This window comes from Triticum urartu, chromosome 1 (genome assembly GCF_003073215.2).
Source record: "Triticum urartu cultivar G1812 chromosome 1, Tu2.1, whole genome shotgun sequence".
Lineage (NCBI taxonomy): Eukaryota > Viridiplantae > Streptophyta > Magnoliopsida > Poales > Poaceae > Triticum > Triticum urartu.
In genome coordinates this window covers 40,266,996-40,339,084 of record NC_053022.1, presented here as the reverse complement: position 1 = coordinate 40,339,084, position 72,089 = coordinate 40,266,996, and the positions used below count along the sequence as shown (strand labels likewise).

Genomic DNA, 72,089 nt, shown 5'->3' with positions numbered 1-72,089 from the left:
CGCTTGTCCTCACGGTACTACCTCTAAGGGTAGCGGTACTACTCCTTGCGAGCGGTACTAAAAAATACATCCGTGCCTACCACCGGTTAACTTAAAATGAGATTTTGGTCCAGAGCGGAAGTAGCCATGGTAGTAGGCGCAGTAGTACCGCTCTGGAGTGGTAGTAAAAAATTACATCCGCTCCAAGCGGTAGTAGCCGCGGTAGTATTGCTGTGGCCTTTTAAGGACACCAAAACTGCCACAACTTCTGCAAACGGACTATGAATTCAACAAAACCAAGTTTGTTGGAAAGCTAACGACATGGGCTAACAAAATCTTGATAGAAATAACAATAAGAAGCAAATGAGAAAAGGCCCATAATAAAATGGTGAGAACCCTTCCTCGAATAAGAAGCATATGAAATCCGTTTTCGATGTACTAGAGCTTGTCACAAAGATAACCACAAGCTCTAAAACCTCAAAAAGAGATAATAAAAATAAGAATCAAGAAATATGATGCAAGGATGCAATGGTTTGAGCTCTTGACGAACGATATGATCAAGTTAGTCACTTGAGAACCCCCTTGATAGTACGACTATCGATCCTATAACCCGGTCTCTAAACTATCACCATGAGACCGGTAAAATAGAAAACCTATCAAGGGAAAACCTTTGCCTTGCATGAAGTCCACTTGAGCTAGATGATGACGATCTTGACTTCCTCAAGTTGGACCACCTTTCTTGATTGTGTTCACTCGATGAAGACTAGTTGATTGCTCCCCCATCACAAAAATACACTTCCCTGATGATACGTGTTTGTCACAGTAGGTCACCTTTTCTGTCATATATGTACATCCATGACGATTTCATGACAGAATCAAGATAGTCATACCTGTGCTGTCGTAGAAGTGTTCCATGACAATACCAAAATTATCATCACAGAAGTGTTCACTTCCATGACGATAAATGATGCTTCACGGAAGTTCTTTCGTCAAGGGTAACCGACACGTGGCATCCACCATAATGGGTCGCTATTAAGCTATCGGGTCCGGTTTTGGATCCGATAACCCATTAAAAGCCCAGACCAATGGGGATTTTCCACGTGTAAAATTCTCATTGGCCGGAGGAAACACGTGTTAGCTCGTCAGTGGGTCAGATAGGCGCCTATGATATGTTGACATGTGCGACGACCCACCACTGGCCCATTTAGCTTACAAAGGCTGACCCGTTTGACTTGGTGAAAAGTTAGCGGGCTAGCCCATGAAAAGCCTGTTAACGGTCTCTTTGCAAATAGCCCATTTTACGGCCCGGTAACTCACGGCCCGTTAGGGCCTACCCAAAATCGGCCCAACAACGTCATGTGGGCTATCAAATATAACACCAGCCCGTTTCACTTTTGGCCCATGTATAGCCCATGATGTCTTTCGGGCCATATGAGGCCTTTCATATCTTTAGGCCCTTTAGTGGCCCACGGTGACTCTAGCCCATAATGAACAGTAAATTTCTTTGTACCCATTAACGACCCATGATTCACATGGGCCATATCCGGCCCGTGTTAGCTTTCGGCCTACTGACTGCCCATAAGTTATTGGGCTCCTTTCCGGCCCTCGATTACTTCCGGCCTATTACTAGCCTGTTCCCCTAATGGGCCAAATTCGGCCCATGGCAAGAGTTGGCCCGTTTGTGGCCTTTTAACCCGTTGCGCCGTTTCCAGCCCGTCCTATATTCTGGCCCATTAATGACCCGTTACGTCTGTGACAGCATTAAGCCTTTGCTGTCCTCTGGCCTGTTAACGGCTCATTACCGTGCTCGGCTAATACCAATTACGCCCGTTTACGGCCCATGTAGACCCATTTATCCGACATCCCGAGGCCCACCGATTCTATGGCCCGTTGGAGGCCCATTAATCCGACGATCCGTAGGAGGCCCATGGATCCTATGGCCTGTAGCAGGGTCAAGGTTACCACGGTCCGTATACGGCCCATGGTTGTTGTGGCCACTAGCAAACCAGGAAAAACGAAGACTAGGAAATAAATAAGGCCGAAACTAACACTAGGTTATTAAGGCGATTGCACAGATTACATCCACTGGGCATCAAAGATCGCCACCAGTGCAAATATAGGGAACACCCTACACTATACAAAAATGGCTTGCTATATTCTTTAGCCGGTGGCTGCATGTTAAGAACAAATTTTGTATCGCAACAAAACAAATTACAACCATAAAACAAAAGGAAGGTTGGCATAAAAGTTAACACTGTGGCACATAAATGCACCACCAGAAATTCAGAAGCTCAGTTCATTTGACCTGACTGTTACGTTTTCATGTTGTATTGTCCGATGGAGCGCCATAACCTTCGCCTTCATTTCTCCTAGGCTCCTGAACAACATAGAAAATGTCTGATAGTCTGGTTTCAAAACCATGCATATCTTGACGACATCGAACAATGGATGTCCTTGTTTCACAAAGGGTCTCTGTTAGGGAATGGACTTGTGTCTAGAGCACATATATAACATTGTTTTGAGCTTGCATATCTTGATCATGAGGCAGTTTGGACGAGATTGCCTTAATAACCAACCCAGTATTATGCAGGAACATGATTTTGGCACTGTTAGTGGACAGGTACTGCCCCACTGCAGCAAGAGCTTAAATTGCGGTTATAGTTGCCTCGTCACCTTCAGAAGGTGGCGTTTCCACCATTTTTCCATAGCTTGCTAAAAATTTGAGTTTTTACATTAGTAGTACCAGAACAGAAGATATTAAGGAGGCAGCAAAACCAAACAAAATAGCTTTGGTCTATATACAGAACTTATTCTGGTGAACCCATGTAAAATATTAGTTGTATTTTACTGCAAAGTACATAATAAAACCAGGTTCCAAACATATGACCATGTACCATGGCTAAATGTATTGTCTATTTCTTCACATTGTATTGACAGGTAAGGATAAAGAGAGACAAAGTTTATAATACGTAAGCATAGTATGACATCATTCATATCACAAAACAACTGAGAACAGACAAACATGCAATTGTAACGTTGTGTGGGCAAGTCCAGCACAGAACTAGATTACAAATCAAGATCAAAGGAACATCACTACTTTCTTTTAAACCTTCTAGGTGCAATGATACGCTAAGACAATTGTGTATAAAATTGAAAAGAGTAATAGACATTGGCTGCAAACCATGCAGTTCAATGCACAAGTCTGAGTAAGTAGTAGTTAAAAGGCATGAGGATTAAGGACTTACAACAGCGGCTTTGACTGGTGTAGTCATGCCCTTCATCTTCTTGGTGTGACAGTCCTTGAAGATTTCCACAACATTTGGTTCACATACTTTTTGGTCCTTGCGGGCTTTCCTCCGCATTTGGAACAAGTCAATATAGATCTGATAATATGGTACATCGAAAAAAGTGAAACAACAGCTAATTACAAGAGCCTCACAGTGTGCAATATAGCTACGAGATCCTGTCTTTTGTTGGAGTTTAACTTTCGTACGGTTGGCCTTGTTCTTTGAACAGTTCACCTACAAGAAGATAGATTTTTGAGGCACATGTGTAAATAGGACTTCAACATGTGATCTGATCACATATATATAATGTACCTGATACTTTGGACCAGACCAGTGTTTAACGAGGCCTCTCCAGTCTTCATCCGATATATTTTCCACTGGAGATGTTTGGACAAGGCCTTCAAAGTGAGTTTTCCTAAAGTTATACCGATATTGTTGGAGAGCAGACTTGAAAACATGGGTGCAAGCTTGTCTGGTTGCATCATCTTGGCTATCCAACTTGAACCTCATCTATTGAAAAATATGGGAGTCTCATTATCAGCAACCTAGAAAGTATGGGACAGAGCAAAACAATATTACTAGTTTCTATACATAACCATACTTACAGATAAATGGTCGAGGAAGGTGTTGAACTGGGTTTCTTATTGGTCATTCCTGTACTGAATCCATGTTGGGAGGATATGTACATGACACCTAATGGCAACCGCTGCCTCTGATACTAACTTGGCTGACTCTGTAGCATCACGTGGCCTTTATAAGCCTGCCTCAAAACGGATCTCCATTCTTCCTCCTCTAGATTTAGTTAACCTATCGAGCATTATCCCTGATGTTTGTTTCCTCTTGCGCCTAGGTGCTAGTCCAACAACGAACATAGGAAGTGTTAGTGTACATCAAACTGTGAGACTACATATAAAGAAGCATGCAACTGTAACTTGACTCCAGCAACTACCTTCTTGCTGTTGAAGCTCACAAAGTTCATCTAGTCTTGCCAACTCGTCTTGTGTCAAGAGTGCTTCGGAAGTAGTGTCGGGTGGCAAGGGAGCTTGGGAACGTGTTGCTAGCTATGTTGACAAACGAGTAACTCATGCAGCTGGTGGTATTGTGGAAGGTGTTTTTTGAATATTTACTGTGAGGCAAAGCCCCATAGCCCTTTATTAAAATAGAACAACTGTACAAAAAGAATAGTAGGAGTATATACAGGAGCTAATAAACTAGCCTACAAAGCTAAGGTACAAGACTAGAACTACCTACCTGGACTAATTAGACTAAAGCATTTATCCACGCTTTAAGCTTGATGCTGGTATCATCCCTGATGGTAGTATTGTGGAAGGTGTTGCAACAACTAGGGCTATCTCTGCTTGTTTGGTGGCAGCTATTGGTTTCTGTTTGGCTTGTTCTACATCTCATGTAGCACGGGATACCGCGTTTATAAAATTTTCCGCTCGACTTTGACCTTCTATTACACCATCAGTACCAGCAGAATCTGCAGGATTCTTCCGCTTACCATTCCCTGTCATTCTGTGTTCCTTCCTCTTTCTCTGTGCCATGTTAAGTCAAGCCCATAAGAAAAAGGGATAACAATTTAGTTCTTCAGAACAAATTGATGTGTGATATAGACGAACTGAACTTTGATGTTAGACAACCACATGATAGGAAGATTTAATATGTACGAAAAACAGGATGACATGAGATAACCAGAACTATGATTTGTAAACTAAGCAGAAGAAATTTCACTAAATTAGAAGCAATGCAGTGGAAGGTAGACACCATATGGCAGATGCTACAAATATCGCTCTGCCAAGTTAATAGTGTCTCGTCATAACTGGCGTTTAAACAAATGTGAAGCAGTACAAGAAATAAATCATATGCAAGATGCAAACAACATCACACTACCAAGTTAAAGGTCTCTCGTCATTAGTGCCATTGCATATTCACAGCATTGCATATTCACAGCTTATGATGTGTAAACTAAGGAGAAGGCATTTCAACAAATTAGAAGCAATGAAAGCTAGACACCATATGAAAGATGCAACGAATATCACTCTACCAAGTTAAAACTATCTCGTCATAAGTGCCATTTCAACAAATTAGAAGTAGTACAAGCTAGAAAAGAATGCGAGATGTAACCTATATCACACTCCCAAGTCAAATGTGCCTTATGATAAGTGATTGTTGCACGTTACACAACAGTACTACTGATACGTCTCCAATGTATCTACTTTTCCAAACACTTTTTCCCTTGTTTTCGACTCTAACTTGCATGATTTGGATGGAACTAACCCGGACTGACATTGTTTTCAGCAGAATTGCCATGGTGTTATTTTTGTGTAGAAATAGAAGTTCTCGGAACAACCTGAAACTTCACGGAGAATATTTTGGAATTAATAAAAAATACTGGCGAAAGAATCAACACCAGGGGCCCACACCCTGTCCACGAGGGTGGAGGGCACGCCCACCCCCCTGGGGCGCGCCCCCTGCCTCGTGGACCCCCTGAGGCTCCACCGACCTCAACTCCAACTCTATATATTCACGTTCGGGGAGAAAAAAATCGGAGAGAAGGATTCATCATGTTTTACGATACGGAGCCGCCGCCAAGCCCTAATCTCTCTAGGGAGGGCTGATCTGGAGTCCATTCGGGGCTCCGAGGAGGGGAATCCGTCGCCATCGTCATCATCAACAATCCTACACCAATTTCATGATGCCCACCGCCGTGCGTGAGCAATTCCATCGTATGCTTGCTGGACGGTGATGGGTTGGATGAGATTTACCATGTAATTGTTGGGGAACATAGTAATTTCAAAAAAATTCCTACGCACACGCAGGATCATGGTGATGCATAGCAACGAGAGGGGAGAGTGTTGTCCACGTACCCTCATAGACCGAAAGCGGAAGCGTTAGCACAACGCGGTTGATGTAGTCGTACATCTTCACGATCCGACCGATCCAAGTACCGAACGTACGGCACCTCCGAGTTTAGCACACGTTCAGCTCGATGATGTCCCGCGAACTCTGATCCATCAGAGCTTCACGGGAGAGTTCCATCAGCACGATGGCATGATGACGGTGATGATGTTGCTACCGACGCAGGGCTTTGCCTAAGCACCGCTACGATATGACCGAGGTGGAATATGGTGGAGGGGGCACCGCACATGGCTGGAATAGATCAACATATCAACTTGTGTGTCTAGAGGTGCCCCCTGCCCCCATATATAAATGAGCAAGGGGGAGGCGGCCGGCCAGGAGGAGGGCGCGCCAAGGGGGGAGTCCTACTCCCGCTGAGTGGGACTCCTCCTTTTCCTTGTTGGAGTAGGAGAGAGAAGGAAGGAAGAGAGCAGGAGAAGGAAAAAGGGGGGGCGCCGCCCCCCTACTTGTCCAATTCGGACTAGAGGGGGAGGGGCGCGCGGCTGCCCTAGCCGCCCCTCATCTTCTCCCACTAAGGCCCATGAGGCCCAATTAACTCCCCGGGAGGTTCCGGTAACCCCCCGGCACTCCGGTTTTCTCCAAAACCACTCAGAACACTTCCGGTGTCCGAATAAAGTCGTCCAATATATCGATCTTTACGTCTCAACCATTTCGAGACTCCTCGTCATGTCCGTGATCATATCCAGGACTCCGAATTACCTTCGGTACATCAAAACGCAAAAACTCATAATACCGATCGTCACCAAACTTTAAGCGTGCGGACCCTACGGGTTCGAGAACTATGTACACATGACCAAGACATGTCTCCGGTTAATAACCAATAGAGGAACCTGGATGCTCATATTGGCTCCTACATATTCTATGAAGATCTTTATCAGTCAAACCGCATAACAACATACATTGTTCCCTTTGTCATCGGTATGTTACTTGCCCGAGATTCGATCGTCGGTATCTCAATAGCTAGTTCAATCACGTTACCGGCAAGTCTCTTTATTCGTTCTGTAATGCATCATCCCGCAACTAACTCATTAGTCACATTGCTTGCATGGCTTATAGTGATGTGCATTACCGAGAGGGCCCAGAGATACCTCTCTGACAATCGGAGTGACAAATCCTAATCTCGAAATACGCCAACTCAACAAGTACCTTCGGAGACACCTGTAGAGCACCTTTATAATCACCCAGTTATGTTGTGACGTTTGGTAGTACACACAGTGTTCCTCCGGTAAACGGGAGTTGCATAATCTCATAGTCATAGGAACATGTATAAGTCATGAAGAAAGCAATAACAACATACTAAATGATCAAGTGCTAAGCTAACGGAATGGGTCAAGTCAATCACATCATTCTCCTAATGATGTGATCCCATTAATCAAGTGACAACTCATGTCCATGGCTAGGAAACTCAACCATCTTTGATTAACGAGCTAGTCAAGTAGAGGCATACTAGTGACAGTATGTTTGTCTATGTATTCACACATGTATTATGTTTCTGGTTAATACAATTCTACCATGAATAATAAACATTTATCATGATATGAGGAAATAAATAATATCTTTATTATTGCCTCTGGGGCATATTTCCTTAAGTCTCCCAGTTGCACTAGAGTCAATAATCTAGATTACACAGTAATGATTCTAACACCCATGGAGTTTTGATGCTGATCATGTTTTGCTCGTGGAAGAGGGTTAGTCAACGGGTCTACAACATTCAGATCCATATGTATCTTACAAATCTCTATGTCTCCCACCTGGACATGGTCCCAGATGGAATTGAAGCGTCTCTTGATGTGCTTGGTCCTCTTGTGAAATCTGGATTCCTTTGCCAATGCAATTGCACCAGTATTGTCACCAAAGATTTTCATTGGACCCGATGCACTAGGTATGACACCTAGATCAGATATGAACTCCTTCATCCAGACTCCTTCATTTGTTGCTTCCGAAGCAGCTATGTACTCCGCTTAACACGTAGATCCCGCCACGAAGGTTTGTTTAGAACTGCACCAACTGACACCTCCTCCGTTCAATGTAAACACGTATCCGGTTTGCGATTTAGAATCGTCCAGATCAGTGTCAAAGCTTGCATCGACGTAACCATTTATGACTAGCTCTTTGTCACCTCCATAAACGAGAAACATATCCTTAGTCCTTTTTAGGTATTTGAGGATGGTCTTGACCGTTGTCCAGTGATCCACTCCTAGATTACTTTGGTACCTCCCTGCTAGGCTAATATCAAGGCACACACCAGGTCTGGTACACAGCATTGCATACATGATAGAGCCTATGGCTGAAGCATAGGGAACATCTTTCATTTTCTCTCTATCTTCTACAGTGGCCGGGTATTGAGTCTGACTCAACTTCACACGTTGTGACATAGGCAAGAACCCTTTCTTTGCTTCATCCATTTTGAACTTCTTCAAAACTTTGTCAAGGTATGTGCTTTGTGAAAGTCCTATCAAGCGCCTTGATCTATCTCTATAGATCTTGATGCCTAATATGTAAGCAGCTACACCGAGGTCTTTCATTGATAAACTCTTATTCAAGTATCCTTTTATGCTATCCAAAAATTCTATATCATTTCCAATCAGCAATATGTCATCCACATATAATATCAGAAATGTTGTAGAGCTCCCACTCACTTTCTTGTAAATACAGTCTTCTCCAAAAGTCTGTATAAAACCATATGCTTTGATCACACTATCAAAACGTTTATTCCAACTCTGAGAGGCTTGCACCAGTCCATAAATGGATCGCTTGAGCCTGTACACTTTGTTAGCTCCCTTTGGATCGACAAAACCTTCTGTTGCATCATATACAACTCTTCTTCCAGAAATCCATTCAGGAATCCAGTTTTGACATCCATTGCCAAATTTTCATAATCATAAAATTTGGCAATTGCTAACATGATTCGGACAGACTTAAGCATGGCTACGGGTGAGAAAGTCTCATCGTAGTCAATCCCTTGAACTTGTCAAAAACCTTTCGCAACAAGTCGAGCTTTATAGACAGTAACATTACCGTCAGCGTCAGTCTTCTTCTTGAAGATCCATTTATTCTCAATGGCTTGCCGATCATCGGGCAAGTCAACCAAAGTCCACACTTTGTTCTCGTACATGGATCCCATCTCAGATTTCATGGCCTCAAGCCATCTTGCGGAATCTGGGCTCACCATCGCTTCTTCATAGTTCGTAGGTTCGCCTTGGTCAAGTAACATGACCTCCAGAATAGGATTACCGTACCACTCTGTTGCGGATCTCACTCTGGTTGACCTACGAGGTTCAGTAGTAACTTGATCTGAAGTTTCATGATCAATATCATTAGTTTCCTTACTAATTGGTGTAGGTGTCACAGGAACCGGTTTCTGTGATGAACTACTTTCCAATAAGGGAGCAGGTACAGTTACCTCATCAAGTTCTACTTTCCTCCCACTCCCTTCTTTCGAGAGAAACTCCTTATCTAGAAAGGATCCATTCTTAGCGATGAATGTCTTGCCTTCGGATCTATGATAGAAGGTGTACCCAACAGTTTCCTTTGGGTATCCTGTGAAGACACATTTCTCCAATTTGGGTTCGAGCTTATCAGCTTGAACTTTTTTCACATAAGCATCGCAGCCCCAAACTTTAAGAAACGACAACTTTGGTTTCTTGCCAAACCACAGTTCATAAGGCGTCGTCTCAACGGATTTCGATGGTGCCCTATTTAACGTGAATGCAGCCATGTCTAAAGCATAACCCCAAAACGATAGCGGTAAATCAGTAATAGACATCATAGATCGCACCATATCTAGTAAAGTATGATTACGACGTTCGGACACACCATTACGCTGTGGTGTTCCAGTGGCGTGAGTTGCGAAACTATTCCGCATTCTTTCAAATGTAAACCAAACTCGTAACTCAAATATTCTCCTCCACGATCAGATCGTAGAAACTTTATTTTCTTGTTACGATGATTTTCCACTTCACTCTGAAATTCTTTGAACTTTTCAAATGGTTCATACTTATGTTTCATTAAGTAGATATACCCATATCTGCTCAAATCATCTGTGAAGGTGAGAAAATAATGATACCCACCGCGAGCCTCAACATTCATCGGACCACATACATCAGTATGTATGATCTCCAACAAATCTGTTGCAAGCTCCATTGTTTCGGAGAATGGCGTCTTAGTCATCTTGCCCATAAGGCATGGTTCACAAGTACCAAGTGATTCATAATCAAGTGATTCCAAAAGTCCATCAGTATGGAGTTTCTTCATGCGCTTTACACCACTATGACCCAAACGGCAGTGCCACAAATAAGTTGCACTATCATTATCAACTCTACATCTTTTGGCTTCAACATTATGAATATGTGTATCACTACTATCGAGATTCAACAAAAATAGACCATTCTTCAAGGGTGCATGACCATAAAAGATATTACTCATATAAATAGAACAGCCATTTTTCTCAGATTTAAATGAATAACTGTCTCGCATCAAACAAGATACAGATATAATGTTCATGCTTAACGTTGGCACCAAATAACAATTATTTAGGTCTAAAACTAATCCCGAAGGTAGATGTAGAGGTAGTGTGCCGACGGCGATCACATACACTTTAGAACCATTTCCCACGCACATCGTCACCTCGTCCTTAGCCTGTCTTCGCTTAATCCGTAGTCCCTGTTTCGAGTTGCAAATATTAGCAACAGAACCAGTATCATATACCCAGGTGCTACTGCGAGCTCTAGTAAGGTACACATCAATAACATGTATATCACATATACCTTTGTTCACCTTGCCATCCTTCTTATCCGCCAAATACTTGTGGCAGTTCCGCTTCTAGTGACCAATCTGTTTGAAGTAGAAGCACTCAATCTCAGGCTTAGGTCCAGACTTGGGTTTCTTCTCTTGAGCAGCAACTTGTTTGCTGTTCTTCTTGAAGTTCCCCTTCTTATTCCCTTTGCCCTTTTTCTTGAAACTGGTGGACTTGTTGACCATCAACACTTGATGCTCCTTCTTGATTTCTACCTCCGCAGCCTTTAGCATTGCGAAGAGCTCGGGAATTGTCTTATCCATCCCTTGCATATTATAGTTCATCACGAAGCTCTTGTAGCTTGGTGGCAGTGATTGAAGAATTCTGTCAATGACACTATCATCCGGAAGATTAACTCCTAGTTGAATCAAGTGATTGTTAAACCCGGACATTTTGAGTATATGTTCACTGACAGAACTATTCTCCTCCATCTTGCAACTGTAGAACTTATTGGAGACTTCATATCTCTCAATCCAGGCATTTGCTTGAAATATTAACTTCAACTCCTAGAACATCTCATATGCTCCATGACGTTCAAAACGTCATTGAAGTCCCAGTTCTAAGCCGTAAAGCATGGCACACTGAACTATCGAGTAGTCATCAGCTTTGCTCTGCCAGACGCTCTTAACGTTGTCAGTTGCATCTGCAGCAGGCCTGGCACCCAGCGGTGCTTCGAGGACATAATTCTTCTATGCAGCAATGAGGATAATCCTCAAGATACGGACCCGGTCCGTGTAATTGCTACCATCATCTTTCAACTTTGCTTTCTCAAGGAACGCATTAAAATTCAACGGAACAGCAGCACGGGCCATCTATCTACAATTAACATAGACAAGAAAAATACTATCAGGTACTAAGTTCATGATAAATTTAAGTTCAATTAATCATATTACTTAAGAACTCCCACTTAGATAGACATCCCTATAATCATCTAAGTGATCACGTGATCCAAATCAACTAAACCATGTACGGTCATCACGTGAGATGGAGTAGTTTTCAATGGTGAACATCACTATGTTGATCATATCTACTATATGATTCACACTCGACCTTTCGGTCTCAGTGTTTTGAGGCCATATCTGCATATGCTAGGCTCGTCAAGTTTAACCCGAGTATTATGCGTGTGCAAAACTGGCTTGCACCCATTGTAGATGAACGTAGAGCTTATCACACCCGATCATCACGTGGTGTCTCGGCACGACGAACTTTGGCAACGGTGCATACTCAGGGAGAACAATTTTATCTTTAAATTTTAGTGAGATATCATCTTATAATGCAACCGTCAATCAAAGCAAAATAAGATGGATAAAAGATAAACATCACATGCAATCAATATAAGTGATATGATATGGCCATCATCATCTTGTGCTTGTGATCTCCATCTCTGAAGCACCGTCATGATCACCATCGTCACCGGCGCGACACCTTGACCTCCATCGTAGCATCGTTGTCGTCTCGCCAACTATTGCTTCTACGACTATCGCTACCGCTTAGTGATAAAGTAAAGCAATTAATGGGCGATTGCATTGCATACAATAAAGCGACAACCATATGGCTCCTGCCAGTTGCCGATAACTCGGTTACAAAACATGATCATCTCATAAAATAAAATATAGCATCATGCCTTGACCATATCACATCACAACATGCCCTACAAAAACAAGTTAGACGTCCTCTACTTTGTTGTTGCAAGTTTTTTCGTGGCTGCTACGGGCTGAGCAAGAACTGTTCTTACCTACGCATCAAAACCACAACGATAGTTCGTCAAGTTAGTGTTGTTTTAACCTTCTCAAGGACCGGGCGTAGCCACACTCGGTTCAACTAAAGTTGGAGAAACTGACACCCGCCAGCCACCTATGTGCAAAGCACGTCGGTAGAACCAGTCTCGCGTAAGCGTACGCGTAATGTCGGTCCGGGCCGCTTCATCCAACAATACCGCTGAACCAAAGTATGACATGCTGGTAAGTAGTATGACTTGTATCGCCCACAACTCACTTGTGTTCTACTCGTGCATATAACATCTACGCATAAAACCTGGTTCGGATGCCACTGTTGGGGAACGTAGTAATTTCAAAAAAATTCCTACGCACACGCAGGATAATAGTGATGCATAGCAACGAGAGGGGAGAGTGTTGTCCACGTACCCTCGTAGACCGAAAGCGGAAGCATTAGCACAACGCGGTTGATGTAGTCGTACGTCTTCACGATCCGACCGATCCAAGTACCGAACGTACGGCACCTCCGAGTTCAGCACACGTTCAGCTCGATGACGTCCCGCGAACTCCGATCCAGCAGAGCTTCACGAGAGAGTTCCGTCAGCACGATGGCGTGATGACGGTGATGATGTTGCTACCGACGCAGGGCTTTGCCTAAGCACCGCTACGATATGACCGAGGTGGAATATGGTGGAGGGGGGCATCGCACACGGCTGGAATAGATCAACATATCAACTTGTGTGTCTAGAGGTGCCCCCTGCCCCCATATATAAAGGAGCAAGGGGGAGGCGGCCGGCCAGGAGGAGGGTGCTCCAAGGGGGGAGTCCTACTCCCGGTGAGTGGGACTCCTCCTTTTCCTTGTTGGAGTAGGAGAGGGAAGGAAGGGAGAGAGGAGGAGAAGGAAAAAGGGGGGCACCGACCCCCCTCCTTGTCCAATTTGTACTAGAGGGGGAGGGGGCATGCGGCTGCCCTAGCCACCCCTCCTCTTCTCCCACTAAGGCCCATGAGGCCCAATTAACTCCCCGGGGGGTTCCGGTAACCCCCCGGCACTCCTATTTTCTCCGAAACCCCTCGAAACACTTCCGGTCTCCGAATAAAATCATCCAATATATCGATCTTTACGTCTCGACCATTTCTAGACCCCTCGTCATGTTCGTGATCATATCCGGGACTCCGAACAACCTTCGGTACGTCAAAACACAAAAACTCATAATACCGATCGTCACCAAACTTTAAGCGTGCGGACCCTACGGCTTCGAGAACTATGTACACATGACCGAGACACGTCTCCGATCAATAACCAATAGCGGAACCTGGATGCTCATATTGGCTCCTACATATTCTATGAAGATCTTTATCGGTCAAACCGCATCACAACATACGTTGTTCCCTTTGTCATCGGTATGTTACTTTCCCGAGATTCGATCGTCGGTATCTCAATTCCTAGTTCAATGTCGTTACCGGCAAGTCTCTTTACTCATTCCGTAATGCATCATCCCACAACTAACTCATTAGTCACATTGCTTGCAAGGCTTATAGTGATGTGCATTACCGAGAGGGCCCAGAGATACCTCTCCGACAATCGGAGTGACAAATCCTAATCTCGAAATACACCGACTGAACAAGTACCTTTGGAGACACCTGTAGAGCACCTTTATAATCACCCAGTTACGTTGTGATGTTTGGTAGCACACAAAGTGTTCCTCCGGTAAACGGGAGTTGCATAATCTCATAGTCATAGGAACATGTATAAGTCATGAAGAAAGCAATAGCAACATACTAAACGATCAAGTGCTAAGCTAACGGAATGGGTCGAGTCAATCACATCATTCTAGGAAACTCAACCATCTTTGATTAACGAGCTAGTCAAGTAGAGGCATACTAGTGACACTATGTTTGTCTATGTATTCACAGATGTATTATGTTTCCGGTTAATACAATTCTAGCATGAATAATAAACATTTATCATGATATGAGGAAATAAATAATAACTTTATTATTGCCTCTAGGGCATATTTTCTTTAGTAATCGAGTTAGTTTTGTTAGGGTTTGATCCCTAGTATCCATTATGTTCTAAGATTGATGTTGCTATGACTTTGCTATGCTTAATGCTTGTCACTAGGGCCCGAGTGCCATGATTTCAGATCTGAACCTATTATGTTTTCATGAATATATGTGATTTCTTGATCCTATCTTGCAAGTCAATAGTCACCTACTATGTGTTATGATCCGACAACCCCGAAGTGACAATAATCGGGACCACTCCCGGTGATGACCATAGTTTGAGGAGTTCATGTATTCACTATGTGTTAATGCTTTGGTCTAGTACTCTATTAAAAGGAGGCCTTAATATCCCTTAGTTTCCAATAGGACCCCGCTGCCACGGGAGGGTAGGACAAAAGATGTCATGCAAGTTCTTTTCCATAAGCACGTATGACTATATTCGGAATACATGCGTACATTACATTGATGAACTGGAGCTAGTTTTGTGTCACCTTATGTTATAACTGTTGCATGAGGAATCGCATCCGACATAATTCTCCATCATTGATCCATTCCCGACGAGCTTTTCACATATTGATCTTTGCTTAGTTACTTTTCTGTTGCCACTGTTACAATTACTACAAAACTACTACTGTTACTTTTGCCACCTTTACCGTTACTTCCATACTACTTTGCTGCAGATATTAAGTCTTCCAGATGTGGTTGAATTGACAACTCAACTACTAATACTTGAGAATATTCTTTGGCTCCCCTTGTGTCGAAACAATAAATTTGGGTTGAATACTCTACCCTCGAAAACTGTTGCGGTCCCCTATACTTGTGGGTCATCAAGTACTTTGATGTAAGAACATGGTGCGATAGACATATATTGTATGCTCTAGAAATAGGAACATGATACGTCTCCAACGTATCTATAATTTTTTTATTGTTCCATGCTATTATATTATCTGTTCTGGATGTTTAATGGGCTTTAATATGCTGTTTTATATTATTTTTGGGACTAACCTATTAACCGGAGGCCCAGTGCCAGTTTCTGTTTTTTGTCTATTTTAGAGTTTCGCAAAAAGGAATATAAAACGGAATCCAAATGGAATGAAACCTTCGCGATGATCTTTATTGGACCGAAAGCAATCCAAAAGACTTGGAGTTGAAGTTTGGAACGCCACGAGGCAGCCACGAGGCAGGAGGGCGCGCTGCCCACCCTCGTGGGTCCCTTGTAGCTCCACCGGCGTACTTCTTTCACCTATATATACTCTTATACCCTGGATCGATCAGAGAGATCCACGAAACCACTTTTCCACCGCCGCAACCTTCTGTACCTGTGAGATCCCATCTTGGGGCCTTTTCCGGCGATCTGCCGGAGGGGGAATCGATCACGGAGGGCTTCTACATCAACATCATTGCCTCTCCGATGAAGCGTGAGTAGTTTACCACAGACCTTCGGGTCCATAGTTATTAGCTAGATGGCTTCTTCTCTCTCTTTGATTCTCAATACAAAGTACTCCTCGATGTTCTTGGAGATCTATTCGATGTAATACTCTTTTGCGGTGTGTTTGCCGAGATCCGATAAATTGTGGATTTATGAACAAGATTATCTATGAATATTATTTGGTTCTTCTCTGAATTCTTATATGCATGATTTGATATCTTTGCAAGTCTCTTCAAATTATCGGTTTAGTTTGGCCTACTAGATTGATCTTTCTTGCAATGGGAGAAGTGCTTAGCTTTGGGTTCAATCTTGTGGTGTCCTTTCTCAATGACAGTAGGGGCAGCAAGGCACGTATTTTATTGTTGCCATCGAGGATAAAAATATGGGGTTTATATCATATTGCTTGAGTTTATCCCTCTACATCATGTCATCTTGCTTAATGCGTTACTCCGTTCTTATGAACTTAATAATCTAGATGCATGCTGGATAGCGGTCGATGTGTGGAGTAATAGTAGTAGATGCAGAATCGTTTCGATCTACTTGACACAGACGTGATGCCTATATTAATGATCATTGCCTTATATATCTTCATAACTATGCGCTTTTCTATCAATTGCTCGGCAGTAATTTGTTCACCCACCGTAATACATGCTATCTTGAGAGAAGCCACTAGTGAAACCTATGGCCCCCGGGTCTCTTTCTTATTATATTTGCATCTCTTTTATTTTCATCGCATCTTGTTTACTATTTTGCAATCTTTATTTTCCAATCTATACAACAAAAATACCAAAAATATTTACTTTACTATCTTTATTAGATCTCACTTTTGCGAGTGACCGTGAAGGGATTGACAACCCCTTTATCGCGTTGGTTGCAAGGTTCTTGATTGTGTGTGCAGGTACTAGGTGACCTGTGTGTTTTCTCCTACTGGATTGATACCTTGGTTCTCAAAACTGATGGAAATACTTACGCTACTTTGCTGCATCACCCTTTCCTCTTCAAGGGAAAACCAACACATGCTCAAAAGGTAGCAAGAAGGATTTCTGGTGCCGTTGCCGGGGAGATCTACGCCAAGTCAAGACATACCAAGTAACCATCATAAACTCTTCTCCCTCGCATTACATTATTTGCCATTCGCCTCTCATTTTCCTCTTCCTCGCTTCGATAACGATTTTTTAAAACCTTTGCCTTTCTATCGCCATGGCCGAACCAAAAGGGGCTAAGGGTTTTCTCTCGGGTTTTAATACTTTGGATAGTCCCTCTGTCCTTTCTAAGCTCATAAATAATGATGCTATGGAAAGACCTACCGGGAGTATCGATGAGAGTTTGAATAATTTTTATGAAGATGACCCTGGAATTTTTCGTTATTTGCTTGATGAATCTTTGAAAGATGCTTGGGATAGGCTATTAAGGATCCGATCCAGCTATGCGCCCCAATATCAAATCGAGATTTACTTAAAAAGTTTTTATGTTGGCTTACCTTCTTCTTTCAAGCAAATTTTGGATTCTATTTTTGAAGAAGGTTTTCTTGAGGGGGATGCCATCGATACCTATGAAAAGATGAAAGCTATATTTGGGCACCCCATGAGTGAAAAGGTTGAATCCACCTCTCTATTGTGTTTTTATCAAAATGAAATTATCAAAGAGATGAAGGCTAGCTTAGATACAAATTTTCGTAGTGTGCTTAATCTTTCTTCTACCATTAACGGCCACGTACTCTCACAAAATATAAAGATAAGTGCTTTAGATATGAAATTGTCTCTTTATCATCAAAAGGGAGAAGATTACAATACATAGATCTATTCTTGCTTTTATGCCTAGGTAGGGGCGTTAAACAATAGCGCTTGTTGGGAGGCAACCCAATTTTATTTTTGTTCTTTACTTTTTGCTCATGTTTAGTAATAAATAATTCATATATCTTCTTTTTAGATGTGGTTTTATGTTTTAATTAGTGTTTGTGCCAAGTAGAACCTTTGGGAAGACTTGGGTGAAGTCTTTGCGATCTTGCTATAAAAAACAGAAACTTTTGCGCTCACGAGATTAGCTGCCATTTTTTTTACTGGAGAGTGATTTTAGGTTGATTATTTTTGCACATGATTAATAGACAAATTCCTCACATCCACCAATTTATTTCAGAATTTTTGGAGTTCCAGAAGTATTCGAATAAGTCAGATTACTACATATTGTTCTGTTTTGACAGATTCTATTTTTGTGTGTTGTTTCCTTATTTTGATGAATCTATGAGTAGTATCGGGGGGTATGAACCATAGAGAAGTTGGAATACAGTAGGTTTAACACCAATATAAATGAAGAATGAGTTCATTACAGTACCTTAAAGTGGTGGTTTATTTTCTTATACTAACGGAGCTCATGAGATTTTCTGTTGAAGTTTTGTGTTGTGAAGTTTTCAAGTTTTTGGGTAAAGATTTGATGGATTTTGGAATAAGGAGTGGCAAGAGACTAAGCTTGGGGATGCCCAAGGCATCCCAAGGTAAAATTCAAGGACAACTAAAAGCCTAAGCTTGGGGAAGCCCCGGAAGGCATCCCCTCTTTCGTCTTCGTCTATCGGTAATTTTACTTGAGGCTATATTTTTATTCACCACATGATATGTGTTTTGCTTGGAGCGTCTTGTATGATTTGAGTCTTTGATTTCTAGTTTACCACAATCATCCTTACTGTACACATCTTTTGGGAGAGACACGCATGAATCAGAATTTATTAGAATACTCTATGTGCTTCACTTATATCTTTTGAGCTAGATAATTTTGCTCTAGTGCTTCACTTATATCTTTTTAGAGCACGGTGGTGGTTTTATTTTATAGAAATTATTGATCTCTCATGCTTAACTTATATTATTTTGACAGTCTTTTAGAACAGCATGGTAATTTTTTTTGGTTATAAAATTAGTCCTAATATGATGGGCATCCAAGATGGGTATAATAAAAACTTTCATATAAAGTGAATTGAATACTATGAGAAGTTTGATTCCTTATGATTGTTTTGAGATATGAAGATGGTGATATTAGAGTCATGCTAGTTGAGTAGTTGTGAATTTGAGAGATACTTGTGTTAAAGTTTGTGATTCTCGTAGCATGCACGTATGGTGAACCGTTATGTCATGAAGTCGGAGCATGATTTATTTTTTGATTGTCTTCCTTATGAGTGGCGGTCGGGGAAGAGCGATGGTATTTTCCTACCAATCTATCCCCCTAGGAGCATGCGCGTAGCACTTCGTTTTGATAACTAATATATTTTTGTAATAAGTATGTGAGTTCTTTATGACTAATGTTGAGTCCATGGATTATACGCACTCTCACCCTTCCACCGTTGCTATCCTCTCTAGTACCATGTAACTTTCGCCGGTATCATAAACCCATCATTTACCTTCCTCAAAACAGCCACCATACCTACCTATTATGGCATTTCCATAGCCATTCCGAGATATATTGCCATGCAACTTTCCACCTTTCCGTTTATTATGACACGCTTCATCATTGTCATATTGCTTTGCATGATCATGTAGTTGACATTGTATTTGTGGCAAAGCCACCATTCATAAATCTTTCATACATGTCACTCTTGATTCATTGCACATCCCGGTACACCGCCGAAGGCATTCACATAGAGTCATATTTTTTCTAATAATTGAGTTGTAATTTTTGAGTTGTAAGTAAATAAAAGTGTGATGATCTTCATTATTAGAGCATTGTCCCAGTGAGGAAAGGATGATGGAGACTATGATTCCCCCACAAGTCGGGATGAGACTCCGGACGAATAAAACGAAAGAGGCCATAAAAAAGAGAAAAGGCCCAAATAAAAAAATGAGAGAAAAAAAGAGAAGGAGAAATGCTACTATCCTTTTTCCACACTTGTGCTTCAAAGTAGCACCATGATCTTCATGATAGAGAGTCTCCTATGTTGTCACTTTCATATACTAGTGGGAATCTTTCATTATAAAACTTGGCTTGTATGTTCCAATGATGAGCTACCTCAAATTGCCCGAGGTCTTCGTGAGCAAGCGAGTTGGATGCACACCCACTTAGTTTCTTTTTGAGCTTTCATACACTTATAGCTCTCGTGCATCCGTTGCATGGCAATCCCTACTCACTCACATTGATATCTATTGGTGGGCATCTCCATAGTCCGTTGATACGCCTAGTTGATGTGAGACTATCTTCTTCCTTTTTGTCTTCTCCACAACCACCATTCTATTCCATCTATAGTGCTATGTCCATGGCTCACGCTCATGTATTGTGTGAAGATTGAAAAAGTTTGAGAACATCAAAAGTATGAAACAATTGCTTGGCTTGTCATCGGGGTTGTGCATGATTTAAATATTTTGTGTGATGAAGATAGAGCATAGCCAGACTATATGATTTTTTAGGGATAGCTTTCTTTGGCCATGTTATTTTGAGAAGACATGATTGCTTTATTAAGTATTATTATTTTTATGTCAATATTAAACTTTTGTTTTGAATCTTTCGGATCTGAACATTCATGCCACGATAAAGAAAATTACATTGATAATTATGATAGGTAGCATTCCACATCAAAAATTCTATTTTTATCATTTACCTACTCGGAGACGAGCAGGAATTAAGCTTAGGGATGCTTGATACATCTCCAACGTATCTATAATTTTTTATTGTTCCATGCTATTATATTATCTGTTCTGGATGTTTAATGGGCTTTAATATGCTCTTTTATATTATTTTTGGGACTAACCTATTAACCGGAGGCCCAGTGCCAGTTTATGTTTTTTGTCTATTTTAGAGTTTCGCAAAAAGGAATATCAGATGGAATCCAAACGGAATGAAACCTTCGCGATGATCTTTCTTGGACCGAAGGCAATCCACAAGACTTGGAGTTGAAGTTTGGAACGCCACGAGGTAGCCACGAGGCAGGAGGGCGCGCCCAGGGGGGTAGGCGCGCCCCCCACCCTCGTGGGCGCCTCGTAGCTCCACCGACGTACTTCTTTCGCCTATATATACTCTTATACCCTAGATCAATCGGAGACAGCCACGAAACCACTTTTCCAGCGCTGCAACCTTCTGTACCCGCGAGATCCTATCTTGGGGCCTTTTCTGGCGATCTGTCGGAGGGCGAAATGGGAGAAGTGCTTAGCTTTGGGTTCAATCTTGCGGTGTCCTTTCTCAGTGACAGTAGGGGCAGCAAGGCACATATTGTATTGTTGTCATCGAGGATAAAAAGATGGGGTTTATATCATATTGCTTGAGTTTATCCCTCTACATCATGTCATCTTGCTTAATGCGTTATTCCATTATTATGAACTTAATACTCTAGATGCATGCTGGATAGCGATCAATGTGTGGAGTAATAGTAGTAGATGCAGAATGTTTCGATCTACTTGACATGGACGTGATGCCTATATTCATGATCATTGCCTTAGATATCTTCATAACTATGCGCTTTTCTATCAATTGCTCGGCAGTAATTTGTTCACCCACCATAATACATGCTATCTTGAGAGAAGCCACTAGTGAAACCTATGGCCCCCGGGTCTCTTTCTTATTATATTTGCATCTCTTTTATTTTCATCGCATCTCGTTTACTATTTTGCAATCTTTACTTTCCAATCTATACAACAAAAATACAAAAAATATTTACTTTACTATCTTTATTAGATCTCACTCTTGCGAGTGATCGTGAAGGGATTGACAACCCCTTGATCGCATTGGTTGCAAGGTTCTTAATTGTTTGTGCAGGTACTAGGTGACTTATGGGTTGTCTTCTACTGGATTGATACCTTTGTTCTCAAAATTGAGGGAAGTACTTACGCTACTTTACTGCATCACCCTTTGCTCTTCAAGGGAAAACCATCGCATGCTCAAGAGGTAGTAGAACACGTGTCTTATTCACAAGTATAAATGTGTAAAGTAAGCAGATGGAATTCAATAAAATTAGAAGCAATACAAGCTAGACATCATACATAATATGCAACCACATATAACAGTGCCAAGTTAGAGGGAGCACCTGTGATGGTGCACTAGGGGAGACGTGCTCATCATCAGCACAACTACGTTGAGTGTCTATGCATGTGTTGTCTTGCAAATCTTCTTGGAGTGGCGGAGTAGAATCTGTAGAGGCTCTTCGTTTGGAAGGAGCAACTTTATCCGTTGTCTTGCTACTTTACCTCCACTTTATTGATTCTGAATTGTCAAGTAAAACCGACAAGAAAAAGCAATACAATTCACTCTTCAGAACTCATTCGTGTATGGTACCACTACAACAAAATAGGCATGTAAGGACGTTTTCGTGTTGACGCTTGTATATACATCTCATTATTCAAAATCACTTTGTGCATAGGGACGATTTATGAGGCGCAAAGGACATCGTCCCTTGATTCCAATTAAAAAAAAGATCCCGGTGGTTCAGAATATCTTGCTCCACCACCATCACCATAATCCCCCATCGTGCGAGATGTCCCAAGAAAGTAGTAACTACCATGTAAAAAGGGTGCGATCTCTAGCCTAAACCTAGCACCGCCATGCCACACCGCCGCCTCTGCCAAGATCCTGCTCCTCCTCACCTCAGAAGCTCAGACTCGCTGTAGCAGGTCCACCCCCCTCGTCCGTCGGCATCCAACAGCAGGCCCGGGGACGCCGGCCTCCAGGCGGCGGCCCAGCCCCACTCCGGCCGCCTCGACCTGCAGCTCCGGCACACGGTGCACTCCGGCTGAAAGGGAAGATGACAGGTGGCGGAGTGGGCAACAGATCCGAACTGGACATCGCACCTTCTCCTACTGAGATTGTAGTGACATACGACCCGACAGGAAACATGGTAGAAGATGAACAAGATCGACGAGGAGGACAAAAGGTATTGATCAGTTAGGCACTCTTTTATTTGTATGTTCGCTGTCCTTGTCGTTCATACTAAGATTGAGATCCACCTTTCTGTATGTTGCGGTTTTACTTGGTCGCCCACTGCATCAATGTTACTCCTGTGACGACTCCCACCCGGCCCTCCATTTGCTCGCCGGCATCCTCTGTCTCTAAGAACCCGACGTCTTGCGACCAAAAAATCCTCCAAGTGTCCTCCGCCATGTGAAGCTCGTTTCCATCAGGTAGGCTGACCTCGTGCTTGCCACTGTCGACCAGCAGCAAGGCGGCAAGTTCATTTATATGTGAGTCGATCTACTTTTTTATTTTAGTTTTTCTATCAATTCGTTCCAAGTAAGAATTGGAGCTGCTCCCATGATGCGTACTTAAGTGTGGAGGAGAATCTTGACATTGTAATTTAGATTATCCTATTAAGATAGGACAACGCTGCTTTGTCGGGGTTTTTTTTCTGAACTTTCGTCTGTTTACTGATTAAACATTTAGACTACTACAATTTAAAGTCGATCTTACACATAGCTTTCTTCGTTGTTTGCTCCCAAATTATTGGCACTCACGTATGCAGGTTCTTGATAAAAAGCCTCTGAGAATATCCTGATAGAATAAGATGGTCAGTGTTCTTAACACATTTTCTTTTTCATGCAGTTAATAATGCTCGTGTATCAACTATCAAATCACCTTCACCCTCCTCCCCTCCCATAACTAAAATTAAGAGCTTTGCACCCACGTTCTAACATTTCTTAGAATTAATATGGCTTCTACTCTAAACGAAGAGATCAACACATACATGCAGTTTCTCACCTGCAGAAACTTTTCTCCTGTTATCTGATAAAGAGCACCGTGGATGGATATATTATCATGTTTGGTAAGATTTAATCACGTGTGTTGCACTATGTCTAGAGCAGCTAAATGGTATCATGCTCGCTTAAATACGTAGATATTGTGTTAGACTGAAGATAATTAATATGAACTACCATGAGAATTCAGTATTTTTTATGGTAACCCGCCCCCTTAATAAGTAGAGCTAGTATTAAGGCTTAGAGATTATCAGTGTCAACAACCATTAGAATTCAGTCCCTGTATGTTAAGCTGCTGTTATTTCTTTACAATATATGTGCTTCGTATGGTAATACTTACTTAGTTAATTGTTATTTTTCTAACAAATACACTTCAAGCATTCTCACCTTGGCCAATCTATCGATGACATAATCATTTTCTTCTTAATACATTATGGCCATGTTCGGAACTTCCCCACTCCGCGGAGTTGGGGAGCTGGGTTTTGGCAGCTCCGGCAATTTAGGCTAAAGTGTGTTCCCCTCCGGGAGCGGAGTTAAAGGAGTGGAGAGAAACCGAACGCAGCCTATGTATCTATATTTCATATGGGCACATGAAATCTACACGGCTAGATTGAAATTCTGAAGTGCATGTTTACTCATGTGGTATATGTAATACCGTTCTTCTCTATTCTTATGGCTGTATGTTCAGCAAATGAAAACTTACTGATAGAAGTTCCAGTAAATTTATGTATATCTCATTGGGCTTTCTTGGCAGAAAAACTTCTATGTGCGGATTTTGAAGGCAGTTGCCACAAGGATGAACTAGAGAAGCAGAGAAAGCAAGGAACCATTGTTCCATTATCAGCATGTAGAAACAAAAAATCATATAGATATGTTTCACCTACTTTGTGACATGTAATTGTTCATAGGTGATGTCTACAATTAAGTTTGTAAGCTACTACTACTACTCTCAGTAATACAATGTTATTATTTTGTGCCATGCCATACAATTTTTGAATATTTTCTGATATGTAAATGAGAATCCAAGTATTTCATAGGAGCAAGTAATTCTATTAAGCGCAGTTGATTAAAAAAATTACACAATAGAAAGAGGATATATGAAGTTGCATCTAGCATGAATTTATCAAAGCATCCCTAGGGGCATAAAGATTCTCTCAAAACACCTCGTATCCATGCTGACACACGTTTTTGGGACGCTCTTAAAACGTTTCATATCCATGTTGACACGCTTTGTAAGGACGCTCTTAAACGTCTCATTTTCGTGTAGACACGCTTCCTCCGCGTCTCAATTGTCTTTGAGACGGTGCGTGAGGAGACGCTCCTAGGACGCTTTAGTGAGCGACTCTAAAATCAGCTAGAGATGATTTAGTGCGTCTTTAACACCTACATTTAGCGTCTCTACGTGGCATTTTTGTTGTAGTGTACTAACAATCACTACTTTGATGTAAGGCAACACATGATACCAGGATGGAATATGTATGAAAAATAGGACGGCATGGCATATTCACAACTGTTTGTGTAAACTAAGCAGAAGCCATTTCAACAAATAAGAAGCAATGCAAACTAGACACCACATGAAAGATGCAACCAATACGACTCAGCCAAGTTAAAAGCGTCCCATCATAAATGGCATTTCAACAAATTAGAAGCAGCACATGCTATAAATCATATGAAAGATGCAACTAATATCACACTGCATATACTAAAGGTGTCTTGTCATATTGATTCATGCGGGATACAAAAAACAATAGTTTTATGTAAGGACATGCTTAATAGACAGATGTACTATGTACTAAAAATAGGAAGGCATGTCACATTAACAGGTATAATGTACTCCCTCCATCCCAAAATACAAGAATGTTTTTGACACTACGCTAGTGTCAAAAACGTTCTTATATTTTGGGACGGAGGGAGTATAAACTAAGCAAAATAGCACATGCAATTTAACCAGATTGGAAGAATTACAGTCTAGACACCATATGCAACATGCAACCACATATCACGCTGCCAAGTTAGAGTAGGCACCTGCGATGCTCGTGTAGGGGAAATACGGTAATCAACTACAGAGCTACGTTCACTATCTTCATCTAGCCTTGCTATTTCTTGAGAATCATATCGGGAGGCTGACGCTGCATTCTTTAAATGAGAATCTTGACTCACAGTAGTCCACTGGCCTGATTACCTCATCATAAGTGATTGATGAGGGATACACAAGAACATTAGTTTGATGTAAGGACATGGTTAATAGATAGATGTAAAAGCATGTACCAAAAACAGGAAGGCATGTCATATTCAAAGGTATAATGTGTAAGCTAAGCAGATGCAATTTAACCAATTTGGAAGCAATACAAGCTAGACATCCGGCTGGAGTGGTGAGCATGATCATCTAGGACCTGAGAGCCTGGTGGGAGGCGGGCTGCTTCGCCACCATTGTGGCTTTTTAGTTGGCTTCCAGGTGATGCCTGTTTGTGCTGGGCTTGTCACTGGCTCGGCCAGTGCCCTGACTAGCTATTTTTCTTCTGGTGCTCCCGGGATGGTGGTTCATGTAAAAATATCTTTCTTTATCTTAATAAAGACCAACTTCAGCCTTTCGAATACAAGCTAGACACCATATGCAACATGCAACCACATATGACACCACGAAGTTAAAGCAGTCACCTGGGATAGTGGTTCATTGCGAGCGAGATCATCAACTCCAGAGCTACGTTTACCATCTCCATCTGCTGACACTACACCCTTTAAAAACAAAATATGAATTGGTTTTATACAGTACTTATAGTAGTGGTTTGCTTTCTTACACCAACGAATCTCATGGAGGTTTTGTTGAGTTTTGTGTGATTGAAGTTTTCAAGTTTTGGGTTATCTTACGATGGATGAAGGAAGGATGGAAGAGCCTAAGCTTTGGGATGCCCTGGCATCCCAAGCTATTATCCAAAAATGAGCAACCAACTAAGCTTGGGGATGCCCCTGAGTGGCATCCCCGCTTTCTTCCAATGATCATCGGTATTTTATTCGAAACTATATTTTTATTCGTCACATGATATGTGTTTTGCTTGGAGCGTCTTGTATGATATGAGTCTTTGCTTGTTTCATTTTGTGTTTTAAGTCATCAATCCTTTCTAGACACACCTATTTGAGAGAGCCAAAATTATGTCATGACTTGTTAGAATTGCTCTCTATGCTTCACTTAAATTTTTATGAGCAATGGACTTGCTCTAGTGATTCACTTATATCTTTTTTAGCACGGTGTGCTTAGTATTTTTGAAGAAATTGTCTCTTGCTTCACTTAGATTTATTTGAGAGTTAGTAAAATTTTCAAGAAATTCTCTCTTGCTTCACCTAAATTATTTTGAGAGAAATAAAAAGAAAAATTATGCTCATGATCTTCACTTATATTTGTTTGAGCTTATGAAAAGCAACACATGAAAATTAGTCCCAAAGTGATAGATATCCAAGAAGGATATAATAAAAACTTTCATGAAGATCATTGGACAAAATAAACTTGATTCTTAGTAATAGTTTTGAGATATGATGATGTGATATGTGAGTTATGTTGATGAGTAATTATGCTTTAGTAATAATATTGGTGTTAAGGTTTGTGATTCCCTATGCAAGTACGAAAGTCAATAGTCATGCAATGAAATTATATCCTACTTGTGGGGCATTATTCGGTGTTATTTATGCTTAATGCTTGCTTATGAGATTATTCGTTTCTTGGTTGGTCGCTTCTCAATCTATTGCTAGCCTTCACTTTGCACTAAGTATGATCTCTACTTGTGCATCCAAAATCCTTTAAACCAATTTTGCCACATGAGTCCACTATATCTATCTATATGAGGTATTCTTTTGTCGTTCTAAGCAAATTTGCATGTGCCATCTCTAATTTTCAAAATAAACTTCTCTTTTGTGTGTTTGTTTCACTTGCGGAGCGCTAATATTTTCCATGCTAGATGTGTTATTCTCATGATGAGTGTTTATTCCCTTGTCATTGCATGAGAGTAAGGCAATGGTTTTAGGAATGCCCAGTCCCGAAATGCAAAAATGAATTTACTTTATGTTATCAAATAATAAATTCCTCGGAAAGTGTTGATATGGTGGGCAACCGTGGATATGGCTAGCCATGGAAAGTGAAAGTATGGTGGAAAAAGGAATAAACTTTATTTTCTGTTTGGGAACCTCCTATGATATATCTAGTATGGAAAGTGTTCGGAACTCTAAGTCGTTTTCATTGGTGGGATGGATACACCTCCCAAAATGTTTTTATCTCTGATTTTTTCCCTTTGAGCTCTGGCACCTCTACAAATTCCTACTTCCCTCCGAAGGACTTTCTTTTACTGTATGCAATTTTTATTTTGAATTTGAGTCTCCATCCTCTCTTACAAAAGCACCAACTATCAGGCAAGATGATTGTACTTAAGGTATTGGGTGTAGCAAATATTTGAGTGTGTTTCATGAATGGATCAATGTTTGAGCATGATGGGCTAGGGATAACTTATTTTAGCGTTGATATTTTGAAAGACATGGTTGCTTCTTGATATGCTTGAGTATCTAAATTATTGTGTCAAAACTAGACTGTTGCTTTGAATCACATAAAAAGTCCAAATGTCCATGCTATAAAGAAAAGAATATGATATGACATGTTAGCCAGCATTCCACATCAAAAATTCTATTTTTATCACTTACCTACTTGAGGACAAGTAGGATTTAAGCTTGGGGATGCTGATACGTCTCCAACGTATCTATAATTTTTTATTGTTCCATGTTGTTATATTATCACTCTTGGATGTTTTATAATCATTTATATCATTTTTTGGTACTAACCTATTGACATAGTGCCAAGTGCCAGATGCTGTTTTTTCATGTTTTTTACATCGCAGAAAATCAATATCAAACGGAGTCCAAATGCCACGAAACTCCATAGAGATTTTTTATGGGCCAGAAGGAACGCAATGGGCCCTGGCTGCGCTTGGGGGGTGCCCCGAGGGGGGCACAACCCACCAGGGCGCGCCAGGAGGCCCAGGCGCGCTCTGGTGGGTTGTGCCCATCTAGGGTCCCCCCCGGACCGCCTCTTTGCTCTATAAATACCCCAATATTTCAGAAACCCTAGGGGAGTCGACGAAATATTCATTCAGCCACCGCAGAGTCCAGAACCATCAGATCCAATCTAGACACTATCTCGGATGGGGTTCACCACCTCCATTGGTGCCTCTCCGATGATGCGTGAGTAGTTCTTTGTAGACCTTCAGGTCCGTAGTTAGTAGCTAGATGGCTTTCTCTCTCTTGCTAAATTCTAAATACAATGGTCTCTTGGAGATCCATATGATGTAACTCTTTTGCGGTGTGTTTGTTGGGATCGATGAATTTTGAGTTTATGATCAGATCAATCTTATTATATCCATGAAAGTATTTGAGTTTCTTTGATCTTTTTTATGCATAATAGCCTCGTATTTCTTCTTCGATATTTGGGTTTTGTTTGACCAACTTGATCTATTTATCTTGCAATGGGAAGAGGTGCTTTGTAGTGGGTTCGATCTTACGGTGCTTGATCCCAGTGACAAAAAGGGAAACGACACGTATGTATCGTTGCTACTAAGGATGAAACGATGGGGTCTATCTCTACATAGATAGATCTTGTCTACATCATGTCATCGTTCTTATTGCATTACTCCGTTTCTTCATGAACTTAATACACTAGATGCATGCTGGATATCGGTCGATGTGTGAAGTAATAGTATTAGATGCAGGTAGGAGTCGGTCTACTAATCTTGGATGTGATGCCTATATAATGATCATTTCCTGAATATCGTCATAATTATTTGAAGTTCTGTCAATTGCCCAACAGTAATTTGTTCACCCACCGTTTGCTATTTTTCTTGAGAGAAGCCACTAGTGAAACCTACGACCCCCGGGTCTTTCTTCTCATATATTTGCCTTTGCGATCTACTTTTTTTTGCATTTATTTTCAGATTCATTAAACCAAAAATATAAAAATACCTTGCTGCGTTTTATTTCTATTTATTTTATTTGCAATCTATCTATCAAATTACTACAAAATTATCTCACGTATGTTTCCCTATCTTGAGGCGCCGTATCCCGAAAGGGATTGACAACCCCTTTAAAAGAGACTTTTTCTAGTCCCTATACCAAAAGGTCCCTGAAAACAAACACCCCCAAAACTTCCCTACATGTCAACGCCTCCAGAAAAAGGTGGATTTTATTGCTGACGCCCCAAGTACTTGCCTGTTACGTCTGTGCATATTGCGCTATATGATCCTTTAAAAGTGTTCCTTGACAAAGGCCTGTCAACTCAACTTTTTTGGAGGAAAGAAGAATGCTTAGTTTTTTTATTTTGAGACAAAAAAGAATGCTTAGTAGCAATAAGCATTTTCTACTCTCCTCGAACATGGGCCGGTAGAGGAGGTGTTAGAGCAACTCCAATGGGCCGACCCATACGGACGTCAATTTCGTCCCCTTTTTGTCTGTTTGGGCCGACCGGCCGCCCTGTTTTTGATATGGGTCGGCAGCGCGCCCAATGCACCGACCCATATGTGCAGGCGTGGCCGGCTGGCCGCCGAATTTTACATTGATTTGCATTCAAACATATTGTGAAATGAAAATGTTAAAACAAGCCAAATAGTCTGGCCGCCCAAATAAATAGTATAGTTTTACAAGCCAAATACAAATAAAAATGTTTCTCATAGTTTTGCAAACGAATAAAAGAAGATACAATCTATTGGTTGCCAACATGAGTCCACATATACTCAACCAAATCATTTTGTAGTTGCTCGTGAGTTTCCCAATCACGCATGTCTTCATGAAACTGAGTGAACTGCTCAAATGTTGTCGCTACTCCATGCTCAGGCACAACATTTTCACCTTGAAACTGAAAGCCTTGATCGTACAGACGTTTCGGGCGCTCGTCTTCTACGATCATATTGTGCATGATCACACAAGCAGTCATCACCTCCCATAGTTTCTGCGTGCTCCAAGTATTAGCAGGATACTGAACGATACCCCATCGAGATTGAAAAACACCAAAGGCACGCTCGACATCCTTCCTAGCACTCTCTTGCTCTTGGGCAAATCTTTTCCTTTTCTCTCCGACAGGGTTGGGTATTGTCTTGGCAATAGTGGTCCACTGAGGATAGATACCGTCGCTCAAATAGTATCCTTTGTCGTAGTTGTGGCCGTTGACAGTAAAGTTCACCGGTGGGCTATTGCCTTCGGCAAGCCTAGCAAACACCGGCGAGCGCTGAAGCACGTTAATATCATTGTGTGATCCAACCATGCCAAAGAAAGAGTGCCAGATCCAGAGATCTTGAGACGCCACGGCCTCTAGTATGACAGTGCAAGCCCTGACATGTCTCTTATACTGCCCTTGCCAAACAGAAGGGCAGTTCTTCCACTCCCAGTGCATGCAGTCTATGCTGCCAAGCATCCCCGGGAAGCCCCTACTGTCATTCATTGCCAGCAAACGGGCTGTATCTTTAGCTGTCGGCTCTCTCAAGTGCTCAGGGCCAAACACAGCAATCACAGCCTTGCAGAACTTATACAGAGACTCTAGGCATGTAGACTCGCTCATACGAACGTACTCGTCAATGAGATCACCGGGCACTCCATATGCAAGCATTTGGATGGCGGCAGTGCATTTCTGATAAGGGAGAAACCAATCTTGCCGACGGCATCTTCTTTACACTCGAAGTAGTCATCATAGCCGACCACTCCCTCTCTAATACGGTTAAAAACATGTCTACTCATACGGAACCGGCGACGGAATTTGTGATGTTTGAACAACGGTTTGTTGTACCAAAGTAGTCCTTCCAGAGAAGGAAATGCCCGCTCTCTCGATTGTGATTCAACGCTGGAAGGTGGCCCGGAATGGAGCCACGAAACGACGGCCGCTGGCTGTTGAGGTGGTGATGGACCAACACGAGTCGTCGGAGTCGCAAAGGAATTTGTGAAAAAAGAACTCGTCGGCGGAGTCCATCTCGTACCTTGGCAAACTGTCGAACAGTTTGCGGGCGTCGACGAAGGAGAAGGTCGGCGAGGGGAGTCGCGGCGCCCACAGAACCAGCTAGCTTCCCTGCCGGCGTCCGACGAGTGTGACGGCGTGCGAGGAGCGTGCCGGTCGGATGTGGCAGGGGCGGCGAGGCGACTTCTTGGTCGTGGGCGGCTGTGCGGTGGGGGAAGCGGAGGTGGGAAGCAGTTTGCTCCCCGGCGACAAAACGGCGGCGGAGGGCGACGGAGGGAGGGAGGGGGAGGGGGCGGCGTTGCTGGGCGGATGTGGAGGCGGCGGCAGCTGAAAGAGTCGCCGGAAAAAATGGGCGGCGGCGTTGGCGACGGAGGAGACGGGAGGGTTGCTTTGTTGGCCGCAGGGTGAGACGGGAGGCCAATGTGCCACAGACCAGCAGGCCCAGGGACAGGAGTAGGCAAGCGTACGCGTCCGTCATGTGTCCGCGCCGACGCAAATCAAGCTTAAAAATGGGCCGGGAATGGGTCGCCCGTGGACCAAAAACGGACGCGCGTCCGTTTGAGTCGGTGCGTTGGACCGCCTTTTCTGTCCGCGCCAACCCAAACAAACGGCCGCGGATGAGAAAGATCACCCCATTGGTGGAGTTGCTCTTAGTCCACGAGGTTTATAATTTCCAAAGCCCACCCTCCCAAACTTAAAGCTCGAAGAAGCCCTACCGGCCGCCGCCGACCACCTCCGGGGGGGTTCCATAGCCCACTCCGGCCTAACTCGGCGCTCAGCCAAGTCGACGCCGTCGAGGGCGTCCACATCCATACCCTCGCCGCGGCGCCGCGCCGTGGCAGGCATTCCCTTCGTCGAGCGCCACCGGCCTTGACTCGTGCGCAACAGGCTCGACCTCGAGCCCGAGGTCAACTCTATCCATTCCGCGCTGCGCCCGGGCAGCCACTTGTCCTCCCTCTTCGCCTGCTGCATTTCGCCGATCTGCTCACCGGCGAGAATGCAGAGCAAGGGCTGAAGGTGGTGCTGCAAGCCGTGCTGAGGGTGTGGATGCCTGTCGCTTTGGTGGTCATGACTGATAAGGTGCTTGTCGAGTGCACTCCTGAACTCATTGCTGCCCAGACATTCAGAATGGCGAGTTTGATGCTGGATATGGAGGTCGGGCCAGGGGTAGCTGCTGATTGTGCCGCCAGTGGCAACAAATGCAGTGTTCTTGGTGTTTGCGCGGTTCTCCGGCAGAGTCCTCCATGCAGGGCAGAAATTGTTTGTGCTATAACCGCTGTATGATCCTGTGAAAGGGGACACAATGCACAAGCATTTCCAGGCTGTCAAGCTGCCGCACGAGTATGAGATGCTAGGATAGTCAGAGGCCAGTTGCCAGCATAGCTTCTGGGATGTGCTCGCTATCCAGAGCCTCGGAATCACTTACTGAAGACAGCCACACTGTCATGCACGAACTGTTGGCCCTTTTTGAGCATGATGTTTCAGGTGTCCCTAAGCTCTTAAGATCGCCGTTGGGCCGTCCAAACTGGCTGATCTGAAAGTGCATTGGGAAGGGCTTATGCTTCTTAACCAGGCAGATCCATTTGTTCAGTGTCTTTGCTGCAGTTGGTGAGATGCGTTTGGAGCATTGTGTAATTTGCGTGTGAGATTTGCAGAGGTCCAAATGTCCAAATGGCGGTCTCAAAATGATTGGTGTCTTTCAAGGAGACTGTCCAAGGAGAAGGTGTTGGTTTAGTAGTGAGCTTGAAGGGCTGGCCATAATTTGTTGAGAGGACTACTCTAGATGGGAAATTTGCTGTGATTCTCGAGAGTTGCCAGTCAGTCTTCGAGATCTGTTGATTCAGATCCTTAAGTAAAGTGTAGAATTAACTTGGCCAAGGAAGGGCATGATTGGATTATGTGTTCTCGGAGTGATGCCAGTTCTGCTTCAAAGCTAGCCATTCCTGTGCAAGTGGAAAAGAAATTCTCGAGAGTTGTAGGAAGACACTTCTTGGGTACTTTCAGAGGGTCTGGGTCCCTAAGTCCTTTGCAGGTTGGCTAAATATTATCCTCTTGCCTGATGTAGAATCAAGCGGTGGCGTGGGAAGCGGCAAAGATAGAAGGGAAGTTAATCCTATGTGTGGTACATTTCACATCTCCGACAGATTGGGTTTTTTGGGTGTGTCTGATGCAGAAACTAATAATGGCATTGATAATTGTGAATCGTCCACCGAGGCACTGAGGAATAACATTGTCTCAACATTTCAGTTTACCACAAATACAGGGAGTTTGTGTGATGAACCTTTGTGGACAACTCTGATGCTGTCAATCAATCTTATCAGTACAACATTTTCAGTGGGCAAGTAATTACTGCAGTCAAGGAACTATGCCGAGCAGCCATGCTTCAGAGCAAGCCAAGACTTGTCAAACCCAGTGGCGAAGCCAGTACCCGGCGACCTGGGGCAGCTGCTCGGGCTCGCCGGTGAGTTGCCATCTAAACATAGCTACGACTTGATGTAGTTACTGGCTGAATTTAGCATGATTTGGCCGGGCTAATAGTTCTTGAGACTTGCTTGGTGCTTCTTGCCCCGGCTCCTAATCTTTTCTGGCTCCGCCACTGGTCGAACCCGTGTACTTTTGTTTATTGACCACACCTACAAAGTAGTTAAGTGCAGTACATGGTGTTCCTCGGTGATTGTCGAGCAAGGGTGCTGAAAGAAGAGATGCAAGAGGAAAGGAATTTCATTCGTGGTGAGTGCATAATTGCGAGTTGCTGTGGGCTCTGAACTCTCTGAGAATCTTAGGAATAGAACTGCAGGTGCCGCCAATGCGCTTCTTGCTTTTAGTCCGTGGAGCTATTCCTCAGGATCCCTTCTTTGTTCTGAAAACTCAGGAGGAGATTGAAGAATTTGGAGATAGTTCAGACATTGGACCAAACTTGGCTAAGATGCTCATGAATTTGGTGAGACGAAGAAATGGGCTACATGTAACAGCGTATCTTGCTATGAAAGTATAGTTATGTTATTGGGATGCACAAACTGTACCTTCTGTTCCATAATTTTCCCTAGTAAACTGAACTATGGTAGGATATGTAACTATGTGGTTCTATAATTCCATATGCCGAGGAGTTCAAGTGGAGATTGGCAGTTTTGAGATGTGTAGCATGCCCTTAGAATCCTTAGAGGGATTTGTAATAGTTACTGATTTATGCTCTTCTGGCAATGTGGTTTGAGTTTTATGGTATCAACCGACATGACTTAGAACAATTAAGTGATCTGTGAGGCTAGAAAGTTCCAAAAGGTAATGCTTTCAGACTTCCAGAGTATACAGGTTCTCAATGTTGATTTCAATCGACTGATGAAACTTATGTGGTTTCAGGTTCTTGCTGAGCACAATCACTCATTGTCGCTGAAGCTCTTTCAAAGCTTGCATGCCTGCAGGTCGACTCTAGAGGATCCCCGGGTACCGAGCTCGAATTCGCCCTATAGTGAGTCGTATTACAATTCACTGGCCGTCGTTTTACAACGTCGTGACTGGGAAATTATCTTGATGTTCTTCTACTGGGTCCCCCCCCCCCCCCCCCTTATGTTCTTTGTGCACATAGCGATAGACACTCTAAAGATGTTGTGAACAGACTTTGTACTGCTTCTGAACACCCCACAGGTTGTCCATAGCACATCTCAAATTGCACTCAATCATGTCAAAACATTGAGGTCTGTCCCTTGTCTGTTTGGCTGATTCAATTTGGAATTAGCTGATGATAGCACAAATTAGAATGCTGGCACAACTTTGCGGATTAATTCAAGCTGATGGTTAAACGATACTGTTTTAATGCTTATTAGCATCCCTATTCTAGTGGACAATTTAACCTTCGCTGCATTCTCCCATGGCATGGCAGTATGAACTATAAAACGCCAGTTTGTTGATGTGCTTTCATCAGTGAAGTTGTATTATCATTCAAGATTTCCAATGGAAATAAGCTCCTTCTCCTGTTCCGTTAGCTCAAATGTGTTTATAGTTGGCAGCTCTTTCTGTGAATGCATATGCAGCTCCAACGGAAATAAGCTCCTTCTCCTGCTCCATGTTAACATCATTGCAAAAGAATTTGTGTGCAAACTTTATGCTTCAGTCAACTACCATTTACTCGTTCTGGACTTTTAGTGGGCGAAGTCTTTCAATCAACTAGCATATGGTGTGTGCAGGATAAGCATATGTGACACAAACTAGTCAGACAAGCACAGTGAAAGAAGCAACTAATGATATAATTGACTGCTGCAATTTGTATTTGCATAGTTTATTTTGGTCATCTATTGTCATTTAAATCTTCAATTTCATGTTGCAGTTTGTGGAAGTGCCCTGCTACATGTTAGTTATAGTTTAGGTGGCTTCTACATGCAGTTAAGGATCTCTTTATTGAGGTACATCATACATGTGTTCTGCACTGAATCATGAATAAGGGAAGCAGCTGGCTATTCTTGCTGGTGTCAGTAAAGAAATAAATTGTAGCCATTATGTTGCATTGCTGGTTATATCAGATAATACCAAAAGATATCTCTTCTTTACTCAAGTCTTAGTTGTACCAAGGCAAATACTTTGTTTTATCAGAACACGATGAATTTGCATTCACATCAGTGGATCAAAAGCTTTGGGAACAGATTAGCATCATGCATTTGCTTCAATATCATAAGCTCAAAATACCATGACCACAATGTTGCTAATATTGTCTTGTTCCCTAGTTTACTGGCTTAGTAATTGCCTGGTGGAAGATGGGATCGAAGGGTGTTTCTTGATTCTTTGTTTTCTATCATAGCTATTCCCTGCATCGAAGTTGCCATATTCTTCATATGAAACTATCTCTGTCTGAAAATAACATTGCAGTGGCTAAAATCTCTAGGGTTCAATCCCCGCAGCAAGATAAGCTGTCTTCATCTGTCCTAGAAAATATTGTACAACAACTTAGCCCATAAGCTTTCGATTTTACTCTTTAGCAGAATAATAACAGTTTCGCTACATTATGTATGCTTGACTTTCTCTACTGTCTGATCCATTTGTACTAGATACCTGATGAAGTATAAAATCTTATAGAATCCCTGATTGGACATTTATTATCCTTTGACCTGGCTGGACATTTATTATCAAACAAGAAATGGGCATTGCTAGCTGGGAAAAATTGGCCTGACCCATTTGATGTGGGATCAGTGGACTTTCCAAGAATGGATAGCAATCTTCCACGTCTGGCAATACCATTTTATATGCCCCTATAACCTCGTATGATATGTGCACCACGTCACTGCCACGTTCCATTTCCACACACAGAAAACAGCAATAACCCACATCTAGCCCACATTTGCCACTTTGTGGGCTCCTTTCCTTTGTAAAACTGTCCTCAACTTGGACTAGGTCAGATGGCTTGTTTAATCATCTCTAGGTTTTGCTTATTCTAATCTAGGAGCTGATGTATCACCCTCCCTGGCTGCAGCTGGCACCCCAACTAATCCTTCCGACAGAAAGAAAACCAGTGACCCGAGAAAAAATGTCCCACATCGTGCTGCTGCTGATACTATGCATAGCATATGCTAAAGGATTAATGTCTGCTAAAGGAATTAACAGTGTTTGCTTTTGATAGCTTAAAGAAACGGAACTGGGTTCCAGGGGAACCTATATACCGAGGTCAAGCAACTGAACTGTCATGTTGGTGGACAGGAAGAATCACTTTACTTGGTGTTGATTGCTGGGAAATTATACCAAAAGCCTAATAATGCTTTTCTTTCGTGTGATTTCGATGGGTTCCTGTGATCAGTCTTGCAAGGGGATTTGTTTATCATGATTCGCCAAAACGGGTATGCGTCTATAAGCATCAAATCTGTGCATGCACCTAATTACTGATAGGACACATCTATAGGCACTTGGAGAAATGGTCTGCACCTGTTAGAGCATTGAGAGGACCTGGTAACTTATTCCCCGGTATGCCCGCGGAAAGCAGAGAATTTTCATGTCCACCATATTCCCCGGCGCATCTCTGCATTTGGCGAATCGATGCTTGAATAATTGGTCAGATGGTTGCTGTCATTCGGGTATAATAGGCTTTACTTACCCATCTGGCCATAATAATTATCTAAGAACACTATGATGTACAAGGACTGGATTCTGTCCAGAGACAGCGCGCCTTGCTCCCCATGAAGCGGATTCCTCCGATGGTGCATTGTCTAATCGGTCGATCATAAGCACTAGGTCTGGTAGTCCAGTTGTTTAGTTAATCTCTTCCCCGATGATTAAGCTAGTTAATGGATGTAATTTAGGTAAGCATATCCAGGTAGTACAAAAGGATAAAGGCAAAGCATATATTGCAAAGTTTCTAACCTAGGAGTCAAACATGGGTGGTTTAGCTGTCTCACACATTGGCTGCTACTGTCTAAGGTTTGGAAGGGGGCATGAGATGAGAGTCTACCTACCTATACCTAGCTAACAACAACAACATGTGTCTGAGAGCGAAATGCGAACCAATTAGACGCATGGGGTCATTGCTGAATAGGAGCTGGACAGGACCACGATTGTACCACATAGGTAAGTTCTTCTTAGCACAAGAGTAGGTGCTACAAGTAGCCAGTCAAGTACACCTCCATGATGCATCAGTTGCATCTCCCAGCTGCCGCCTGCCGCCATGGATATGCTTTCTTCCCCTTACCTTATCCTAGAAGCAACTGCCCTGCAAGTTGCAACGCCCTGCAGTGACCTCTGAGGCAAGTGGTGTTGCCTTTGGTGCAGCACCAAAATGTTGGGGAAATTTTTAAGCTATCTTCCTTTTTAGTAACTACCCATGTTGGCATTTAAGCTGTATATAACCTACTATTTGCGACAAATGATTGTGCAAACTGATATGATGTACCTAAAGTATATGTGCTTTTTCGGTACATACTACTAGTATATTCTTACATGGTCGTTTCGGAAACAGCTTACTGGACTGATTCTTCTGTTGATTAAGTCTGAAAATCAAGCACCTAATTATAGTATAGTGACATAGCCCGGGATAGTTTTTGATTGATTGAACTTTTGTGGGGTCTATTTTTTTTGGAGTGTTATGTTTCCTATTGACCTGATGGGCCTGCGGTCTAATCTGATGCAGGTGGATGAATGGAAAGGGGGAGCATCCTAGCGGGGGCCCTTTTGTCTTTGCATCCCACTGTCGGCACTACCATTTCTGGTTACTACACGAGCAATTGCATTTGCATCTACTGCACCCGTCGTATGTTGGCGGCAAGAAAGGTACTGCTCAGGGAATCCACATGAAGCAAGCAGCACGCTGTAAGCTCCAGGTATCATCATCCACTTCAGCGAGATTCCTGAATTTTGTTGCATAATAGCAGTGTTATGATAATTGCGCGTTGATTTTGTACCCGAGGCGGCAAGGCATATGAACCGGATCTTATGTGCCCCCTGTTTCTGCGTAGCCATCATTGTCTTCTCCACTAGAAATCGTGTTCTGTCCATTACCGTTGTCACTACCCATATATATTCGAACTCTCATCCTGTCTAGCACTCAACAATAAGATTGACCTGCAAATTAAGGCATTCTTTCTGGGCTGAGTTTTTTCTCCCATTCTGTTTTCTATTTGTAAGTTCACGCTAGCTAGACAGCCGCAATCACTGACTGTGAGAGCCCTATATAGGCTTGGTAAAGTACTCCTAGCTTGTACCTCCTCCGCAGTTTCCTGGACTTCTTGTTCTAGGTTTATTGTCGGCAGACAATAGCTTGCAGAGTATATTTATGCTGTAAAATACCTAGCGCTCTTCTGTTCAGATTACACACAACACTATTCAGATTCGCAACATAGAATCTATATACTGGCAGATTCGTCGTCGAGAGTATTTCTAATATACAAGTTAGTAACCTGACGATCGTCAAGAAGTAGAGTAACAATCTAGAAGTGCTGCTGATATACGATGAAGTGGTTACTGGTTAGCTCACCTGTCACACAGTCACTCATAGGTTGCTGGCCATTGAGGAGTTCAGTTGAACCTCCAGGTCACGACTAAAGTCATTACACACACCCAACCAAGTAATCAAATTAGCCCAGCCACTGGCGCCACTAGTGGGCCATGCACGAGACCACTGCGTGCGGTGTTGCCCCTGGCCAGCTTCCTAGCCCCTGCTGCGCCCCAAAGGGCAAGTAGTGAAACCTGTGTGCTGCCTTGGCTGCATGCAGCCAAGGAGGAAACCTACCTGAAAGCGACGCCAAAGTTTTCTCTTCCTCCCTTTCTTAACTTATCAGAAGAATATAGTAATTAGGATAACGAACTCAGAGGAGCCACAGACAGACAGAGGCCATGGCTGGCGGCGACCTCCCTCCCTCCCTCCCTCCGAGGTTGTGCCGCAGAGTTGCAACTGGCACTAGCAGCAGCTGCAGCATCCCGAGAATGGCAACTTGCCCACCTCCCCCTTTTAGTATTCCATACGTGCCCCCTTTCTGTATCGCCTACTGAAGTGCCGCTGCTCCTCCCTTTTACTTTGCTTTGTCTCATGTTGCCTACCCTGCACTGCACACCTTGTTGCATGTGCGTATAAGTATCTGTCTCTGCCTGGCCTCTTTCGCTTTGGTTCGAAGGATAGCGTTGGAATCTTTTGAAAAAGAAACTGTGTGTGGGCTGGTTTTCGTTTGATTTGTAGGATTGTAGCTCCACTGGTATTTTCTTTCATACAAGATTTTTTTTTCCATTTTGTGACTTAAAAGATGCATTTGCTTTTTCATATGGTACAATCTAGACCAAGGCATAGCCCGGGCCAGGCTCTGCAGAGCTCAACCTGAAAATGTCAAACCCAGGCATGACCTGGTCCGGCCCAAGAACATGGAAATTTTCTCTTTGAATTTTAAAACAATGAAGAAGTCATATTTAGGATTAAAAAACAATGAAATACTACTGTAATTATTTTTACTAAAAATATGCGAAAACACTCATTTTGGGCCTTTTGGGTTTCCAAGGCTGGTCTTCAGTCGGAAAATGAGCCGAGCCTAGCCCGCATGTGGGCCTTTTGGACCAGGCTGCCCATGCCCAGGTTTACTGCAATCAAACAAACAATTGCAGTCACAAATTCAATCAGGTAGGGTTCAAATCAATCTTATAGGCTTCACTACTCCTGTAGCTCTTTGACACCCCGGGAATCAACGAGGCCATACTATTCTTCTTGATGAAAAGATTCTGATATCCCCTGTTCTTCTTAATAATTGTATACATCGGCAACATGGCCGCATAAAAATATCCTCGGCCTCCTACAAGGCCGGTGGTGTGCGTTGCACATAATCCCTGCGCTGCTGCGCCATCAGAGATCCAGAAATCAATGTTGATTATACAAACACAGTATTATCTAGTATTATGTATATAGCAGCAGTACCATCGATCCTATCCTGTGTGCAGAGCGTCGCCAGGAAAACCAGCAGCGGCCAATTTGACCACGCGAGAAGAACCCTGTACTACGTTGCGCAGGACCCGGTCTTGAACCTCGACGCAACTAGAATTTAAATAGGCGCCCCCATGCTTTGCATAATCGGCACTCCATGCATTATCGTACAAGATGTATGTAGTAGTTAAATGGACATAAGATTCCGTGGCACGTATGTGCAGCTGGTCACTGGTCAGTACGTACGTATGCCCTTGCGTACCTTGGTCTTGCAAATTGCACTAGGTTTATTTATTTATGGTTATAAATCTACTGCAATTTGCACGGTCTTGCGTATGGACAAGTTCGTGGGGATGTGCAAAGGATCCCTTCCCATGCCTTTGAACCCAATCTTTAGCGATTTCCGAAAAGCATGGTGGTACTAGTTGAATCCAAGCATGTAAGCAAGGTGCGTATCCATAATAATATCATGAAATTTACACAGGCAAAGTAACCATTAATTTTTTTTTATTTCACACAGAAGATTTGTTCTCCCATAATCATCTTGGAAAGTATTGTGCAGGGCAAGTGTGGAAATTGGAATCGAGTACGCACATCATGTTCGGATTGCAGATACTCGGAGCACATTTGGAGAGCCATGGCTTCCTAGATTGGGAGGCCGGCCTCTTTGCTTGTCGTCACCGTTGTTTGGAACAACTGCACGCATCACATGCAATGGTGCATTCTCCAGGCACCTCCAATCAATTGCCATCCACGCCTGCTGGGTACCATGGAAGGAGCGAACTTCTCGTGTTTCCAAGAGACGTCCGTCTTCCAATAAGTCGTCAATGCCATCCACACCTGTGTGACCTTGTCGAGGATCAAGGAGGAAGGAGCAGTGTGGATCATCACTGGGCAAAAATACAAACGCCCCAGTTTTTGTCTTTTTTGAAAATTCTGAGGTTAGTTTTCTCTAGATTTTCCATAAGATTTCTTCCCGCGCCCGGCTGTTATCTGTTTCCTTGTCGGCGCATACAAGCCCGATCGAGACTCGGGGGAGAGGGACAGTAACAAGAGACGAAGAGCCGAGAAGGGTAGATGGGAGATATTCCCTGCCCCGCGCGTGGAAGACGGGTGAGGCAACCCCAACATGCATGCAAGCAGCCGGTCAAGTGGGCCTCGACGCTCGAGCCTCCCGGCCCGCACGTTTCGGATCGGAAGCAATCAAACCAACGGTGACGGTGACGAGGACGGAGCGCGAGAAAGAAGATCGATCCGTCCGTCCATGAATCCATCCATTCCCATCATCACACGACAGCAAGTACGGCGGGGCCCGCCACCACCCACGATCGGTCCAGGCCCGGCCCAGACGGACGGACGGACGAATAATTGGCCCGCGCCGGTCGACCGGCGGCAGGCGGTGGCCACCTCACCTTTCCCGAACGCGGCATACGAGGTCGGGGAGTGGTAGGTTTAAGGTTTACCAGATCTGGGCCGCCGAATGAACCACCGGAGAAAGAAAAGTAAAAGGCTCCTTCAAAGTTCAAACCCGCCACCTACTCCTGCCACTGCCACTAGCAGGCAGCAGCCGGACTGAGTACTACTCCCTCCGTTTCAAAATATAGTGTTTTCTCTATTTTCGTGCTTCAATTTTGACCATAAATTTAACCAATGAGACCGACTGCGACGGAAGCAAAAGTTATACCAGTGAATTCGTATTTAAAAAAAAATTCAATTATATAACCTTTTCTCCCACCGCAGTCGGTCTCGTTAGTTAAATTTATCATTAAAGTTGGACCTTAAAAAACGCGGACGCACTATATTTTAAGATGGAGGGAGTAAGATTTTTCTCCTCCCTCCTCTCCAGTCTCCACCGTGCAAGCACTAGCACTGGCCAGCAGTACTGAACCTTTGATCTGTGCAACTCCCATTGGATCCCTTTCCCAATGGTGATCTTCTTCTTCCCCTTGCATGCAGTGCAGAGCCGCGGCAGCAGCTATCTTTTTCCGGATGGACCAGCCCCGGTGGTGTTCCTGTCAGTGTTTTTTGCTCCCACATCTCTCTCTCTCGATTCTGATGGGGGTGAGAGAGAGATTCATGCCTATCCTGGGCTCTGTTGCCGGCAGCCACACAAATGCGCAATAATTGGACATGTGCAATAACATAATGCGTGTGCACCATACAAATATGAGTAAAACAAGGTTGTGTCCCCATCCATGATATCCTCCGATTTCTTCCCATTTTTTCTTATTGCAGAAAGCAAGATATATACTCTTTTTTTAAGCTGGCAGCAAGATGTGTCTGTGCTCATCTTACCTTGTCGAACCTTATTTGCGCAACAGCCTGTTTTCCCAAAACGGTGTGCTCCTAGTACTTTGCTTGATTGACAGGCCTCTGCATGCACCCCTGGCTCTCCTCCCAAATAATGCATGCATGCATGCTTCCTTCTGACTTGACCTTGAAGTGACATGATTGTACCTTCACAGTGTGCTAGTAGTACGCACCCCAACTTTGAAAAGTCCAAGGTCGACCAACGATTGCATCGCACTGTATCGATCCACTGTTGCAGTACTGCTACCTCCGTCGACCCTCCAAGCAAGTACACGTCCACAAGTGATCAACAGCCACAGAAAAAATGCATATGTATGTATGTATAAACAAAGTCTCCCCTTTCCTTTTCTCCTTTGTTATCTCTACAGGGCTTCCTGCTGGTAGCTCATTGATGGTTAGCACGCTGAGATCGCTTTTGATCCACTCCTTTTCGAATATCGTATCCATTTCCTCCCCAGAAAATCACGGATACAATATAGAATCCGTGCATGTGTGATGATGCACGCATGCCGCGTGCGGCTTAGTTTAACATATCTCTCCACATCTTCTTTTTTTTGCTTTTCTTTTCTCGTTGTAAAGTCTAGCAAACGAACTAAGAGAAGCGTAGCTACAGTGGCGTACAGTAACGCGCCCGGCGTGATCGGGAAGCACGTAGCGCTACTACTGTTCCCTGCCTGCATGGGAAGGGGATCGGTCGACATTCGACAAGCAGCAAGATGGTCACATCTCCGGCCGTTGCGTGGTTAATTACTGCGATCAAAAGCTAGCTGCTTGCTTCATCTCGTGACCCTAGCTTTGCTTTATCCATCCGCATACATGCATGTAACTGACCTCGTCTAGTACATGCACTATAAGTTGTTTTTTCATCTGACACTACACTCAACTTAATTCTGAGGAGGAGTTTCCGGTTGGCCGCTCGCACGTCCGTGTTGGCTCGACGGCGACGCCGGCCGGGGAGAGCTATAGCTTAGCTAAGCTAAAGCAGGTAGTAGAGCGCAAAGGTATCCATCGCGAGCCTTTCCTCTTCTGGACCTCGTCATTAACGTTAACTCTAGCCTAGCCTAGCTATAGCTATATTCAGGTTACAATATGCATCGATCGACGTCCATCATATCGCCGTTCAAATCGGAATTCAATCAGGGCGACATCGACGGCGGGTGGGGCGGGGCGGCCCGCCGGACGGACGGACGGGCGGTGGCCGGACGGCCGTACCCCTCGGCGCGCCATGGAATTAAACGTGCGCGGTGGGCGTGCGTGTGGTCCTCCTTCGGCTAAGGTGGTAGTAGTAGCTGCTAGCTGCTGTGAGCGAGACGCCTCTTGAAAGCAAGGCAGCCGAAGAAAACCTAGACACATCTGGTTGGTCGGACCTCTGCCTCTCTCCCTCTCCGGCCGTCTGATAATTTTTCCCGTTGGTCCAGGAGATTAAATTCGATAGCTCGGGCACACAGGAGATTAGATGTGAAGTTATGGCACTGTGGGCAGACCGGAACAAACAACAGGGCATAGGGGAATTGAATGTGATTTGATGGATTTAGATGCCTCGCCTGCAGCCGATCACCAGCAGCTTCTTTAAGCATCATTATTGTTCCTGTGAAATGCAACCCCAGCCCTGATCCTCTCTGCTACCTGCACTGATCGCACTAATTAATCGCCCAAGTGGATCGCTCATGCGTGTAGTATGTAGCTCAGCCATGTACGTGTACGTACGAGGGTCTTGATGGCGCGGCTAGGAGGCGCCGTACATGCCATGCATCCATGGAGCATTTGGGCATTGCTACAAGGGCAACGGCACTAATAAATTAAATTACTGCCTGGGTCCATCTGCATCCATGCTTTGCCACTCTTCTGCATTTCTCTTAAGGCATCTACTATAGTAGAGTTAATAATAATGGACATTTTGTACTAGGATGTGTTGTGTCGACTATTAAGTGGTTTACACTTAGAATTAACATTGGCTTACATGTAAAAATATACGGTCTCTAAAAAACATATTGATACAAGGGCCACTTTCAGTGGCGGAGGCAGGGGGGTGCTGGCAGGGGCGGGGCCTATATGTGCTCTTAATCCTCCATTTGTCAAACAAAATTGGCAAGATTTAGATGATTTGGCCCTATCTAGCATTATATAACATGTTTGGCCCCCTCCATATTGTGTTTCTGGCTCCGCCATTGGCCACTTTAATTATGAAATGTAGGAATAAGAAAGAAAGAGAAACTAGCCGTAGGTCGGGTGAAGAGAGCTAGTTGGCTGACTCCGGTTCGTCCGATCTTAGCAACAACCAACAAATACTAATTTCCTTGCGCAGAACAATTCTGCAGCACCATCGCAATATTTTTCTCATGCTATGTCAAAAGAATTGCATTTTTTTGCAACATTTCAAATATATCCAAATGTAATAATTTTTCTATGGATGAAACAAGTTCTTGTTGGTCGAGGTGAATCACTAATAAAAATCACTACTCGAGACCATTCCCGTTGGCTATCCTCCTCGAGCTCTTACCGCCAAACATGTCAATAAGCTATGTTAGTTCAATCTGGAATTTGATATGGGGCAAAAGGAAGGAGTAAGGGATGATGTCAAAAGCACTTGTGGGGCAGAAGTGGAGGACGAGGGTTGAGCTCCACTACGGCTCCATCCATGGCAGACTCGTTGGTTGTTGCGCTAGCTCGCGATGGCACTATGATCATAGAAACGAGCTCGAGGTGGGGGCATGGTCATAGAATTTGGGATGTGGCATGTGTTACAGTGAAACATGGCAGAAGGGGTGGTTTGTGATGCTCAGTGTGAGCGATTAGTCGATGAGAATTGTTTTCCAAAAAGATGTAGGATTAGATCGTTAATTCTTCAATATTGAATTTGCACAAATATTTGCTTAGTTGCACCACAGGAAAAATGAAGGTTTTTCTTTTCTTTCAAAGAGCTTTGAAGCTTCTTCAAAATATAGTGCAATGTAATTCTTAGGAAAAAATAACATCGACATTTAGTTATGAAAATCAAATAACTCACTGAAAATGTAATCTCTAAAACTGCATCATGAAAAAAATAGGTGGACTCTAGATAGTTTGCATGTGGAAGTCCCTTTCTACACCCGAGCTCAATGAGCTTGGGATGAACAGTAACTAAAAAATAGTTTTAAAATATTAAAAAACATCTGATTTTTTATGGAAACTTTTGACATATGTTCTAACAGCTTGCAAAATTTCATCACGAAATCACATTAGTGGAAGTCATGGCAAACAAAAAACAAAATCTCTCCAAAATGTTTTCCAAAGTAGCATTTTCAGAGTATCGATTTTGCTTTTTGTGCCATGACTTTCACAAATGTGATTTCATGATGAAACTTTGCAATCTTTTAGAACATTTGTCAAAGTTTGCCGTAAAAAAATTCAGATTTTTTTCAACATTTTTAAATATTTTCCGATTTTACTGTTCACCCAAACTCATTTGCAAAAACTCCACATCCGCATGCATGGCATACCTTCGTTCCCATTGGTTTTGCTATAGGCGCGGTTTATATTTATATGGGGTATTGCTGAATTTACACATGCGCCCTTCTGGAGACGCCGGCCCCACCTGTCGTACACGCCAACCACATGCTAGATTTCCCGACGGGCCCCACCCCACCCCACCCCACCCCTCCCCGCTCGATCCAATCTCACCGCGCTGCAGCACTGTCGCCCCTTGGAAATGTCAAGGGCCAGAGACAGGGACAGGGGGGCCGCATCCGGAGCGCGCGCGCGCGCGCGGCGATCCGTTGCCAGGGAAATATCTGCGGGTTGTGCGTGCATGTGATGTCGTAGGTTTTCTATTGTTATCTTCTCTGTTGGATTGGCTCCCTGCCTGCAGTACAACGTTGGCCAGCCGCAACGCCGCTGGTAGTACAACTCCATTTTCTATCCCTCTCCTCCGCGCAAGTGGGGAGCACTGGTTAACTTATAGAGCAATTTCAACGGATCGACTCAAACGGACGACAAATATATATATTTTTTGTTCGTTTGAGTCGGCCAGGCGGACATGAATACCCGCTTTCGTGTTTGGGTCGGCGCGTGTGCCCGTCGCTGGCCTGAACCCATTTTGACGGCGCTAGAAAAAAAATGAACGCATGCATATTAAAAAAAGAAACAACATTAATTAAATATTAAAGCCGGCCACAAAGGCCGGCGAGAGTCCACGCGTCCACATTTATATTTAAAAAAATAAAAACAGCCTAAACTACGAGGCGGCGTCGTCCTCCTCCTCGGGGTCCGTGAGGTCGATGAGCGTCGGCGTCGGCGCTGGCCCGACCCAGGCGAACGCCGTGTTCCAGAGCGCCGTCATGTCGGGATGTGCCGGCGCGCGCGGGGGGGGGGGGGGGGGGGGGTGCGGCCGCCTGTGCAGCCGCGGCCTGGCACGCCTCCTCCTCGGCCTCGCGCTGCTCCTCCTCGAGGTCGCGCTCGAGCATCTTGAGGTACTCGCCGTCGCGGCGCTCCTCGGCCACCTGGATCTTGTGCCAGTGCTCGAGGTACGCCGCCTCCTGTGCCGACGTCGCTCCCAACCAGACCGGCGGCGCGCGTACCCACTCGCGCACTACTCCTGTCCAGGAGTAGCAATCGATGGGGGACAGCTCCCGCTCGGGCTCCGGCTTGATAGGGGACGGCGGGGCCACCGGCGGCACCCACGCTGTCGCCCGCGCGGAGAGGGTAAGTGCCTGCGCCATTGCCGCCTCATACCGAGCCTCCTCTTCCGCCTCCGTCTTGCGCCCCTCGTCCTAGCGCTCTCGCGGTAGACGGCCACAAGGGCCGCCTTGTAGGCGTCCTCCGCCGCATGGTCCTCCTCGCGGACGACGAGCGCCGGCGGCGGCGAGCTCCGGTCGACCTCGCGGACGCCCTGTTGCCTCGCCTCCTCGTGCTCGAAGGCGAACCACCTCGCCCAGTTGGGCGAGTCGGATGCGTAGGCGGCCTCGCGGCGCTGCTCCGGCGTCAGCAGCGCCCGCCGACGCCGCACCTCCTCTGCATGAGCCCGAGCCGTCCGCGGCACCGCCGGCACTGGGATCCTGTCTGGATCCAGATGCCAGTCGTGCGGCAGGGTCACGTAGGGATACGACAGAGGCTGGCGGTGCTGCCAGTGCCACTCCGTCTGGTGCACTGGCACGTTCACGCGCTGCCTCTGCCGGCGGAGGCGGGAGGAACTCTGAGGGGAAAGGGGTGGCGGGGGGCCTTGCCCTTGGCCTTGCTGCCGCTGGCACCGAAGAAGAGGCCCATCTCGCTGTGGTTGTGGTGGCCAGGGTTTGCCGGCAACGGGGAAGCAAAGCTTGGCAGATGTGGACGGCGAGTTTGGATGAGGACGGCCCCGCCGCACGGTCAACTTAAAAAAGGACGAGCGTCGTCGCTGACACGTGAGCCCGTGGTCATAAATTAAACTGACAGCGTGGGCAGCGGGTAGTTGGACGGCCGCCATGTGCGGACGCGGCGAACAGCGGGAAGGCGCGCGAAGCGTCCATTTGATGTCTGCGCCGACGTATTTGGGGCGCAAATTTGGGCCGCAAATGCGTCGGCGCGGATGCGACGCGGACGTGATTTGGGTTTGGGTCGGCGCGTTGGGCCGTCACTTTTGTCCATGCCGATCCAAACGAACGCAGGCGGACGAAATGGGTGAAGTTGCTTTGATTACCATCGAAAGCTGAGTATATTGTTTTTGATTCAAACCAGTGCTGATTTTTGTTTTGTTTGTTTGAGGCGAGTTATTGGCCGGTTACTAGGTTATTACGTGGTCTTGGTCAGCCCGTCGCCGTCCGTGGCCCTGTCGACGTGAGGTGACTTGTCTGCCGGCGATTGGGTGGAGAGAGGGACACGTCGGCCGGCCGGGACGGTCCGGTGAGGCGACGTGGTGCCCGGCCACTTGAGGTGAAAACGAAGGCGATCGCATGTGTGACGGGAAAAGAAAGGTAGGGTTCATGGATGGGTAGGGGACAGGACGAAAGTGAAATCCCATCGAGTAGTGCTAATCTCTTGATCAAGTACACATACGACTTTTGAGCAACCATGAACTCCGGAGGGGCTGTGCATGATAGGATGGGAGACCCAAAATGATGGCCTCTTGGCTGGATCACTTGGTGATGAGAAGTGTGGTGTACACTTTCATCACCCAGGCTCGAGCTCCTTTTTTTTCTTTCAGAATTACGTTTTGTTTTGGTACACCCGCTTAAATTTTTACACGAATCTTATTGTTACTGAAAAAGAGTTTTTTTGTAAATATACGATACTAATTTTAATCACTGCTCTCCTAATGGATCAAATAAAAGATCAGGACAGTCTAAGAAGAAATAAGGACTAACTTATAATCTCCACCTTTAATCCGCATCAAAATCTGTATACTTTTCTAAGTGGGTGTATCGGAGCAAAAAATGAAAGTTCTAAATTGGTTATTTGTAAAAGTAGTATGATCTTACTGCATCGCAAGAGGGGAAAAAAATCAAGTAAGAGTTCCTCGAAAAAAATCAACCAAGACGAAAGGACAACTAAGAACACGGGACAATACCTGGTAGTAACAAAAAGTTTCATTGGAAGTACAAAGTAAATAGAACTATCATCAAGCAGGACACTTAAACTGACATGCATGACGATGCGAAGGCTAGGCCGCCACCCATGACATGGGAGCCTTGGATCCTCTTAGCTTGACGATTTTAGTTGTACCTTATTGGTATGTTTCTATACTGATAATAATTCATGCGATATAAACCTAATGACCCACATATGAGATGAAGTGTAGAGTGGCCACTAGTTACTTTTTTTTGATATATAAACTATAGTAAGTAAGTACTCCCTCCGTTCCAAATTACTCGTCGCAGAAATGGATATATTTAGAACTAAAACACATCTAGATACATCCATACCTGCGACAAGTAATTCGGAACGGAGGGAGTATTATAATTGGCCAGACCTGTATCACTTCCAGCATAGAATGGCCATGCTTAATATGACCATTCTTCCGCTTTATAATCACTGCTCTCCTAATGGATCAAATAAAAGATACTAATTTTAATTCGGAATGGAGGGAGTATTATACTTTTCGCTTAAATTTTTACGCAAATCTTATTGTTACTGAAAAAGAGTTTTCTTGTAAATATACGATACTAATTTTAATCACTGCTCTCCTAATGGATCAAATAAAAGATCAGGACAGTCTAAGAAGAAAGAAGGACTAACTTATAATCTCCACCTTTAATCCGCATCAAAATCTGTATACTTTTCTAAGTGGGTGTATCGGAGCAAAAAATGAAAGTTCTAAATTGGTTATTTGTAAAAGTAGTATGATCTTAGTGCATCGCAAGAGGGGGGAAAATCAAGTAAGAGTTCCTCGAAAAAAATCAACCAAGACGAAAGGACAACTAAGAACACGGGACAAAACCTGGTTATAACAAAAAGTTTCATTGGAAGTACAAAGTAAATAGAACTATCATCAAGCAAGACACTTAAACTGGCATGCATGATGCGAAGGCTAAGCCGCCACCCATGACATGGGAGCCTTGGATCCTCTTAGCTTGACGATTTTAGTTGTACCTTATTGGTATGTTTCTATACTGATAATAATGCCTGCGGTATAAACCTAATGACCCACATATGAGATGAAGTGTAGAGTGGCCACTAGTTACTTTTGTTTTAGATAAATAAACTATAGTAAGTAAGTATTATAATTGGCCAGACCTGTATCACTTCTAGCATAGAATGGCCATGCATGCTTAATATTCTCAAGCCTTTAATTTTTCAAAGAGTACAACAATATATTTGATTCAAGTGTACGTGCATAGCTATCACTTAATTCTGGGAATAGGTAATATTCCTGATCTCTCAACTATTGTCGGAAAGTTTGGATTGCGGGCCAATGTCACACCCGTGGCAGCCTAGTTAGCACAATAAATAAATAAATAAATAAATTTGAATAAACTAAAGAGTACATAAAAAATTATCAGACAGTATCTCATCAAACTTACTAAAGATTTTATTTCAATTAAAAAGTATAGAATACTAAAAAAATCATGGAACACGAAAAGTTTGCTAAATTTTTGTATCACTTTTTATTTCATTTATTCATGACTTATCGATATTCACATTATGTTTTCTTCTTTTCCTTCAGTTTTACTATTTTCCAATTCTGTGTTTTTTTTTTGTAAAATTACAAAATTAAAGCAGTTTCCAATACATTACCACTTTCCTATTTATTTTATAAAATGGTGTCGACCACTTTTTCTTTCAAACCAGTCGGATTTTTAATGACAAGAAAGATTCAACGTTTTTTATTTGAACTTCTCTAGATTTTTCATATCTTTATCAATTTTATGGAAAGTAGTATTCTTGATCGCTCAACTTCTGCGGAATAACTTCTTGGTAGAATGGTGGGATTGATGCCACACACATGATGGTAGACTAGCTAGCACAAAAAAAACAGAATAAAGACAAAATTATCAAAATATAGTGAACGAAATATACTTCAAACTTATGAAATATTTTTCAAGTTTTAAAAGCATATAGAATATTAAAAATATTCAGAAAATCCTGAAACACAATAAGGCCCAAAAGTTCTCACTCTAATTTCATCATTTCATTTATCCATGATTTATGTATCTATACTACTATGTTTGCTGCTTCTTCCTTCACTTTTACTATTTTTCATTTTCCTGAACTTTTTTTTAAAAGTAGTATCTGATACATTTTCCTATTTATTATGTGGAATGTACTCGATTTTCCGATCACTTTTTCAATCAAAACCATTGAGTTTTCTGAGATAGTAAGCTTCATTTTTCTATTTATTATCCTGACTTCTCTAGATTTTCTATCCATAACTTTTGCCAATTTTTCGAAGATTTGGCTACGGGTGCAAGACCCTCACCACGTTAATGCTCAACCACTTTTGATGGTGCAAATGACCAAATTTAGATTCTTCTAATACTTTAGTGACCAATGATTTCCTGGTATTATAACATGATAATTAATAATGAAGGAACCAAAGTGTACTTTTTGTTTATTTTCTTTGCTTTTGTGCAAATACATTTCACAGAGTATAGACATAGTTTTTTCTGAACTAGACAAAAGGCTTACCATTAATTAACGCGACTATGGGTACAATGACCACTGGATTTTTCTTCAAGATATATTAATTCTGACCAGGAGGATAAATGATTAATCTCATCAAATTAAGTATCACAATCAGCAACAATTAAATGGATTGGAGGGAGTACAATGCACAGGCAACTGGGCCCAGAACGATCAGCATAGCCCCTAAGTTTATTTTGTGAAGAAAGAAGTGCATAACAAGCAGCATGGCTGCCATTTAATTTCGCAGTACAATCTTTTTGCCCTGGTCTTATCCTCGCCTCTCACACGGTGTTAATCAAGATCGATCCATTTAAGGTACTCCTTCCTTCCATCTATATAAGGCCTAATATATTTTTTAAAACCGCCTTTGATTATTGACAAGATTAATAGTACATGACATGCATAATGTGAAAATTATATCCTTAAAAGCTCCTTTCACACATGAATTTAACTGTGTACTTTGTGTAAGTTGCATGTCATATATTATTTCTTTAATACTTGGTTAAAGTTAGCCTTGAAAAATGCATTAGGCTTTGTATAGATCGAATTACCTAAAACGGAAGATGAGCTGACGATGAAGGCACACCACTTGTAGTACTACCGCCGGGCTCCATCGGCCCCAAGTGGACATTTGATGCGCCCATTTTCGCGGCTGCCATAATTTTTCCCGCTCGTACGTACGTCCTCGGCTCTGCTCATGCGCCGTACCAACATGGCCGTCAATCCAAGGCAAGGTGATGTTACTTATTTTGCGTGGAAAGGCAAGGTAAATTGAGCTGAGCATTTGACGTTGGCTCTGTTTGGTTACTCTAACACAGTTAAAGTTAGAATTATTTTCTAACCCACTCTAACCCAAATAAGCATCTCTTCATCGGTATAGTTGGGTTAGATGGAACTAACCCACTCTAATCCTCCCTGTTTGAATACTTTTAAGTTATTTGAGCCTCCAACTAACCCAAACTAACTCTAACCCCATGATCCAAACAGGACCGTTGAAAGGAAGATATTTTTACCTTGCTCTAGCTTTAGCTGCTGGCCAGCAACCCCGGTACAGACGTCGTACACCGTCTTTTCTATCTATATGGTGGGGGAACTGGATGCGGACACGGAGATATGTCCGGTGCGTGCGGTGTGTGGTGGGGCCAGCCCCACCCCCCGAAACGGTAACGTGCGGCATGATTATGTCCACTCCCCTCAATAATTGAGCACATATATGGCAACATGTATATACTCCACATTTAGTAGTGGCCGCACTGCTCGTCGTAGGCTCCATTTGGCGTCAGTTTGAGGGGTACGCGTTGATTGGACAGCCTTCTGGTGTTGCATTTTTCGTTCTCCTTTTCTCGCTGGCGGTGCACCCTACTAGAAGATACCTTTGCTCGTTCCTCAACACTACAGGCATTTGTTCACTGATTGATATGAAAACAGCGTGTGGTCACTAACTAAGGTCTAAAATTATGAAAAGGCGAATTTTCCAAACGCGCCGAAATGGCGTCGGTGTGCCGCTGCGGCTGGCCGTGCACGCCGGCTTCCTGTCTCCGGTAGGCTTTGCAATATCCGTGCGTGTAACTAGCGCCGGGAACGGCAAGTCAGTGCTTCTTCAACGTTCAACGGTCTACTGTTCGCACGGCTCATAAAACGTAACCAGCACTGCCTGCTACGTCGTTACATAATCCCAAGCGGCAAATTGCATGTCCACGTAGACACTCGCATAAATGAAATATGCTCATACTTTTGTATAAGCGAAAACTTTCCTTTTCTCGCCGGTACGTACGTCATGAAGAGGGTTCAGTGCAATAATTTAATAAGCTGTCTTAGCATACGTGTAGTATTTGTGAACAGGGATGTGTTGGCGACTGCCACTTGGCGATAACATGTACTTCAGTTTAGGTATCTTTCTATTCCAGGAATATATGTATCACGAGTAGTTGCTTCAAGCTTGCATCACATCTCTTTTTATCAATACAAAGTTGAATAACTGACCGATGATTTTTCAAGATGACAAGTGGCTCTAGAATAGAGCTAGTAATACTAAATTAACAGCGGATCAACTAAGGTGAATGGTATGTATAGATTGTCTTAATTTATCTGAGCTAAAAGCCAGTAAACTAAAAAGATGGTTGACAATATATTTGGAACTCTAAATCATATTCAACTATGCAAATGTACAACTTCACAATGGGATCAACGGATCACGTCTGATACGTCTCCATCGTATCTACTTTTCCAAACACTTTTGCTCTTATTTTGAACTCTAACTTGCATGATTTGAATGAAACTAATCCGGACTGATGCTGTTTTCAGCAGAATTTTCATGGTGTTATTTTTGTGCAGAAATAAAAGTTATCGAAATGACATGAAAATCAACGGAGAATATTTTTGGAATATATAAAAAATACTGGCGAAATAATCAAGACCAGGGGGCCCACACCCTGTCCACGAGGGTGGGGGGCGCACCTAACCCCCTGGACGCAAGGTCTTCATGAGCAAGCAAGTTGGATACACACCCACTTAGTTTCTTTTGTTGAGCTTTCATACACTTATAGCTCTATTGCATCCGTTGCATGACAATCCCTACTCACTCACATTGATATCTATTGATGGACATCTCCATAGCCTGTTGATACGCCTAGTTGATGTGAGACTATCTTCTCCTTTTTGTCTTCTCCACAACCACCATCCTATTCCACCTATAGTGCTATGTCCATGGCTCACGCTCATGTATTGCGTGAGGATTGAAAAAGTTTGAGAACATCAAAAGTATGAAACAATTGCTTGGCTTGTCATCGGGGTTGTGCATGATTTAAATATTTTGTGTGGTGAAGATAGAGCATAGCCAGACTATATGATTTTGTAGGGATAACTTTCTTTGACCATGTTATTTTGAGAAAACATAATTGCTTAGTTAGTATACTTGAAGTATTAATATTTTTATGTCAATATTAAACTTTTGTCTTGAATCTTTCGGATCTGAACATTCATGCCGCAATAAATAAAATTACATTGAGAATTATTCTAGGTAGCATTCCACATCAAAATTCTGTTTTTATCATTTACCTACTCGAGGACGAGCAGGAATTAAGCTTGGAGATGCTTGATACGTCTCCAACGTATCTATAATTTTTGATTGTTCCATGCTATTATATTATCTGTTTTGGATGTTAATGGGCTTATTTATACACTTTTATATTATTTTTGGGACTAACCTACTAACCCAAGGCCCAGTGCAAATTGCTGTTTTTTTTGCCTATTTCAGTGTTTCGCAGAAAACGAATATCAAACGGAATCCAAACGGAATGAAACCTTCGGGAGAGTTATTTTTGGAAGAAACGTGATCTAGGGGACTTGGAGTGGACGCCAAGAAATCAACGAGGAGGCCACGAGGTCAAGAAATCTTTCGGATTGAAAAGTATGATATTACTCTCTACGAATGTGAAAATTTTGACATACTTAAATATTGCTATGAAAACTATGCTCATAATGTGTATGTCAAAGAATTTAATGAAAGAATGACCGTTGAAAATAATGATATGCATGAATCTATAGATAATTATGATTCCGATGATTTGATTGAAATATGCCTTGATGAACATGATGCTTGCTATTCTTGTGGCCATGATGCCAATATTTATGAAGATGAATTTGCTATAGTTCCTTAGGTTAAACATGAGATCCTTGCTATTGCACCCATACTTGATAGTTCCTTCGATGAAAAGCATGATTGCAATGATGTTATCACAAATTATCTTAATGTCAATTGTGTTAATGATATGTAAAACCTCAAGCTTGGGGACACTAGTTTTGCTATGAATAGTTTTTGTTGCAATGATCATGATTGGGGTGATTCATCTTATGATCTTGAAAATTTATTTAAGCCCCATGATGAATATGAGATTGATAATAGTGTTTGAAATAATATTGAAAGTGGGTTTGGAAAAGTGTCAACTTTAGATCCCACATATTTTGAGAATGTTCAATCTTATGAAGTTTTTGATAAAAGTGGGTTTGGAGAGGTCATGACTTTAGTTAATGTTAATCCCACTATTTTGGAAGAGAGTCAACTTTGCATGCATGTGGATCATGTAGAGAAAATTTTATGTGAGAGGTATATTGTTGAACTTGAATATGATCCCACGTGTAATTATTATGAGAGAGGAAAATATGGTTGTAGAAATTTTCATGTTACTAAATTACCTCTCGTTATGTTGAGATTGCTATTGTCTCTTTCTTCTTCCCTGCATGTGCTAGTTTTTGTTCGCCTTGATAATTTGTTTGCTTATAAAATACCTATGCATAGGAAGTATGTTAGACTTAAGTGTTTTTTTCACATGTTTTATGATGCTCTCTTTGTGCTTCAATTCTTGTGTTTCATGTGAGCATCATCGAAATTATCAATGCCTAGCTAGGGGCGTTAAACGATAGCGCTTGTTGGGAGGCAACCCAATTTTATTTTTTTTCCTTGCTTTTTGTTCCTATTTAGTAATAAATAATTTATCTAGCCTCTGTTTAGATGTGGTTTTATGCTTTTAATTAGTGTTTGTGCCAAGTAGAACCTTTGGGAAGACTTGGGGAAAGTCTTTGCGATCTTGCTGTAAAAAACATAAACTTTAGCACTCACGAGATTTGCTGCCATTTTTTACTGGACAGTGCGATTAGGTTGATTATTTTTGCAGATGATTAATAGATAAATTACTCACGTCTAGCAATTTATTTTAGAATTGTTTGGGTTACAGAAGTAGTCGAAACCTACATATTACTACAGACTGTTTTGTTTTTGACAGATTCTGTTTTTCGTGTGTTGTTTGCTTATTTTGATGAATCTATGCCTAGTATCGGAGGGTATGAACCATAGAGAAGTTGTAATAAAGTAGGTTTAACATCAATATAAATAAAGAATGAGTTCATTACAGTACCTTAAGTGGTGGTTTATTTTCTTATACTAACGGAGCTCATGAGATTTTCTGTTTAAGTTTTGTGTTGTGATGTTTTCAAGTTTTGGGTAAAGATTTGATGGATTATGGAATAAGGAGTGGCAAGAGCCTAAGCTTGGGGATGCCCAAGGCACTCCAAGGTAAAATTCAAGGACAAGCAAAAGCCTAAGCTTGGGGATGCCCCGGAAGGCATCCCCTCTTTCATCTTCTTCTATCGGTAACTTTACTTGAGGCTATATTTCTATTCACCACATGATATGTGTTTTGCTTGGAGCATATTGGATGATTTATGTCTTTTCTTTTTATTTTACCACAATAATCCTTGCTGTACACACCTTTTGGGAGAGACACACCTGAATTGGAATTTATTAGAATACTCTATGTGCTTCACTTATATCTTTTGAGCTAGATAATTTTGCTCTATTGCTTCACTTATATCTTTTAGAGCACGGTAGTGGTTTTGTTTTATAGAAATGATTGATCTCTCATGCTTCACTTATATTATTTTGAGAGTCTTTTAGAACAGCATGGTAATATGCCTTGGTTATGAAATTAGTCCTAAGATGATAGGCATCCAAGATGGGTATAATAAAAACTATCATAAAAAGTGCATTGAATACTATGAGAAGTTTGATACTTGATGATTGTTTTGAGATATGAATATGGTGATATTAGAGTCATGCTAGTTGTGTAGTTGTAAATTTGAGAAATACTTGTTCTAAATTTTGTGATTCCCGTAGCATGCACATATGGTGAACCGTTATGTGATGAAGTCGGAGCATGATTTATTTATTGATTATCTTCCTTATGAGTGGCGGTCGGGGACGAGCGATGGTCTTTTCCTACCAATCTTCCCCCTAGGAGCATGCACGTAGTACTTTGTTTCGATAACTAATAAATTTTTGCAATAAGTATGTGAGTTCTTTATGACTAATGTTGAGTCCATGGATTATACGCACTCTCACCCATCCACCATTGCTAGCGTCTCTAGTACCGCGCAACTTTCGCCGGTACTATAAACCCACCATATACCTTCCTCAAAACAGCCACCATACCTACCTATTATGGCATCTTCATAGCCATTCCGAGATATATTGCCATGCAACTTTCCACCGTTCCGTTTATTATGACACGCTTCATCATTGTCATATTGCTTTGCATGATCATGTAGTTGACATCGTATTTGTGGCAAAGCCACCATTCATAATTCTTTCATACATGTCACTCATGAGTCATTGCACATCCCGGTACACTGCCGGAGGCATTCACATAGAGTCATATCTTGTTCTAAGAATTGAGTTGTAATTTTTTAGTTGTAAGTAAATAGAAGTGTGATGATCATTATTATTAGAGCATTGTCCCATGTGAGGAAAGGATGATGGAGACTATGACTCCCCCACAAGTCGGGATGAGACTCCGGATGAAAAAAAGGGAGAAAGAGGCCATAAAAAAAGAGAAAAGGCCCAAATAAAAAAAGAAAAAAATGAAAAATGAGAGAAAAAGGGAGAAGGGACAATGTTACTATCCTTTTATCACACTTGTGCTTCAAAGAAGCACCATGATCTTCATGATAGAGTCTCCTATGTTGTCACTTTCATATACTAGTGGGAAGTTTACATTATAGAACTTGGCTTGTATATTCCAATGACGGGCTTCCTCAAAATGCCCTAGGTCTTCGTGAGCAAGCAAGTTGGATGCACACCCACTTAGTTTCTTTTGTTGAGCTTTCATACACTTATAGCTCTAGTGCATCCGTTGCATGGCAATCCCTACTCACTCACATTGATATCTATTGATGGGCATCTCCATAGCCTGTTGATACGCCTAGTTGATGTCAGACTATCTTCTCCTTTTTGTCTTCTCCACAACCACCATCCTATTCCACCTATAGTGCTATGTCCATGGCTCACGCTCATGTATTGCGTGAGGATTGAAAAAGTTTGAGAACATCAAAAGTATGAAACAATTGCTTGGCTTGTCATCGGGGTTGTGCATGATTTAAATATTTTGTGTGGTGAAGATAGAGCATAACCAGACTATATGATTTTGTAGTGATAACTTTATTTGGCCATGTTATTTTGAGAAGACATAATTGCTTAGTTAGTATACTTGAAGTATTATTATTTTTATGTCAATATTAAACTTGTGTCTTGAATCTTTCGGATCTGAACATTCATGCCGCAATAAAGAAAATTACATTGAGAATTATGCTAGGTAGCATTCCACATCAAAAAATTTGTTTTTATCATTTACCTACTCGAGGACAAGCAGGAATTAAGCTTGGGGATGCTTGATACGTCTCCAATGTATCTATAGTTTTTTATTGTTCCATGCTATTATATTATATGTTTTGGATGTTAATGGGCTTATTTATACACTTTTATATTATTTTTGGGACTAACCTAGTAACCCAAGGCCCAGTGCAAATTGTTGTTCTTTTGCCTATTTCAGTGTTTCGTAGAAAAGGAATATCAAACGGAATGAAACCTTCGGGAGAGTTATATTTGGAACAAACATGATCCAGGGGACTTGGAGTGGACGTCAAAAAATCAACGAGGAGGCCACGAGGTAGGGAGGCGCGCCCACACCCTCGTGGGTCCCTCGTAGCTCCACCGACCTACTTCTTCCTCCTATATATGTCCACATACCCCGAAAACATCCAGGAGCACCACGAAACCCTATTTCCACCACCGCAACCTTCTGTACCCAAGAGATCCCATCTTGGGGCCTTTTCCGGAGCTCCGCCGGAGGGGGAATCGATCACGGAGGGCTTCTACATCAACACCATAGCCTCTCCGATGATGTGTGAGTAGTTTACCACAGACCTTCGGATCCATAGTTATTAGCTAGATGGCTTCTTCTCTCTCTTTTGATCTCAATACAAAGTTCTCCTCGATCTTCTTGGAGATCTATCCGATGTAACTCTTTTTGCGGTGTGTTTGTCGAGATTCGATGAATTGTGGGTTTATGATCAAGTTTATCTATGAACAATATTTGATTCTTCTCTAAAATCTTTTATGTATGATTGGTTATCTATGCAAGTCTCTTCAAATTATCTGTTTGGTTTGGCCTACTAGATTGATCTTTCTTGCAATGGGAGAAGTGCTTAGCTTTGGGTTCAGTCTTGTGGTGTCCTTTCCCAGTGACAGCAGGGGCAGCAAGGCACGTATTGTATTGTTGCCATCGAGGATAAAAAGATGGGGTTTATATCATATTGCTTGAGTTTATCCCTCTAAATCATGTCATCTTGCCTAATGCGTTACTCTGTTCTTATGAACTTAATACTCTAGATGCATGCTGGATAGCGGTCGATGTGTGGAGTAATAGTAGTAGATGCAGAATCGTTTCGGTCTACTTGTCACGGACGTGATGCCTATATACATGATCATGCCTAGATATTCTCATAATTATGCACTTTTCTATGAATTGCTCGACAGTAATTCATTCACCCACCGTAATACTTATGCTATCTTGAGAGAAGCCACTAGTGAAACCTATGCCCCCCGGGTCTATCTTTTATCATATAAAGTTTCCAATCTATTTTACTTTGCAATTTTTACTTTCAATCTATATCATAAAAATACCAAAAATATTTATTTATCTTATTATCTCTATCAGATCTCACTCTCGTAAGTGACCGCGAAGGGATTGACAACCCCTTTATCGCGTTGGTTGCGAGGTTCTTATTTGTTTGTGCGGGTACGAGGGACTTGTGTGTAGTCTCCTACTGGATTGATACCTTGGTTCTCAAAAACTGAGGGAAATACTTATGCCCCCCGGGTCTATCTTTTATCATATAAAGTTTCCAATCTATTTTACTTTGCAATTTTTACTTTCAATCTATATCATAAAAATACCAAAAATATTTATTTATCTTATTATCTCTATCAGATCTCACTCTCGTAAGTGACCGCGAAGGGATTGACAACCCCTTTATCGCGTTGGTTGCGAGGTTCTTATTTGTTTGTGCGGGTACGAGGGACTTGTGTGTAGTCTCCTACTGGATTGATACCTTGGTTCTCAAAAACTGAGGGAAATACTTACGCTACTTTGCTGCATCACCCTTTCCTCTTCAAGGGAAAACCAGCGCAGTGCTCAAGAGGTAGCATCTTGCAAGTCAATAGTCACCTATTATGTGTTATGATCCGTTAACCCCGAAGTGACAATAATCGGGATACTTACCGGTGATGACCGTAGTTTGAGGAGTTCATGTATTCACTATGTGTTAATGCTTTGGTCCGGTACTCTATTAAAAGGAGGCCTTAATATCCCTTAGTTTCCAATAGGACCCTGCTGCCACGGGAGGGTAGGACAAAAGATGTCATGCAAGTTCTTTTCCATAAGCACATATGACTATATTCGGAATATATGCCTACATTACATTGATGAACTGGAGCTAGTTTTGTGTCACCCTATGTTATAACTGTTGCATGATTGATCGCATCCGACATAATTATCCATCACTGATCCATTGCCTACGAGCTTTTCATATATTGTTCTTCGCTTATTTACTTTTCCGTTGCTACTGTTACAATCACTATAAAACCAAAACTGCTACCGTTACTTTTGCCGCCGTTACCACTACTATCATATTACTTTGCTACTAAATACCTTGCTGCAGATATTAAGTTATCCAGGCGTGGTTTAATTGACAACTCAGCTGCTAATACTTGAGAATATTCTTTGGCTCCCCTTGTGTCGAATCAATAAATTTGGGTTGAATACTCTACCCTTGAAAACTGTTGCGATCCCCTATACTTGTGGGTTATCAAGACTATTTTCTGGCGTCGTTACCGGGGAGCATAGCTCTATTCTTTGAGTCACTTGGGATTTGTATCTGCTGATCACCATGAAGAACTTGAAAGATCAAAGAACCAAGATTTTCCCCTCAGCTACGAGGGGAGGTAAGGAACTGCCATCTAGCTCTGCACTTGATTCACCTTCTGTTTTGATTAAACTTGCGAAACCTACACATGCTATTGATTCTGATAGGTCGCATGTTATTGATGATGCCGCTTCTGCTTTGCATGATACTTCTGATAAAACTACTTCTATGCTTGATACTACTGTGCCACTAGGTGAATTTCTTGATGAACAACTTGCTAGGGTTAGAGAGAATGAAATTATTGAAACTGATAATATTGAGGAAAGTGATGATGAAGATTCTCCCCCTAGATATGAACTGCCTGTTGTGCCTGAGGGTAACGTTATGGATGAAGAAACCGCTAGAGACTTCTTAGCTTGCAATGATAGATCTGATCTTAAGAAATTATTAGCTAAGCTTAAAGAAAAATCTTTGAATGCTAGAATGAAATATGACCCTGCCTTTGCTACTTCCCCTATCTTTATTTTCGATAAGCATTATGATTTCTCTGTCGATCCTGAGTTAATTACTTTGGTTGAATCTGATCCTTTCTATGCCTATGAATCTGAAACTGTTGTGGCACATCTTACTAAATTAAATGATATAGCCACCCTGTTCACTAATGATGAGAAAACTTGCTATTACTTTATCCTTAAGTTGTTTCCGTTTTCATTAAAGGGTGATGCTAAAACATGGTTTAATTCTCTTGAATCTGATTATGTGCGTAGTCCCCAGGATATGATGTATTACTTATCTGCTAAATATTTCCCCACTCATAAGAAACAAGCTGCTCTAAGGGAAATATATAATTTTGTGCAAATTGAAGAAGAGAGTATCCCACAAGCTTGGGGGAGGCTTCTCTGATTACTTAATCTTTTGCCTGATCACCCTCTTAAGAAAAATGAAATACTTGATATCTTTTATATTGGACTAACCGATGCTTCTAGAGACCACCTAGATAGTTGTGCTGGTTGTGTTTTCAGGGAAAGAACAGTTGATCAAGCTGAATTGCTATTGAATAATATGCTGAGTAATGAAAATGATTGTACACTTCCCGAACCAACTCCTAAGCCAACTCCGAAGAAAAGAGGCATTCTGTTTCTCAGTCCTTAAGATATGTAAGAGGCAAAGAAATCTATGAAAGAAAAAGGTATTAAAGCTGAAGATGTTAAGAATTTACCACCTATTGAAGAAATACATGGTCTTGATAACCCAACACAGGTAGTAAAGGTAAATTCTCTCTATAGATTTGATGAAGGTGATATTCCTCGTTATAAGTCTGCTAGCCAATGCTTAGATGAGTTTAATAAAATTATTGTTAAACAAGAAAACTTCAATGCTTATGTTGGTAGACAATTGAAACGCAATGCTGATATGCTTGAACGCTTGAGTGATTATATGTCTAGAGTTAAAGGTAAACTTAAACTTATTAGTAAACATGCTTCTATGGTTACCACTCAAGTAGAACAAGTACTTAAGGCTCAGAATGATTTGCTCAGTGAATTAAATAATAAGAAAAATGATAATGCTGTTATAGTTGTGACTAGAGGGGGTAAAATGACTCAGAAACCTTTGTATCCTGAGGGCCAACCTAAGAGAATTGAGCAAGATTCTCAGATAATTAATATTGATGCACCTAGTTCTTCTAAGAATAAGAAAAAGAAAAATGATAGGACTGTGCATGCTTCTAGTGAACCTGTTGTTGACACACCTGAGAATCCCAATGATATTTCTATTTCTGATGTTGAAACACAATCTGATAATGAACATGAACCTAGTGATAATATTAATGATGATGTTCATGTTGATGCTCAACCTAGCAATGACAATGATGTAGAGATTGAACATGTTGTTGATCTTGATAACCCACAATCAAAGAATGAATGTTATGATAAGAGAGATTTTGTTGCTAGAAAGCACGGTAAAGAAAGAGAACCGTGGGTTCAGAAACCCATGCCTTTTCCTCCTAAACCATCCAAGAAAAAGGATGGTGAGGATTTTGCGCGCTTTGCTGAAATGATTAGACCTATCTTGTTGCGTATGCGTTTGACTGATATGCTTAAAATGAATCCTTATGCTAAGTACATGAAAGATATTGTTACAAATAAAAGAAAGATACCGGAAGCTGAAATTTCCACCATGCTTGCTAATTATACTTTCAAGGGTGGAATACCAAAGAAACTTGGAGATCCAGGAGTACCAACTATACCATGGTCCATTAAAAGAAATTATGTTAAAACTTCTTTATGTGATCTTGGAGCTGGTGTTAGTGTTATGCCTCTCTCTTTATACCGTAGACTTGATTTGAATAAGTTGACACCTACAGAAATATCTTTGCAAATGGCTGATAAATCAACTACTATACCTGTCGGTATTTGTGAGGATGTGCCTGTCGTGGTTGCAAACGTTACTATTTTAACGAACTTTGTTATTCTTGATATTCCCGAGGACGATAGTATGTCGATTATCCTTGGAAGACCCTTTTTGAATAGTGTAGGGGCTGTTATTGCTTGCACCAAAGGAAATGTCACTTTTCATGTTAATGGTAATGAGCATACGGTACACTTTCCGAGGAAACAACCTCAAATCCATGGTATCAATTCTATTGGAAAAATTTCAATGATTACTATTAGAGGTTTTGAATTTCCTCTTCCTACTGTCAAGAAGAAATATGATATTATTATTGTTGGGGATGTGCATATCCCCGTTGAGGTAACTCAGTGTTATTCAAAAATTCTCTGGTTTCATGTTATTCGAAAAGAGTTTGTTAACATGACTTGATCAACCTTATTAGTGGATCCCTTTTGATGAGCATGAGATGGATGAATTTAGAAAACACAACTCTCTGTACCCTCTTTTTACTTCCTGTTATTTATATTAAATATAGTAAAAATAGTATTTTCTGTCTGTTTTATGAATTATCCAGGCAATAGAAAATACCCCGAAAATAAAAGTTCTCCAAATGCCCTGAAAATTTAATATGATTTTTTCTACAATATTTCAAAATATCTAGCACTGAGAACACACCAGGGGGACCCACCACGTGCCCACGAGGGTGGAGGGCACGCCCTATCCCCCTAGGCGTGCCCCCTGCCTCGTGGACCCCACGTGGGTCCCCTCCACTTATCCTTGTACCCACACACTTCGTCTTGCTCCATAAAAAATCACCCACCAGCTCAAACCCGAGTTCTAGCTCATCTTGCTGCCATTTTCGATCTCCTTGCTCAAAGCTCCATTCACAAAACTGCTTTGGGAGATTGTTCTTCGGTATGTGAGTCCTCTAACGGTCGAATTAGTTTTTGTTCTAGTGATTTATTTATTGCAAATTTTTGCTGCTTAGGTGACCCTATTCTTGAGCTTGCATGTCAAATTTATGTGGTCAAAAGTAGTTTTAATGCATGATATGGCCTCTAGGAACTTGTAGGAGTAGTTGCTATCAATTTTGTTGAATTTGGTTCACTTTTATTTTGAGTTACTAGAAATTTCAGAAATTTTTCAGAGGAAGAAACATGTTTAGGAAAAATGTACCAAGGTGGTTCCTCAAGGAAGCAAGGCCCAAGGCCCGTAATACGTGAGCCGGACAATGAACTACCAAGGGAGGCTGAAGTGCGGCCTTGTGAATGGCCGTCAGAGGATTTCATGGTCCGGGCAGGCATCAAGGAAGAATTTGACGCATATGTGTGTAACATTGATCTTGAGAGCTTCGAGTGAGATAAGTGCCGGCAGTACCTCTACCTAACTGATTCCTTTGTTAGAAGATTTAAATTCACATCATCACGCAATTCTCAAACTGTCCTATTTGATCTTTATGATAAATCTTATACCATGGACTTAGAAGACTTTAATACTGCTTGTAAACTCCCGCAGTGGGATAGTGCTAGTGAGCCTCACAAATCTGAATATAAAGACTTTCTTGCTAGTATAACTGTGGGGGAATCTAGGGAAATCACGCAAGCTACCATAGGGAGCATTCATTTTCCTGCCATACATTATTTTGCTCTCTTTATAGGCAGATGCATTAACGGTAAGGACGAGGCATGTCACATGTGCGTTCCCGATCTTAGTGTTCTCAAGAGTGTTGTATTAGGAGATAGACAATATAACTTGGGGGCCATTGTTGCACGTAGGTTGCATAATTATAGTATTAATGGGGATTTCTTCGGTGGGATTTATGCAACCGGTTTAGCTGCTTTTCTTGAGATACCCATACGCGGAGATGATATTGAGTTGCCTCCTGCTTATTTAGATTATAATGCTATGGTTCGTCATCATTTTGTTGAGAGGAATGATCAGTCCCTCGAGTACCGACTAATCTTTGACATACGACGCACCTATCATGTTGCTCTCCCTGCTCCTACTTTCTTTGACTTTCAGGCAAAAGGGAGATATGTTATAACCAGGGAGGAGGCGAATGAGTACGAGAGGAGGACGGAGGCAGCCCGCCTCCAAGCTACAGCCCTTCAGGCAGTAGCTGATGCATCTCAGTATGACCCGAGCTTCAACTTCGGATATCCACCAGGCCACCCATGGGCATAGACCAACTTAGGCCAAAAGCCTAAGCTTGAGGGAGTACGTATCTCTCATCGACATTACATTCATGTTCACACACTCATGCCAGTTGTCGGTGCTCATACTTTTTCATTGTATCATCCATGCTAGTTTATTTTCTTTTTAAGCTTTCTTCTTGTGTGTTTGAAAAAACCTTAAGAAAAACCCAAAAAAATTAGTTGTAGCTTTTAGCTAAGTTTACTTTCCATGCCTGTAGTAGTAATTAAAAAGAAAACCCAAAAAGATTTCTCGTTCTTCTTTTGCTTGTTGGGAGCTTTCCCGTGTAAATAGTTTTATTTCTTTTCTTTGGGGGTCAAGAGGAGAAGACCATGATGAAAATGTTGAGTGGCTCTCATATGCATTATTGTTGATCTAACAAAGATCCCATATTACCTTGTCTTCTCTCTTGAATTGAATGCTTGCAGATTCCAGCTTAGTCCAATGCACGTGCACTATTATTATTATCCACACTATTCGGTTGTGCAAGTGAAAGGCAATAATGACGATATATGATGGACTGATTGAGATGAGAGAAGCTGGTATGAACTCGACCTCTCTTGTTTTTGTAAATATGATTAGTTCATCATTCCTTATTCAGCCTATTATGAATAAACATGTTTGCAATGACAATTAGAGATTATAGTTGCTCATGTCATGCTTAATTTGCTAGGAGTTTATAATGGTTTATCTGGCGTGCCAACATGCTATTAAAATGGTTGTGATGTGGTATGATGGGGTAGTATCCTCCTTCGAACGATTCGAGTGGCTTGACTTGGCACATGTTCATGCATGTAGTTGAAGCAAAATCAACATAGCCTCCACGATATTTATGTTCATGGTGAATTATATCCTACTCATGCTTGCATTCAGTGTTGATTAATTTTAATGCATGTTCATGACTGTTTTCACTCTCTAGCTGGTTGCTTCCCAGTCTCTTTCTAGACTTCACTTGTACTAAGCGGAATACTGCTTGTGCATCCAACTCTATAAACCCCAAAAGTTATTTCATATGAGTCCACCATACCTTCCTATATGCGGTATCTACCTGCCGTTCCAAGTAAATTTGTATGTGCCAAACTCTAAACCTTCAAATAAAATTATGTTTTGTATGCTCGAATAGCTCATGTATCAACTAGGGCTGTATGTATCTCCCATTCTAGGCGGGTTATTCTCAAGAGGAGTGGACTCCGCTCCTCATTTACGAGAAAATGGTTGGTCACCGGGATGCCTAGTCCCATGCTCAAGTCAAATCAAAATATTTACAAACAAAACTCCCCCAGGATTGTTGTTAGTTGGAGGCACCCGTTGTTTCGGGCAAGCCATGGATTGATGCTTGTTGGTGGTGGGGGAGTATAAACTTTACCATTCTGCTTGGGAACCGCCTATAATGTGTGTAGCATGGAAGATATCGAGATTTCTCGGTTGTTATATTGACAATGAAAGTATACCGCTCAAAATATTATTCATCTCTATTTCAAAACCGAGCTCTAGCACCTCTACAAATCCCCGCTTCCCTCTGTGAAGGGCCTATACATTTACTTTTATGTTGAGTCATCATCCTCTTATTAAAACGCACCAGTTGGAGAGCACAACTGTCATTTGCATGTATTATTGTTAGTTTACATTGAGTATGACTTGACTGGATCTCTTTTACCATGAATTACAATTTCTAGTCAGCCCTTGATCTTTAAAGGTGCTCTGCATTTATATTTTGCGATCTCAGAAAGGTCTAGCGAGATACCATCTTGTTATATCATATTATGATTGTTTTGAGAAAGTGTTGTCATCTGAGATTTATTATCATTGCTCGCTAGTTGATTATGCCATTGATATGAGTAAACATGAGACCTAAATGTTATTGTGAATATTGTCAATTCATAATCTTTGCTAAAAACTTGAATGCTAGCTTTACATATTTGCAACAACAAGAGCAAACAGAGTTTGTAAAAGTTTTTCTTTATCACTTTCAGTTTATCAACTGAATTGCTTGAGGACAAGCAAAGGTTTAAGCTTGGGGGAGTTCATACGTGTCCGTCGTATCTACTTTTCCAAACACTTTTGCCCTTGTTTTGGACTCTAACTTGCATGATTTGAATGGAACTAACCTGGACTGATGCTGTTTTCAGCAGAATTGCCATGGTGTTATTTTTGTGCAGAAATAAAAGTTCTAGGAATGACCTGAAAATCAACGGAGAATATTTTTGGAATATATAAAAATACTGGCGAAAGAATAGACGTCAGGGGGCCCACACCCTGCCCACGAGGGTGGGGGCGCGCCTACCCCCCTGGGCGGGCCCCCTGCCTCGTGGCTTCCTTGTTGCTTTCTTGACATGGACTCCAAGTCTCCCGAGTTGCTTTCTTTCCAAAAATAACTTTTCCGAAGGTTTCATTCCATTTGGACTCCGTTTGATATTCCTTTTCTTCGAAACCCTAAAACAAGGAAAAAACAGAAACTGGCACTGGGCTCTAGGTTAATAGGTTAGTCCCAAAAATTATATTAAATAGCATATAAATGCATATAAAACATCCAAGGTTGATAATATAATAGCATGGAACAATCAAAAATTATAGATACGTTGGAGACGTATCAGCATCCCCAAGCTTAATTCCTGCTCGTCCTCGAGTAGGTAAATGATAAAAACAGAATTTTTGATGTGGAATGCTACCTAACATATTTATCCATCTAATTCTCTTTATTGTGGCAAGAATATTCAGATCCATAATATTCAAGACAAAAGTTTAATATTGACATAAAAATAATAATACTTCAAGCATACTAACTAAGCAATCATGTCTTCTCAAAATAACATGGCCAAAGAAAGTTTATCCCTAAAAAATCATATAGTTTGGTCATGCTCCATTTTCATCACACAAGAATGCTCTCATCATGCACAACCCCGATGACAAGCCAAACAATTGTTTCATACTTTAGTAATCTCAAACTTTTTTCAACTTTCACGCAATACATGAGCGTGAGCCATGGATATAGCACTATGGGTGGAATAGAATATAATGAGGGGGTTATGTGGAGAAGACAAAAAGGAGAAAGTCTCACATCGACGCGGCTAATCAATGGGCTAGGGAGATGCCCATCAATTTATGTCAATGCAAGGAGTAGGGATTTCCATGGAACGGATGCACTAGAGCTATAAATGTATGAAAGCTCAACAAAAGAACTAAGTGGGTGTGCATCCAACTTGCTTGCTCACAAAGACCTAGGGCACTTGAGGAGGCCCATTGTTGGAATATACAAGCCAAGTTCTATAATGAAAATTTCCCACTAGTATATGAAAGTGACAAAACAAGAGACTCTCTATCATGAAGATCATGGTGCTACTTTGAAGCACAAGTGTGGAAAAAGGATAGTAGCATTGTCCCTTTTATTTATTATTTTATTTTTTATTAGGCCTTTCCCCTTTTTTGGCCTTTTTTGGGACAATGCTCTATGAATGATGATCATCGCACTTCTATTTACTTACAACTCAAGAATTACAACTCGATACTTAGAACAAGATATGACTCTATATGAATGCCTCCGGCAGTGTACCGGGATTGCGATGAATCAAGTGTGACATGTATGAAAAATTATGAACGGTGGCTTTGCCACGAATACGATGTCAACTACATGATCATGCAAAGCAATATGAAAATGATGAACGTCTCATGATAAACGGAATGGTGGAAAATTGCATGGCAATATATCTTGGAATGTCTATGGAAATGCCATAATAGGTAGGTATGGTGGCTGTTTTGAGGAAGATATAAGGAGGTTTATGTGTGAAAGAGTGTATCATATCACAGGGTTTGGATGCACCAGCGAAGTTTGCACCAACTCTGAATGTGAGAAAGGGCAATGCGCGGTACCGAAGAGGCTAGCAATGATGGAAGGGTAAGAGTGCGTATAATCCATGAACTCAACATTAGTCATAAAGAACTCACATACTTATTGCAAAAATCTACAAGTCATCAAAAACCAAGTATTACGCGCATGCTCCTAGGGGGATAGATTGGTAGGAAAATACCATCGCTCGTCCCCGACCGCCACTCATAAGGAATACAATCAAATAACACCTCATGTTTCAAATTTGTTACACAACGTTTACCATACGTGCATGCTACGGGACTTGCAAACTTCAACACAAGTATTCCTCAAATTCACAATTACCCAACTAGCACAACTTTGATATCACTATCTCCATATCTCAAAACAATCATCAAGTATCAAACTTCTCTTAGTATTCAATGCACTTATATGAAAGTTTTTATTATATCCCTCTTGGATGCCCATCATATTAGGACTAAATTCATAACCAAAGAAAACTACCATGCTGTTATAAAGACTCTCAAAATAATATAAGTGAGGCATGATAATTCATCTATTTCTACAAAATAAAACCACCGCCGTGCTCTAAAAAGATATAAGTGAAGCACTAGAGCAAACGACAAACTACTCCGAAAGATATAAGTGAAGATCAATGAGTAGTAGAACAATTATGCAACTATGTAAAGACTCTCTAACATTTAAGAATTTCAGATCTTGGTATTTTATTCAAACATCAAGAAAAACAAAATAAAATAAAATGACGCTCCATGCAAAACACATATCATGTGGCGAATAAAAATATAGCTCCAAGTAAAGTTACCGATGAACGAAGACGAAAGAGGGGATGCCTTCCGGGGCATCCCCAAGCTTAGGCTCTTTGTTGTCCTTGAATATTACCTTGGGGTGCCTTGGGCATCCCCAAGATTAGGCTCTTTCCACTCCTTATTCCATAGTCCATCGAATCTTTACCCAAAACTTGAAAACTTCACAACACAAAACTTAACGGAAAACTCGTAAGCTCCGTTAGCGAAAGAAAACAAAACACCACTTCAAGGTACTGTAATGAACTCATTATTTATTTATATTGGTGTAATATCTACTGTATTCGAACTTATCTATGGTTCATACCCTCTGATACTACTCATAGATTCATCAAAATAAGCAAACAACACATATAAAACAGAATCTGTCAAAAACAAAACAGTCTGTAGTAATCTGTAACTAACGCAAACTTCTGGAACTCATAAAATTCTCAAATAAATTGGTGGACCTGACTAATTTGTCTATTAATCATCTGCAAAAAGAATTAACTAAATATAACTCTCCAATAAAAAATGGAAGAAATTCTCGTGAGCGCTAAAGTTTCTGTTTTTTACAGCATGACCGCAAAGACTTTCCCCAAGTCTTCCC

The 72,089-nt window shown here is 42.1% G+C and overlaps 1 pseudogene; it reads left to right on the top strand.

The window, feature by feature from the left end:
* The first annotated feature begins 32,826 nt into the window (after positions 1-32,826).
* Positions 32,827-35,008, top strand: LOC125532674 (annotated as a pseudogene).
* The last annotated feature ends 37,081 nt before the right edge of the window (positions 35,009-72,089 follow it).